Below are 72089 nucleotides of genomic sequence, written 5' to 3'. Positions count from 1 at the left end.
GGAGCGGAGTAATCGGCAAACGAGAGCGCAGCAATGTAAATACGAAGCTTTTCAAAAAGCGATTAGAGCTGTGGTGCTTGGTGCGCGCACGGTTATACGCTGTTTCATTTTGTTGCTGTTAATATTTGGTGAGCGGCCGAGGTCTGCACCTAATACCAGTCGACGTGATTTTATACTCTGCGGCTGTGAACTACAAAGCAGAATATAACTAAAAACTGAACATTTATTTCGAAACAAGGCACACAGATAGACCATTGGAAAAAGTGGGAAAACCTAGAATGCTCTGCGACCATCGGGAATCAGTGCAGTCCTTCAAATGGTCTCTTTTTACGCGCTGTTGCGCAATAAAAATTTCACTTGTTAGCCAGTGTTTGTGTACGTCATTTTCTTACTGTGCCATTGTTCCGCGCGCTGTTTTCTTTCAGTATGCAGTGTCACCTAGCACGACACCTTGCTCTCGTGAGTGGGAAACGGCCGGTCATCGCCGCGCTTGGTGGAAAGACGAGACATTGCATCCCCGCTAAAGCACCGGGTGAGTGCTGTGAACGTTCCCATGATCCCGGCAGCACCGGCTGTGAAGCACTGTGCGTCAATGCACTCGCGGTTCCATCACATTTTAGGATGAAGATAGCGGTATAAGTTTGTCGTATATGTTTTAAGACATATTAAAGCCCGCTGCGGTAGTGTATAGCATGAACATAGTCACACATTGCACAAATAAAAGTGCCAACAATTTCGATGCGTGTACAGGGTGTGTCACGTAACTTGAGCTGAAGTTAAAAAACAAGAAAGCAGTGCATGCCAGATGGGTTCATCCAATCACATGTTGATTTCCGTCGTGTGGCGCTCCTCACAGTATTTTTTATTTCTACCTAATTAGTGACTTATTCTAAAATTAATTACACAAAAAATTTAATGTTAGCTAAAGGGCTATGTTCGCTGGGATCAGTTGTAGTAGGGGGGGAGGGGTTTAAGGGCTACCATTTTCTAGCACTTCCAAGTAGGTGGCCGCTTACCATGTTATCGAAGTCACATCACAGTCATCGCCCGCGGTGGCACTGGGCGCAGTCCCACCCGCCGATACTTTGTTTCCCGCCCGACGCAGTGTCGACTGCCTATGCGATCACTTCGACCATCTAACTGCTGCCACTGCGTGATGACGAAAATATTTCGCACCAAAATAGAGTTTGCAGTTCAGCTCCTAGTTTTCTGATCAGTCTGCTTCCCTCGGGCTTCAGAGTCGTGCCTCTCCAGCATCAGGTATCTGGACCTGACACCCCTGCTATCTGCAACACGTACTGTCACACAATTTTAAGTGCATATATCTATTGCACATGAACACAGTTTGAAACTTTCATGACGAAGATCTTTTTCTCAGTCGTTGCCACGCACACGAATATCCTGATTCAGTTGTCTCTACTTTCACATTGATCAATCCTCCCTAATGTCCTGAAAATGCTCTTTGTGAAACTTTTAGAAAATGCCTTCATACTACAAAATCCACTTTGATGTTCGCGTCAGAAAAACTTCAGCGTCATTATTCATTGAGGGCTATTTGAACAGGGTTTTAAAGTGATGAATGGACACGTTCAAAAGTAAGCCGAATTTTAATTGCGAAAGCTGACTTGGTGCCGGTGCATTGGAATGAAGGAGTGTGTGCTCACACCTTAATTATTGTGCTCACACCTTAACTGCCAACACTTAAAGGTTTTTGCGCCTTCTCGCAGGATGATATCGCGCATTCGGTAGTTGGGAGCTTTGTAGCAGCGGACTCTGTCATTGCAAACCTTACGGCTAAGTTTCGAGTATTCCTTGTTTGTTTCTTTTGACGGGGGAAAGCATAGGCATACGCGTTCCGAGCGTGACCTCCATCGCGTTGACTGATATTATTATTCGGCCGCCTATCAACACGCCTTACTATGCCAATGCGCCTCTCAGTGCAATTCGTATTCTGTCAAAGCGCCTTTTTGTACGGAATTTAAACAAGCCAGGTTGACAATTTACAAAGTTCTAATTGGCGACAATAACTTCAGCTTCACATGCCATCCTTCTTAAGACATTTAATCCGTAATTGAGTAATTTAAAAGTATGCAAGCCACGCTTGGGAAGAAAAGAAAGAGACTCAGAGTTAAATTCTTATCACATATCGAGCTGACTATAAACGACGGTCGTGCCAGCGAGGATTTTGTCAAGAAACCATTGGCTACAAGAAACTAGCGTGATGAGGTTGTGGAAGAAACAGAACCAAGGAGAAAAACAACGTAGCTCGAAATTTTTGCGCAATATCGAGAATGATATCGTTATTTTCTTTTTCAATAGAAAGGACAGTAATCAGAAAGCAGTCCTTATAGGTGGTGGCGCAACCGGAGAGATTAGGCGTATATTCATCGTAGTGTAAGCTTCCTGTTATAACTGCCGCGTTTAAGACATCTACAGAAGAGGGGAGCCGAACTGACTGTGAGGTTAGAACCTGGGAGGTTAGAACTAATTTGGCAGAGGGCAAAAGGAGAGGAATAGTAAAAATAAATAATAAGGAGAATATTGCTTAGCATCTCTGTAAAAGAATTCATAAGAGCCAATATTAGCTAAGGATGCTCTTCGAGGAGTGGACCAGGGACACAGGCAACGACCACCAAAGGAAGGCGAGAAAGGAAGTTTTTCCCTCCATGTTTCCATGACTATACTCCATCTCACAAACACTGTCAGCACTGTGGAGCCAGGGCGATATGTTCGAATCGAAACAGCGCGTGGCGCAAAAATGTTTTCTTGTGTGCCGCTTGTTCCGCAACTGGTGGCTCTAGTGCATCTCTACGCGTGACAACACGTGGTCACCTGTGGTTCCTTTACCGATTTTGGATTCCTTAAAATGTGTTGTAGTTGCTTCTCAAACCACATAATAGGTAAAGAATATTGTAAACCAAAGCGCAGTTGTTTCTTTATTTATAGAAATTCAATGCTTGCAAGGGTCGTGTGCTATAGAAAACAAATTCAGCACGATGTACAGCTTAAAGCAAGTTCTGAAAGAGAACTCAATCTGACGACTTTCTTTTTAGTAAAAGAACGAAATGACAGTGATAATAAGCGTTAAAAAAATTGTGGAAGACATTATCTCCCGCATACCGGGAATTACATCATACAAAAGCTGCGTCATACGCGGAAGCATTCCGTAAAGATTTCTCTCTCTCTGCATCGGCCTACATAGTTTTCTCACTGTCATTTCGCCGTGTACTTTTGCACTGCTATTATGCTAGCTAAAATCAATATCTTTTCTGGACGCCCATATGCTTGGGCTTCAAACACAGAGGACACTCTGGCACCAACCACGCGTGCAGAAAGAAATAGCAAAGTTGGATACCTGCCGTTCACCTGCATGAATGGGCTCCTTCCCGTAACCACGGAGTAAAAGCTAGATTTGTCACCTGCAGTTTTTTACTATTTAAGAGACCTTGTACCCTGCCGCGGTGGATCAGTGGTTATGAAGCTCGGCTGTTGATCCGAAATACGCGGGTTCGATCCCAGAGGCGGTGGCCGAATTTCGATGAAGGCGAAATTCTAGAGGCCCGGGTTTTGTGCGATGTCAGTGCACGTTAAAGATCCCCAGGTGGTCGAAATTTCCGGGGACTTTCACTACAGCGTCCGTCATAGCCTGAGTTGCTTTGTGACTTTAAACCCCAATAAACCAATTAACCAGCAGCCCTTGTAGATGGAACCCAGGGTGTCTCGGAATGCTGGCGTTTGGTTTTCAACCATTGGTTTGCATTATAATCTTCTCAACAGCGTAAAGTGCATACGGCAAGTTATTCTATTCCGTTCGACCCTGTAATAAACGTATGGGAGAATTATACATTTCTCAGCGATTTATGAACGGGACATTAGGCCTCATAGAAAAAAATATGTGGCAGTTTTTTCATTACATGTTAATATTAGCTCTCATTTTTGTATAAGCATTCCACAGTGCCTCAATCATATCAGTAATTATATTGCCATAGACTAATAAAAAAGGCTGCCAATAGAGCTAAGCATCAGAACCACCTTGTCCTTCTTCGAAGTGAACGTTACAAAGCCAAATTTCTCAAAGTGCTGTTTGACCGCCGTGGTAGCTCAGTGGTTATGGCGCTCGGGTGCTGACCATAAAGACGCGGGTTCGATCCCTGCCGCGGCGGCCGAATTTCGATGGAGCCGAAATTCTAGAGGCCCGTGTACTGCACGAAGCTAGTTCACGTTAAAGAGCTCTACGTGGTCGAAATTTTCAATCCTCATAGCATCAGTCGCTTGGGAGCGTTCGCCGAGGAAAAAAAGAATTTTAACTGCATTTTATACAGCTACCACATGGTCGATCAACACCATGTCTATAGAACCACGTCGGGCCTGTCATGCTGCATTAGGAGACAATAAATAAAATGGTCCATATTGCGCACCTGTACACTGAACACAAAGGCCAAAATTTTACGTTTAAGCACTAATAGCCGGCACGGTGTATGGAAGAATATACGGTAGCCGCTTGCGTTTATCCTTCATATCCTTCATATCATGCAAATCCTGCACTGATCCAGCTGTAGAGGCTGTAGTGCGCAATATTAACGCCAAGAAAACTGACATTTCGTAATAAATAATAAATCGGGACCGGGATTATTGTCGCAGGCAACATATATTAGTGTGCTCAAATGTTATGAGGCACCTGTTCTTAATGTGATCGGTGCACAAATATAAAGAAATGAAATCCGCCTGAAAGCCTAATTCAAGAATTCACAGCAGCGCATAAGAAATTATTTGCAGTATATGGGGCTATCTTCAGTGCAACCTATGGATTTGTATTCAGCGCAAAAAGGTATTACAGTTGAGGTGCGGCATTTCAAGCCATTATTGGAAAGAAACTTAGAAGACAACCGCGCAGCAATGAATAAAGCCGCAGTGAAGGCAAGGAACTAAACTGGTAATGAGAATGTAGGTGTTTTCTTAAGAAAAATCTAAAAGGCTACGAATTCTCCCCTTGTTTTGTCTTCACATGATATGTATTTCTCTCCATACTATTTGTTCAGAGTTGCGCTTTCGTTACCACACCCAAGCCTTGCACCGCGCAACAGCTTGCCAGCCTCTCAACTTGCGCACTGCACGTCTTCCATTGCGCGCTTCAGATCGCGGCTATTCGGCTCATTCTTCTTTCCCAAGGGGCGCCGGAGCAGAAAAAAAAAGCGCATAGAGATAAGTCAACAATGCTTCTTCAACCTAGACAATGAGTTGGAAACAACGCGCAATGTCACGCAAGAAGTCACCACACTGCACTTCTGCATCACTAAGTTTCATCGCAGATGAGGTGTGCCTATTTTTTCGAAGCTAGCGCTGACATCCCATACTACCCGGGCGTCAGTGCATTTTGCCTGAACCATCGATTCAACTCAAGTAAATGGATGAATGTACCCAAGACAAAAAAACCACCAACGGCAGTGACCTAGAGGCCCAATGGCGAGCCCACGGTTAGCCTTTTTTGTGCTAGCTAGGCTAGTTGAATGTAGTTATCAGAGCTTCAAGCTCCATGGGTCTGTTACTCAATTATGTCTTCACTTTACAGTTATTTCGCAAGCAAGCTTCTTGCCTGGCAATGCAAGCGACATAGACAAGCAGATCAGTCCTAGTTTAGGGCGGTAATTGCCAACTTAATCTGATATAACAAGCGTGATATTCGAGACAGGCTTCAAGAAAGCATTCCTGCGATTACTTCCGCTCCAGAAAGTCTAACGAAGCGTTTTCATTGCCCTAATTCAGTGTCCGGCGCAAGCCTACACTCGAAGCATTTCAGAGTGATTTGATCTTACAGTACGCCCTCGCCGAAAACTTTCGTCAACAAAGTTTGTACCAGAGGACTTGCGCCCTGGTGCTCAATCCGGAAGTGTGCGCGCACTCAGTATGCATTCAGTAGAGCGGTAAATGAGTGCACGGATGGGACGCAGTGCCGGATCCTCAGCAGAAATAAATATCGGAAGCACGCACACTTTTCCAAATTACCACAAATACGAGATCTTTAATGCACTTTCAAAGCCGCGCACATGCTTTAACCCCTGGTGTTTAAACAGGTCCCGATTTTGGGGCTCATCAACTCGTTTTCTAATTGACACTTGTGCCAGTGTCATCTTTGGCAGGAAGGGTATTGCGCTTTATTTTTAGAGCGTTCTCTGAACTGAAGTTTCCAGTGAAATGTAGACGTAAGATAATGAGAGGGGGCGCACGCTTGAAACCTGCACGATGTTCATCATTGAACACTTTTGTTTTATAAGTGCTGAAGTGGAATTGGGCGATATAAACAATATTAAGAAACGTGCAAGTGTGCAGCCTACGATGACATATTCTTTGCGTTTTGTGAACAGTTTTGAATAACCTCTTAAACATTCTACTTGTTACACCAAAGGTAGCTTAAGATGTCGATGAATTTAAATATATTTTATTGTCAAAAGATTTCCTTTAAAAATACGAACACCCTCCTATCTTGCATCGCGCTTACCCGGGCCGTAAGAGAGAAATATTTTGTTGCACATTTTGCTTGTTTAATTTACTCGTTTCCTCACATTGCATTCATCAAAGGTAAGGTTTAAAGATGAGCAGGGTATTTGAGTCCAATCGGCGCATTTTGACCAACTGACATCGATAAATTATCCTGTCGTGCCACCAACCCGACTTTGTCCCATCTAGTTAGAGAGGTCCCCAATTTCACTTATATCAAGCGTGACTTAAGTCCATCGAATATCGAGCCGCAACCTTGATATTCAGAGGCTAAAACGGTCGCAGAGTACTAACGCAAAAAATTTGATATTCAGGAATAGGAGACTAAATGTTCGGCATTTTTTGCCTTTTGCTAGCGTAGTTCACAGGTATGTTTAAAACACTGCGCCATGTTTTCTGCCAGGGGGGGGGGGGGGGGTACTTACCTTCACGAATGTCATGGTGGATGCATGTTCAAATCAACTCTTCGCGCTTAAGATACTACCACCAAATTCACCTATGACCATTTTCTCATCAAAGACTCTTCATGGCCAGGGGCATGCTTGTCGTTGTTTGCTGTGAGCTGAAAGCTCCTTTTTTGTAATATTTCAGCAATAGAGCACAGTTCTCGTTTTGTTAACAAGGCAACAACAAGCGTCCTTAGAAAGGCTTCGGAGACTGAGGAATTAATGACGGTGTTCGAGATATGGCATTAAGGATGCAGTCTGCTAAAGCGCCTGCCACACTGAAATGAAGTTCATGGTGGACCCTGTTTCAAAATGCAGCTCACGTCTGCTTTGTCGTCTAGGGACCTCACGAAAGGGGAGGTTTTTTATTCGAAAATTTTTCTCACCGTTGAATTTTTTGGACTCAAAGCAAAAGGAACTTACTGGTCTTTACACGCAGTCGAGGCTTAATTAAAATACCTAAGAGTTTTTGGTTTTTTATGCTGGACTTTTATCTCACCAACATAGTCGGTTATGGTTCGAGTGTCCTTTTATTATTCACACCTTTTCACAAAACGAAATATTGAATATTAAAATCCTGGTCGCTCATATACTGGGCCTTTTCACACTTCTGTCCTTTGCATTCTTCTTCTTGAGAACGTGAATAAGGCTTGAAGGGCTAGAGCCTTTCGTAATATCCAGAGTGTTGAGAGTTCTGGCGCCTTTTTGGTACTGCAGATATTTAAGGAGATTAACTGCATTAAGGATAGTTGCCGGGCCAGTTGGTACGTGATCACACCGTAAAACAGCGCGCTTACACGGGACGAAGAAAGAAGACACGCACACACACAGCGCTGAACATCCGCATGGGATACGGCAGCACGCTGGCAAAACACGTATCTGCCTGTCATTGCACACCTAACCTTGGACGAAGCCAGATTTTGAGGCGGTACAATCATCAGCACAAACGTGAACTATATGAAGCATTCATCATAGACAGGAAAGGCGCGTCATGCGTTAGCACTCCATCGATGGCACTGACAAGAAAAGAGATTAAATATCTTGAATAACCTTTAACGACATGATGCGACAGGAGGATATCTCCTCGCCTTCCTTTGGTTGTTTTTTGTTTTCCTTTCCGGTATTTATTGCGAGCAATGCAATAAACCATGCAGTTGTAAGTTCAGCGCTGTGTGTGTGCGTGTCTTCTTTCTTCGTCCCGTGTAAGCGTGCTGTTTTACGGTGTGATTTAAGGAGAATCTGCTGTTCTATACTTATAGCGAGTCATATTCAAGCAATCTCACATTACTTGATAAAACATTCTCTTTTGTTATTTCCGAACTTCGTCTAAAACTGTGTTGATTCACAATATTGCTTCCATTTCGGAAGCAATGGTGCGCTATTCTCTCGCGGTGTTCACAACTTAATAACGCTTGATTAAACCTGGGTGACATAATGGAGATAAGATTTCGTCCATTCTTCTAGCATGCGAAATTTTATTTTAATAATGCCGTGAACTAAAGCAGCCGAACAAAAGTGCTTACATTTTAATATGTCAGCTAGACTATTTATAAGCAACGTTAATAACTGAGAAATCATTCTTCGCTTATGCGACAGGTGTAGTTTTAAAAATTGCAACGGGAAAACATGTGTGCGTTTTTCATATTTATGTGTGTTTGCGTGCGTTGGCTCGCAATACGTAATTTTTTTAGCTCGCAAGCTGTTTACTGAGTCGTCAATTCTGGAAGCAGCAAGAGTTAGAGGGAAAAAATTGATGGGCTATCCCACCATTACATGCGATACATCTGCGCCAGGAAGATATCAACTTCGTCGCCTCGCCTCCGCTTCAGTTTTCTGTTTTCTAAGCGTTCCTTCTCATTTCCCTCCTCACTAGATTGAGTATTGTTAACTAAGACATGGTCAACGGACAGCACCGCCGTTTATAGACTTGCTGGGTATGAATCTTGTTACTTAAATCGCTCCTCTGGAAGGGGTGGCGGTATTGGCATTTTGATAAAATGTACGAATATGAACTGCTTGAAAGTTTTTCCATCGTTATATATGATTATGAAATTGTATCTGTTCTTGGTCAAAACCATTTTTTTGGTAGTTTGTTACCGTCCTCCACATGGAAAGATTGCACCTTTCTTTGACTACTTAGAAACTCTGTTCTTGTTTGTTAATATTAATCGTTATAGTATCATATTTGGTGGTGATATTGTCACGTCGGTGTAAGACGCGCTAACGCTCAAGGCGGTTTAGAAGGCTCCCAAGAACGTCTGGTGCCGAGTCCGATGGTGGCGAACTTCGTCCTTTTCGCTTAATGTCCTCACGTCGTCGTCTTCAGTAGCGCTAGCGTCATTAGCCCCCCCGTTCGAAAAGCATCGTCCCGATGCTAAAGGAAACCAGCGTCAGAGGGAGTGTCACGGTGTCCGTGCGTGATACGGTTTCAGGCGAACGACGTGGACCACCTCGGGGCGCGCGTCGCGTCGTGAGCGTGGTGGTTGATCAGGAATGACTTCATAGTTGAGATCGCCGATGCGCCGCAGGACTTGGTAGGGGCCGAAGTAACGACGTAAGAGCTTGTCGCTGAGTCCGCGACGTCGGATTGGGGACCAAACCCAGACAAGGTCGCCTGGGAAATATTCGACCGCCCGTCTCCGCAGGTTGTACCGTCGGGCATCTTGGTCCTGCTGAGCGCGAATTCGCACCCGGGCTAGTTGACGAGCATCCTCGGCGCGCTGTAAAAAGTGGGCAACGTCGGCATTTGGGTGGTCGTCGACGTGGGGAAGCATAGCGTCGAGTGTTGTGGTCACCTGTCGTCCATAGACGAGACTGAACGGTGTCATGTTGGTTGTTTCCTGGACGGCGGTATTATAGGCGAACGTGACATAAGGCAGGACTTCATCCCACGTTTTGTGCTCCACGTCCACGTACATCGAAAGCATATCCGCGAGAGTCTTGTTCAGACGTTCGGTCAAGCCGTTCGTCTGGGGGTGGTATGAGGTCGACCTGCGGTGGCTCGTGTGGCTGAAAGCAAGGATATGCTCCATGAGCTCAGCAGTGAAGGCAGCTCCTCGGTCAGTAATGAGAACCCGGGGTGCGCCGTGGCGCAGGACGATCTGAAGCACAAAAAATTTGGCCACATCGATAGCGGTTCCACTCGAAAGAGCGGCTGTCTCCGCGTAACGCGTGAGATAGTCTGTGGCGACAATTATCCACCGCTTTCCGGAGTTTGATATGGGGAACGAACCGAGCAAGTCCATCCCGATTTGTTGGAATGGTCGGGACGGCGGGTCAATGGGCTTGAGGAAGCCGGCGGGTTTGGCAGGAGGAACCTTGCGGCGCTGACAGTCACGGCAAGAGCGAACGTAATGCGTAACGTCATGTCCAAGGCGAGGCCAGTAGTATTTTTCGCGAATCTTGGCTTGCGTTCTAGTGACGCCAAGGTGGCCGGAAGCAGGTTCGTCGTGGCAGGCATTCAAAATTTCGACGCGTAGGTTCTCGGGCACGACGAGCAAGTACTCGCGACTGTTAGAAGAAAAGTTCTTTTTGTAGAGTACGCCGTCACGGAGGCAGAGGGAAGACAAAGCTCGCCGGAAGGCGGCAGGTACTCTGCCACTGGCACCTTCAAGATAATCAATGACGTCTCGAAGGTCCGGGTCGGCGCGTTGTTGGTCAGCAAAGTCGGTAGAGTTTAGGGCGGTCACAAAGGCGTCGTCGTCCGCAGCGTCGTCAGGAGCTGGTTGTGCAGGGGCACGGGAAAGGCAGTCGGCGTCCAAGTGTTTGTGGCCGGATTTGTAGGTTACAGAAATGTCGTATTCCTGCAGTCGGAGACTCCATCGTGCAAGGCGCCCTGAAGGATCCTTTATGTTGGCCAGCCAACAAAGTGCGTGATGGTCGGTCACTACTTTGAAAGGTCGACCGTAAAGGTATGGTCGAAACTTGGAAATTGCCCACACGATGGCGAGGCATTCTTTTTCGGTGGCAGAGTAGTTTGCCTCGGCCTTAGACAGTGCACGACTTGCGTAGGCAATTACACGATGTTGATTTTTCTGGACCTGAACTAGGACTGCACACAAACCGACATTGCTGGCGTCGGTGTGTACCTCAGTGTCAGCATATTCATCAAAGTGCGCCAGAATGGGTGGTGGCTGTAAGCGGCGTTGAAGCTCTAGGAACGCCTGTTGTTGCGGCGCTTCCCACTGGAACTGGACATCGGCCTTGGTCAGGTAGGTAAGGGGCGCAGCGATTTTAGAGAAGTTTTTCACAAAGCGGCGATAATACGCACATAGGCCAAGGAAACGCCGAACTTCTTTCTGATCGCGTGGCGGCGGGAAATTCGCGATGGCGACGGTTTTTTCAGGGTCCGGAAGGACCCCTTCTTGGTTCACGAGGTGACCCAAAAACTTCAACTCCTCGTAACCGAAGTGACACTTCTCGGCTTTTAGAGTGAGTCCAGAGGATTTTATGGCCTGCAGCACCGCCTCGAGGCGACGAAGGTGCTCGTCAAAAGTTGGGGCGAATACGATCACATCGTCCAGGTATACGAGGCAAGTGTGCCATTTCAGGTCCACGAGTACTGTGTCCATAAGCCTCTGAAAGGTCGCTGGGGCGGAGCAAGGACCAAATGGCATGACCTGGAACTCGTACAACCCGTCTGGAGTGATGAATGCCGTCTTCTCGCGGTCCCTCTCGTCTACCTCTATTTGCCAGTACCCAGACTTCAAATCCATGGAGGAGAAATACTTGGCGTTGCATAAACGATCCAAAGCGTCGTCGATTCTGGGCAAAGGGTAAACGTCCTATTTAGTAATGTTATTCAGTCGCCGGTAATCAACACAGAACCGCAATGTTCCGTCCTTTTTCTTTACGAGCACGACAGGTGCGGCCCAGGGGCTCCGAGACGGTCGAATGACGTCGTTATCAAGCATTTCCTTTACTTGCGTGCTGATGGCGGCGCGTTCTCTAGAGGAAACACGGTAGGGTGACTGTCGCAGTGGTGGCGTCGTGTCGTCCGTAATAATCCGATGGGTAGCAAGGTGTGTCCTGCCGACTCGCGGAGACGACGAAAATGTGTGTCTGTAGCGATTGAGCAGGTCGCGCAGCATGCCTTGTTGTTGTTGCGGCAATGTCTGATTAATGTCGTACTTGACGTCGACTATGTCCTCTGGATCCGGTCGTGAAACACGAGTCAGGCTTTGTGCGCACTTGGTATCAGTGACGGCATCTATGTAAGCGACAGTCGTCCCCTTGTTCAGGTGCTGGTGCTCATTGCTGAAATTAGTCAGGAGTACATCAACTTTGCCGTCTTCCAGAAACACGACCGCCCGAGGTACTGCAATACCGTGGTCGAGAAGCAAAAGTTGTTTACTCTCGACTATACCTTCAGTGTCTCGAATGGTATGCGAACCGACAGTCACCAGTATACTGGAGCGGGGAGGCACGGTCACTTGCTCGTCATCAATATGGAGCGCCGACGGGAGGGCATCTGTGGTGTCAATGGCATTCTCTGTCGAAAACTGGACGGACTGAGACTGCAGGTCGATGATGGCTCCGTTGTCCGTTAGGAAGTCCATACCCAGGAGAACATCACGAGAGCAATCAGCGAGGACAACAAACCTTGCAGGGAACGTTTGCCCTTGCACCGTGACCCTAGCCGTGCACATTCCTATCGGCGTAATCAAATGTCCCCCAGCGGTACGTAACTGCGGGCCGTCCCAAGCTGTCATAACCTTTTTGAGCACAGCGGCGAATTGTCTACTGAGCACAGAATAATCGGCACCAGTGTCAACTAAAGCAGTTACGGCTGTGCCGTCTACTGAAACGTCTAAATCGGCCGGTGGTGGCGTCTTGCGGTACTGTCGAGGAGTCTGATCGCGGCTTTGGTGCGTCGAAGAGATGCGGCGTCGAAGAGAAGCGTCGTGGTTACGAAGAAGTGCGGCGGGTTGTCGGCTTGTCTTAACATGCTGTCGTTCGTGGGTCGTCGAGGACGGTGTGTTCCACGGCATTGGCGATGTGTCTGGCGGCGTTGGAGGGTCTTGTTCTTGTCGTCGAGCAGCCGCACCTCCAGAGGCTGCCGCGTCTAGTTTCCCCTACGGGGACTTCTAGACTGGCCCTGGTCGCTGGGTCCCGGAGAACTGTAGCGGCGCGGAGATGGTGATCGCGAGATGCGACGCTGGCCGGAGTCCGCATGGGAGATGTAATCTGCGATCTCCTTTGGTCGCTCTCCAGGCAGCGGACGGGGAGCACCGAAGGGGTACCCTCGAAGACCCATCTCCTTATATGGACACCGGCGCCAGATGTGCCCAGGTGCCCCGCAATGGTAGCACAGCGATCGATGGTCCGGGGTCCTCCAGACGTCAGTTCTGCGACGCCTAGGTCGCTGGACAATGTTCGACTGGGAAGGTGGAAGCTGAGGAGCGGCTGGCGTAGGTGCTTCATATCGTTGGGTCGAGGCCGGAAGGAAACGGCTTGCGGCGGCAGCATAACTCAATGTTTGTGGCGGCGGTGGAGTGGCTGCCGGAAGCTGCGACGTACCTAATGCTTGTTCGACCTCCTCGCGAATGACATCTGTAAACGACGCAATCTGCGGCTGAGCAGGGGTGTGCTGCAAAGCCTTCGCCACCTCTTCCCTTACAATGGCTCGAATGACCTCACGCAGCGATTCTCTTGAGGTCATGGAGGTTCCCTCAGTACGGGTGCAGAGCATCGATACGTTAGTGCGCTCGTACTGTCGTGCCCGCATGTCGAGTGATTTCTCAATGGACATTGCTTCCTTGACGAAGTCGTTTACTGTTGCGGGTGGACTCCGAACAAGGCCTGCGAAAAGCTGCTCCTTTACACCCTTCATCAGCAATCGCACCTTCTTTTCCTCCGGCATGCTTGGGTCTGCGCGACGGAAGAGGCGTGTCATCTCTTCCACGTACACCATTACACTTTCGTTCGGAAGTTGGATGCGATTCTGCAGAAGAAGGTCGGCCTTCTCCTTGCGAAACGTACTGGTGAACGCCTGGAGAAATTCTGCTTTGAATGTCTCCCATGTTTGAAGGCAAGACTCATGGTTTACGTACCATGTCCTTGCAGAGTCTTCCAGAGCAAAATAGACATGGCGCATCTTTGAGTCCCCGTCCCAAGAATTGAATGTGGCCACCCGGTCGAACTGGTCCAGCCAGTCCTCGGCGTCCTCATGAGGTAGGCCGTGGAAACGCGGCGGATCCCGTTGGTGGTGGAGAAGGACGGGCGCAGTTGATGTTGGAGGATTCATTGCAGCAGCGCTGGTACTCCTTGTTGACTTGTGGTCAGGGAGCAGCCCGAACTCGGGAGATAGGCCTTGTATTCGGCGGCTGCCCTGGTGAACGGGCGTGTCTACCGGGGGTGGTCGACCTCTGCTGGAATCGCGGCTTGATGGGGGCGTCCGGTACATGAAAGATGTACCCAGCAGCTCCACCAGATGTCACGTCGGTGTAAGACGCGCTAACGCTCAAGGCGGTTTAGAAGGCTCCCAAGAACGTCTGGTGCCGAGTCCGATGGTGGCGAACTTCGTCCTTTTCGCTTAATGTCCTCACGTCGTCGTCTTCAGTAGCGCTAGCGTCAATATTAACATAAATATGATGAATGCTTCTTTGCAAACTGACATTTCTGTTTTGTTGAACACGTATGGTATTAGAGACACTATTTATATGCCGACGAGAGTGACAGAAAGTTCATCCTCATTAATTAATGTGTTCCTTACTAATATTGACGCATGTAGAATCAAAGCGGGTGTACTCACGTCAGATCTCAGTGATCACTTGCCTATATGTTTGTGCGCCAAAAGTCAGTTCAAGAAAAATAAAGCACGACATACATATTTCGTTCAACATATGACACACTGCAACCTTTCCAAGCTTTATAGCAAAGTTTCACGCACTTCGTGGGATCAAGTTTTTGGTAGCGCAGATGCGAACGCTGATTATGACACATTCATGAAAATACTGAAATCAAATCAATCTATGAAGAGAGTTTTCCTTTAGTAGCAACGAAGAACGGTAGAAAAATCCGAAAACCGTGGGTTAACGCAGAACTTACCGCGAGGATTAGAAAAAAGAAGAACTTGTACCACCAGTTTGTCAAAAGCAGACAAAAAAATACTGCTAGAATTTAAAGCTTTCCGTAATCGTCTAGATAAAGATATAAAAAAAGCCAGACGTGAATATTTAGACAATGTATTTATGCCTGCAGCAGGACAAATGGATGCAGTTTTGCGTCGACTGAACTCGATGCTAAATTACAAGATAGGAACTGAAAAAGTGTGTAAGATAAAAAGACATGATGCTGAGTTAACAGGAAAAACCCTCGCGAACGCTTTCAACCAACATTTTGTTCAAGGTAACACCGCCATTTGCTCCAATGACCTAGCAAACTTTCCGCGTAATGATAATTAGGTGTTTCTTACTCCAGTAAGTGAAACAGAAATTGCAAGCATGATTATGAATTTAAGAAATAGCAATGCCAAAGACGTAGATGGAATTCAGGTAAAACCAATCAAACACGTTGCGCATTTTCTTGCTCCATGCTTAATGAATGTACTTCATTTATGCTTTCAGCAGGTTATATTTCCGCCAGAAATGCAGGTCGCTCGAGTAAGCGTGCTATATAAGAAAGGTGTTCTAGAAGTGTGTGATGAGAGGCTAGTTGGTAAGACATACTGAAGACACAAAACTACGCAGGAAACAGGACACAGAAAAGAAGCAGACAGGACGAGCGTAGACTAACAACTGATTTATTGGTCGAAAACAACCTTCCTTCAAGAGCAACGCATGCGCAACCAAACTTAACGCCCAAAGCAAAAGTACACAATCTAATCAACCCAAAAAGTCAAGTTCCTTCTTATAGAAGTGAATTGATGCCTCGCTAACACATTTTTCCGCACCGTATCTAGCAATTTGCCAGGCTTCAAAGATCTCGCGTGCCTTCTTGTCCTTCACGCAGCCTATAATCTTCGTTTGCTTGCAAAGCGGCGTACAAAATACTTGTTTCTTCTTGTCATTGATCTTACAAGACTGGCAGTGCCTTGCTAAATGCTGCCCACCGTGCTGGCTCAAAGAGTTATTATGCTCCGGAAGGCGTTTATTAATGCAGCGCCCCGTCTGCCCTACATAAACGGAACCACAACTGAATGGGATCCCGTAGATAACTCCCATCTTACAGGCTACAAACTTAGGTCTGTGGTTGACTCCGCACCCTACTTTCTTTTGCAGGTTATTGTTAGTTAATCGGCATAAACGAGACAGTTTACATGGGGCGGAAAAGAACACGTTAACACCAAATTTCCCTCCCACCTTCTTCAAACCGTGCGAAGTCTTGTGCACATAAGGAAGGACTTCAAACTTCTTCCTCTCACTTTCAGTGAGTTCTTGTTGGTTTTGCTTCAACCGTAGGGTTTTCAGCAAAGATTCTGCAACCGCTTTCAGAGGAGAAGGAGGAAAACCCGCCTGACACCTGAAGATCCGTACAGGATCAGTAGCTCTGATAGCTTGGTGAAAATGTTTAGTGAGAAGTCGTCAAGTATCAACTCGGGTTTCTCAATAGACATTGAAGAACTGTTCTATTCAGTGCCCCACGACAAGTTGTTCCTGGCGGTCCGCAACTGCATCGAACGTTCGGGAGTGGTGTCCTTCCAGAATACTTGCGGCATTTCAATCGATGGTTTTCTTGAATTGCTGAAACTCTATCTTTCTTCTACCATTGTAACTTTTAAGGACATGTTTTATGTACAACGGCGAGATATCTGTATAGGTTCGAGCGTGGCGCCTATTTTAACTGAGATATTTTTAGCTCAAATTGACACTGAACTTTCGTGCGTTCTCACTGTTGACCGGATCACGCATGTGGTCAGATACGTTGACGATTTCCTAATCCTTTTGAATATTAACCCTGACGATAGCCTACAAATGATTATGAATGAAATTTTAGCGACCTTCAAATCTACAGCCACTAATCTGAATTTTACTTTTGAGCTCCCGGAAAGCTCTTGTTTACAGTTTTTAGACTTAAAATTGTTTTTTCATACAGGGGGCCATCTATGCTGGGCCTATTTACCAAGATCTAAGAAGGCTCTTCTACCTTATGATTCCTGCCACTCAAAGCTCGTAAAAAGGGGAATCGCAACCTCATGTTTAAGATCTTCGCTTGTCAAGTCATGCCCACACATGGTGAAACGTAGTTTTTCCAGTCAAGTAGACCGGCTTTACTCTGCGGGTTTTCCTCCTTCTCCTCTGAAAGCTGTTGCAGAATCTTTGCTGAAAACCCTACGGTTGAAGCAAAACCAACAAGAACTCACTGAAAGTGAGAGGAAGAAGTTTGAAGTCCTTCCTTATGTGCACAAGACTTCGCACGGTTTGAAGAAGGTGGGAGGGAAATTTGGTGTTAACGTGTTCTTTTCCGCCCCATGTAAACTGTCTCGTTTATGCCGATTAACTAACAATAACCTGCAAAAGAAAGTAGGGTGCGGAGTCAACCACAGACCTAAGTTTGTAGCCTGTAAGATGGGAGTTATCTACGAGATCCCATTCAGCTGTGGTTCCGTTTATGTAGGGCAGACGGGGCGCTGCATTAATAAACGCCTTCAGGAGCATAATAACTCTTTGAGCCAGCACGGTGGGCAGCATTTAGCAAGGCACTGCCAGTCTTGTAAGATCAATGACAAGAAGAAACAAGTATTTTGTACGCTGCTTTGCAAGCAAACGAAGATTATAGGCTGCGTGAAGGACAAGAAGGCACGCGAGATCTTTGAAGCCTGGCAAATTGCTAGATACGGTGCGGAAAAATGTGTTAGCGAGGCATCAATTCACTTGTATAAGAAGGAACTTGACTTTTTGGGTTGATTAGATTGTGTACTTTTGCTTTGGGCGTTAAGTTTGGTTGCGCATGCGTTGCTCTTGAAGGAAGGTTGTTTTCGACCAATAAATCAGTTGTTAGTCTACGCTCGTCCTGTCTGCTTCTTTTCTGTGTCCTGTTTCCTGCGTAGTTTTGTGTCTTCAGTATAAGAAAGGTGACAAAAATTATATGGGAAATTATCGGTCCATATCAATTCTCCCGGTCTTTTCCAAAGTCTTTGAAAAAGCTATTATAAACCGATTGACAACATTTCAAGAAAAACACAAATTGCTAGCTAATAGCCAGTTCGGTTTCCGCAAAGGATTTAGCACAGAACTTGCCCTCTTGACGCAGAAAAAACACATTTTAAGCGGTTTGGAGAAAGGTAAGCTAGTCTTGGGCCTTTACGTTGATTTCTCGAAAGCATTCGACACTATCAGTCACACAGTACTTATTAGGAAGTTAGAACATTATGGCATTCGCGGAAAGGCCGGTGTTCTTATGGAATCCTACCATAAACATCGTACCCAAATTGTAGCCATTGGTGAATCTTTGTCAGATGCACTTCGTGTTTCCCAGGGTGTACCGCAAGGCAGCATCCTGGGCCCCTTTTTGTTCAATTTGTACGTGAACGATGTTTACGGTATCGCTCCATCCGCTACTTTTGTGAATTATGCGGATGATACAAGCGTGTTTTTCACAGGATAATCAACTAATCAGCTAATAGCTGCAGCAAATCTAGCGCTTGCTAAGCTTGATGAATGAACCCAAAAAATAGCTTGAAGATTAACGCCGATAAAACTAAAGCAGTTTTGTATCATACTAGGAACAAAAACATAGACACACAAAACACAATTACACTACGGTCAACTCCTGTAGAGATTGTGTCTAGTTTAAAACCCTGGGTGTCATTTTTCAAAACACAATGTCATGGGATGCCGACATAGATTATATTAAAAAAAACTATCACAAATAGTAGGCATTGTTTCGCGAAATCGCCATGTATTCCCTCGCCACATTCTGATGCTGATTTATAATGGCCTTTTCTCCCCTAGACTTAATTATTGTCACTTGGTATGGGCACCGACGACTAAATGTAATATAGACAGAGTGCTCATTCTCCAAAAGAAGTTTTTAAGAGCTGTCGAAAACGTACCAATGCACTACCACACACATGAATTATTCAAAAAATACAATGTAGTTCCAGTAACAAAATCCTATGACTACCGGCTTTGCAAGTTGTTCAAACAAGAAACTAAATGTAACAATTGTACTATTAGAACATAGCTCAGCTAGAAAATAATGTACATTCATACCAGACGCGTCATTTTGAACCATGGAAGGTTAACACAAGTAGAACTACATGCGGTCTACAAATGCTGCAAAACAAGTTACCCCGATTACTAAACAGTTTGCAAGCTAAAAACATCCAACTCGATAATATAACTTTCAAAGCACTGCGCGATCATTTCAAAACGAAGTAAATGTGATTTTGTGCCTATAATATTTCCCCATGATTGTATTGAAAATGTGAGTACGTGTTACACTGAAATGTGGTAACAGAATATATGTTTTAGCGTATCTTGTAATATTGTCACGTTGTAGTGACGGCAGTCCAGCGGTGAGGAATACAGCAACAAGGCTTGCAAACGAAGCTCTTTATTTGGGCTGACTTGCGCCCGCAAAAGAACTGAATCAATCTGCGGCGGCGTAAGCAACAAACGTACTCGTCAGTCGTCGAACTACGAATGCCCGCTGCTCGCGGCATCGTTCAATTTAAAGCCGGCAAGGAAACTCCGAGATAACAGGTCGAGATCATCTAGACTAATCTGGAAACACGTAGATGCACCTCTCCATGGTTGTGATCAATCGAGATAAGTCCGGTCGCTTCTCGCGTCACGAACAACAATGATAACACCCCTTTCCTGCTGCCTTGCGCGAACGAACGGGAACTACAATGATACGCGGCATTACCCCCCTCCCAAAGAAGCATCGTCTCGATGCTTTAAAATGAAAATAAGCACGGAGAATGCAAACTTCGAGTCCTTTAGCGTTCATAATATGGCTTCACGCGTACGACATGTACGACTTCCGGGCGTGTGCGGCGTCGCTGAGATGCTGTCGTGCCGCCGGGGATGACTTCATAGTCGAGGTCACCGATGAGACGGAATACCCTGTACGGGCCAAAGTAGCGTCGCAGTAACTTTTCACTCAATCCAAGGCGGCGAACTGGCATCCATATCCCAACACGATCACCTGGCTTGTAATGCGAGTCTCGTCGGCGCAGATTGTAGCGTTGGGCGTCGGTGTGCTGCTGGTCTTGAATGCGAAGCCGCGCAAGTCTTCGGGCTTCCTCGGCGCGATGAAGGTAGGCGGCGACGTCGAGGTTGTCTTCGTCGGAAACGCGCGGGAGCATTGCGTTGAGTGTTGTCGTGGGCTTCCTGCCGTATCATCATCGTCATCATCGTCAGCCTGACTACACCCACTGCAGGGCAAAGGCCTCTCCAATGTCTCTCCAATTAACCCTGTCCTTTGTCAGTTGCCGCCACTGTATCTCCGCAAACTTCTTAACCTCATCCGCCCACCTAACTTTCTGCCATCCCCTGCTACGTTTGCTTTCTCTTGGAATCCACTCCGTTACCCTTAAGGACCAGCGGTTATCTTGCCTTTGCATTACATGCCCTGCCCAAGCCCATTTCTTCCTCTTGATTTCAACTAAGATGTCATTAACCCGCGTTTGTTCCCTTAGCCACTCCGCCCGCTTTCGATCTCTTAACGTTACACCTATCATTTTCCTTTCCATAGCTCGCTGCGTTGTTCTTAACTTAAGTTGAACCCTCTTTGTTAGCCTCCACGTTTCTGCCCCATAGGTGAGTACCGGTAGGGTACAGCTGTTGCACACTTTTCTCTTCAGGGATATTGGTAAGCTACCATTCATGATCTGAGACAACCTGCCTTATGCGCTCCACCCCATTCTTATTCTTGTAGTTATTTCCCTCTCATGATCCGGATCTGCGGTCACTACCTGCCCTAAGTAGACATATTCTCTTACTACTTCCAGCACCTCGCTACCAATGGCGAACTGCTGTTCCCTTGCTAGGCTGTTGAACATTACTTTGGTTTTCTGCATGTTAATTCTTAGCCCCACCGTTCTGCTCTGCCTGTCTAACTGATTGATCATGCTTTGCAGTTCTTGTCCTGAGTGGCTTATCAAGGCAATGTCATCAGCGAATCGCAAATTACTCAGGTATTCTCCATTAACTCTTATCCCCAACTGTTCAAATTCCAGTCCCCGGAATACCTCCTGTAAGCAGGCAGTGAAGAGCATTGGCGAGATCGTGTCTCCCTGCCTGCCACCTTTCCGTATTGGAATTTCATTGCTGACTTCATTGAGAACTACAGTAGCTGTGCAATCGTTATAAATATCTTCCAATATTTTCACATAGCACTCTTTTCACCCTGATTCCGCAATGCCTGCATGACAGCTGAGGTTTCCACTGAGTCAAATGCTTTCTCGTAATCAATGAAGGCTATATATAGGGGTTGGTTATATTCTGCGCATTTCTCTATCACCTGATTGATAGTGTGAATGTGGTCCATTGTCGAGTATCCTTTACGAAAGCCTGCCTGATCATTTGGTTGACTAAAGTCCAAGGTTGTCCTGACTCTATTATCGATTACCTTAGCAAATACCTTGTAGGCATATATACTTGCCGTATACCAGCTGGAATGGGGTAAACCTGGTTGTCTCCTGGACGGCAGTATTATAGGCGAAGATCACGTAGGGCAGAATGGAGTCCCATGTCTTGTGTTCGGCGTCGATGTACATGGAGAGCATGTCTGCGATGGTCTTGTTGAGACGCTCTGTGAGTCCGTTGGTTTGTGGATGATAGCCAGTTGTCCTCCGATGGCTTGTCTGACTGTAGTTGAGAATGGCTTGCGTCAGCTCCGCTGTAAACGCCGTTCCTCTGTCTGTGATGAGCACTTCGGGGGCGCTGTGTCGCAGGAGAATTTGTTCGACAAAAAATTTAGCATTTCTGTTGCGGTACCATTAGGCAACGCTTTTGCTTCGGCGTCTCTAGTCATGTAGTCGGTGGCCACTATGATCCATTTGTTACCCAATGATGAAGTCGGAAAGGGGCTGGAGGTCCATCCCAATTTGCTGAAAGGGCTTAGTTGGAGGTGGTATGGGGTTCAGTAGTCCGGCTGGTCTAGTCGGAGGCGTTTTGCGTCGCTGAGACTCACGGCACGTTTTCACGTAATGGGAAACATCGGCAGCTAGCCGCGGCCAATAGTACTTCTCCTGGATGCGGTGCAACGTGTGAGCAATCCCAAGATGCCCTGCGGTCGGCTCATCATGACATGCCTGCATAATTTCTTGCCTGAGAATTTTGGGCACGACAAGAAGATGCACTGTCCTGTTGAGCGCGAAGTTCTTCTTCAGGAGGACATTATTGTGAACGACGAAGGACGACAGTTGGCGCTTGAACCCTCGGGGAGGCGATGCGGTATTTCCTTTCAGATAAGCAACTAGGCTTTGCAACTCAGAATCCGAGCGCTGCTGCTGCGCGAAACTGCTCGCGCTTACCGGTCCTAAGAAATCGGTCAGGAATACAGCAACAAGGCTTGCAAACGAAGCTCTTTATTTGGGCTGACTTGCGCCCGCAAAAGAACTGAATCACTCGGCGGCGGCGTAAGCAACAAACGTGCTCGTCAGTCGTCGAACTACGAATGACCGCTGCTCGCGGCATCGTTGAATTTAAAGCCGGCAAGGAAACTTTTGAGATAACAGGTCGAGATCGTCTAGACTAATCTGGAAACACGTAGATGCAGCTCTTCATGGTTGTGATCAATGGAGATAAGTCCGGTCGCTTCTCGCGTCACGAACAAAAATGATAACACCCCTTTCCTGCTGCCTTGCTCGAACGAACTAGCACTACAGTGATACGCGACAATATGTTCTATTTTCACTTTTTTTCTTTACATGCTGTGATAAAATATGTGTATAAATTTTTTTTTACGACATTCCGCCAACTGCCAATGAAAGGGGGCCTGCGGCCCTGTCAAGCTGGCTTCTGGCAGCTTTTTCTGCAGGCTTCCTGCATCATGTAATGCGATGTGAATAAACTTCTTTTTCTTCTTCTTAAAACACAATATCTTCCTTTCACATCTTCTCCGCTTCGCTTCCACTTCAACCACCGAGACCTGGCGTCTTGCTGCACGTGCTGTCACTGTCACTTTAGTCGCCGGATTTGGCACCCCGGCCTGTCGAGGGATCCGCAGCGTCTGTTGGAAGCGCAAACACGGAGAGAACTAAGCTGGCGCGTGACGTTGAAGGCTTAATCTAAATGTACTCACATCTAATCGGGTTCGCTCTCACTTCCGCACATTCTGTTCGCATTTCTTGGGCCGAACGCCAGCTGGAGGGCTAGTTCCATTCCACTTGGGGAGCTACGTAGGCTGCTTTAGACCGATGCGAACCAACACGTCTCTGGCTGAATTGTCCTTTATGCTGTTAGGGCCGCTGCGGTGTCTCAGTTGTTATGGCGCTCGGCTGCTGACTTGACAGATGCGGGTTCAATCCGGCCGCAGCGGTCGAATTTCGATGGAGGCGAAATTGTAGAGGCCCGTGTACTGTGAGAGGTGAGTGCACGTTAAAGAACCCCAGGTGGTCTAAATTTCAGGAGCCCTCCACTACGGCGCATTTCATAGCCTGAGACGCTTTGGGACGTTAAACCCCAACAAGCAAGCAAGCAAACTAGCAAGCAAACAAGCAAAAAAAACAAACATTATGCTGTCAGTTTACGCGGTAAGGTTCAAACTACGCGGTAAGGTTGAAACCTTAAAAAAGATTGGTTTGGTTTAATGGGGTTTAATGTCCCAAAGCAACTGAGGCTAAGAGAAACGCCGTAGTGAAGGGCTCCGGAAATGTCGACCACCTGTGGTTCTTTAACCTGCACTGACATCGCACAGTACATGGGCCTCTAGAATTTCGCCTTCATCTAAATTCAGTCGCCGCGGCCGGGATCGAACCTGCGTCTATCGGGCCAGCAGTCGAGCACTGTTGCCACTGAGCCACAGCGGCGGGGCCCGTGAAAAACAGACTACGCATTATTTGCCATGCCAGAAGAACTAGATTCAAATTCTTGAGAGATTAGAATCCTTTCGTGCTTCTTACTCTTCACGTGGTTCTGTTTCATTCTTGTCCCCACGCTGAACTTATATTCCCATTGGGAGAACAAAAAATAAAAATTTGAACAGCTACTCTCTACCTATAAGACCTTTTCGCTGGGAAGAGACCTTTCTGAGACCTCGGCAACGGTCTTCAGCACATTTGCGGTTTCCTTTGGCCATCTTTTAAGCGGAGACCCTCATTATTTATTGACGCATACGAGACAGGCCACCAATGCACCGTCCTTTGTTGTTTTCATCACTCTAACCATATATTTCTTTCAGCTATTCCTGGTGCAACTGCTTTTGGCGAAGCTCCAACTGTTCTGAACTCGAACAGCTTTTTTTTTTAATTTTCCCTTTATTCATGACGATAGTGCTTTATGCAAACTCATTTTATGACGGCACCGGAAAGTCGGGGATGGGGCAGAAGGTGGGAAGGGAAGGGAAGGTATCCTCACAGACACGGTAAGCGCTCTTATAGTGTTGTCTTGCTAAGGGTGTCTCGCTTAAACGACGCGCTATAATTGCCTAGTGAAAACACATTGAAAGGCTGCAACGACACTGATGTCTTGAACGTCTACACTGCTATGTGCATTGAATACTTACATCCAGAATTGCCGAATGCCCTTTGTGTCGGCTTGGCCGAGCGGTAAGGGTGGATAAAGAAAACGTGCGCTGGCACAGAAGATTTCAATATAAGCTGTTCTGGACAGAAGAAAAAAAAAGGTGTCAATGTTATGTGGTGATGAGCCGCATGTGTGAACATTGGGTTCAGCAGCCAGTTCGTTTATGATTTATAACTTCATTTCAACAGATCTACAGCGTTGGTATTTGTAACAGGGCTAAAATTTCCGCAAGATTATAAGCGTTTATCAGAAAGGACGAACAGCATGGAACGGGCAGTAAAACAAACAGACCACGAAATAATAGCAGTACGTTGTTCTATCTGAGCGATGTTATTAAAAATTCAAGAAAAGGAAGGCTTTTTGCGGCAGTCACTAAAATTATGATTAACGTTCAAATATCTCATTTCAGGAAAGCCCTATATAGAATAATGTTATCCGCTACATTCATGAGCAGGTAAGTGTAGCGTTGCGAGATTTATATTTTGACCGTCATATAGAGCCCCATGATCTGCAACCTTTAAGATGCTACAAAATGTTACTACGCAATATCTGTGAGAGAAAAAGTAAGAAAATACGCCTTTAGAGCGCATGCATCCGCTACCGCAAGCAAAGATCTCTAGAGCGTGATGGACTTGTCGCGTGCGCTTGTTTGAACCGATGATGCTGAATTGGCGAGGTGCGGTCTCGCCTCAGCTGCCGCTCATGTTAATGACAAAGACTTCATGCAAACTGGAGAAGGTTGCTGTAACTGGGAATTTTCGGCGTCGCTCACTTCCTTGCCTACCTCGTTTAATACGAGCAGTGGTGTACCGCACCTGCTCCAGTTTATACAGGAAGCCATAAACACATGCAGTCGTAGCGACTGCTTCCTGGTTAGGCCTCAGGTGCGGTCACAATGCTGAACTCCTTACGTCAAGAAAAAGTGTAAATCTCAACCCTTGGCGAAAAGCTTGACGTTATGGGCAAAGTTGAAGCCGTTGAAATGTTAGCGCTGCAAACTGCTCCATCCTTCACTTTTTTGTCCCTATTTGCAGTTGGTCATGATTTCTGCGGGAGGTTATTATATTTTGAAAGAAATTTCGCAGGCTGTTTAAAGACAGTGTCCTGGAGCAAAAGCTATTTCTGGCATTTTACATCGTATCATCTTAGCGAATATTTAGATTGCCACCTTCTTGAAGTACCGAAAAGATTCAAGTGCACATAATTCTCTTACAGATTCGGTCTTGTGCCCGAAGTATTTCTTGTCCATAAAGAAGGCTTATCGTTCTTACTCTACCTGATAGTAAACTGTACTCACCATTCATTTTTTTTATTTCACTTGATGTACCCTGAACATGTGGGAATCCCCACGGAATCTCCTCGAAACCCAACAGCGTGATGAACATAAAACTAAATGCAGGCAGATTGTCTCTGAAGTATGGCGTGCTTTGACTACACCAACTCGAACACCATACACCAACTCGCATTAAAAAACCGAAAGTACCAATTCTCACTACTGAACATTTTGCTCCGAATTCAAATGTTTTTAGCGCGTACTAACTGAACTTTTAGACCGATGGCCGTGTTTGTGACCTTCTTTTATATTCTGACAACCTCGCTGTCGTCGCACGCGAGCGCAGCACACACACATCCACCCCACCAACCTCGCACAAAAGTCGTGAGAACCGGCACTCCAACACCGATCATCATCATTCCGCCTTCACACTATCCCTTGCCTCGCCTACCACGCGGGATACACGTCTGATATAGATGGACGCTCGATCATGCGTGGCTCTAGGTGACACGTGTGATACACGTGTACCATACTTACAAAAGCAAACCTAACAGTTACCAAAAGTTACAGCCTTATGAAAAAATCTCCAGGTCGCTGAGTTTTTAACAAGGTTCTAAGGCGTCTCTAAGGGTGAAAAGGAGCGGGAGGCTGGGAACATGATTTTTTCACCCCCATCTCAGGTATGCAATTCAAATAACCGTCCCACTAGGCGGCTGAAATGAAACCTGTTGGTCGGATATCTCCTCAGAAATACTGTACGTAACATTCGAGTTATAGACAAAGGAAGGAAGATACGAAGCCATTTGCACGAAAAAATTATGACAGACCTATTTTCTTTCATTTCGTTCCCTGAAGAAGTTTTTTACGAGCACCATTAGCAAATTGGTATTCATTACATATCATTCCTGCCTCTCTGCATTCATATCGATTGACTTCTCTCCTACATTTTTGAAAGAAGTATAACGATAGGGACCATTACTATGACTGCGATGGTGGGGCCCAATATGTATACCAGAGTATCACAATACAAACGTGAAAAAGAACATGAGGTACTACAAGAAATGAACGTCGCAGAAATTTTCAGTGGCTAGTGAAAATGGAGTTACATTCTGGACAGACCTACAGCCAGCGCTCCACCTGTCCTCACCCTAAATGCAGCTCTTGGTATTTACGCGCAGCTTATACATCTCAAAAATATTACTCTCCATGAATAGTCCGTAATGCCTGGAGGGGAGGCTTCAAAGACATGGACCATAGTTCTCGTTTATTCAAACGCATGGCTGCCGTTCGTAGTCTCACGCGCTGCATTCCTGGACAATTTGCTCTCGTGGACTTACGTAATGGTATATCCTCTTTTCTTGTACTTCGTAGCGGCCTTGTTGAACAAAGCAATTTTCATGTAAACGAGCAGCACAGACGACGAAAGGGAAGTGAAGAGAAAGAATATAATCAATATATCAACAAAGCGCGTCTCCTCTTAGCGTTTAAAGACTTTACCCCATAGCCAAAAGGATAAATTATCCTTGACATGACCGATGTCCTCCAAAAGGTAACTTTCTCTGGTCGGTTTTGTTTAGCTTGGCATTAGTAAAACTAATAAAGTGCTTCTGAGAAGACGTCCTCTTCCGTTCTCATCATGGCATCTTAAACGCTTCGCTCCATGAGCGCCATAAACGAATTCCGTCCAACAACCGAAGCAAGACGCAACTCTTATACTGTTTTGTCTGCACTAGATGGCCTGCATAATTCCTACTTGGCTATGTATGTCGATGATTCTGTTGTTATCTATTTTCGCGCATTCCCTGCAGCCCTGTTGCATCTCATCAGGCACTATCCATGGCTAGAGATGGCTTCAGCAGTGACACTTGTGGGCCAGAAGATTCTTACAACACATTCATACCTAGGGCGCTATCTGAATTTTTCAAGCACCTCATGTAGTACAAATACGATTGAAAAAAACATCGCTTCTTAATTGGCGCCTGAAGTTTTCCTTTTCTTTTTTTTTTTTTTGGGGGGGGGGGGGGGTGCGTGGGGGGGGGCAGCCAGCTGAGCCGCGTTTGAGAATATTAAACTTTTTTTCTGGTATACATCAGAAATGCAGGGTGTTCCGGACACATTTAACGCATGAGCTGCGTTATGCTGCCAGTTTTTCTGCGCTGTTCCCATTCTTTATGCGTAGAATATGCGGTATTCGTTACAGGAGGAAGTATTTTCCAGTGCGAAGTCCAGTGAGGACTCATCGTCCGCTAGTACCAGTTGCAATGAATGCAAAAATGAAACGCTGCTGGTAATTTCCTATAGCTAGGTAGTGCCAATGCTCACCTCAGTCCGCGGCCGCAGTTGTCTTTTGCTTCATCGCTGGACGAGAGAAAATGGGTAGAGACCCCCCAACTACGCGCCCCTCGATTTCGATACCCCTGACAGGCGCTGCCAGCAGTGTTTTTTGTTTTTTTTTTCGTTTATGCTGCCTCTAATGCGGCTATCAGGCGTGCAAGATGTGATTCGTCACCAATTGTTCATATATTGTGCTGCGTTCAGCTGTTGTTCGTGCATAATCGCGGCCTGTTAGCAAGCGCATCAGACAAAGAACATTTTTGTCCGCTCGGCAAGGAGGGCTTGTAGGGCAGCGTCTGTAGGCTATTAAGAAGTTGTTGTCAAGGCTTGTAGCGCCACTTTCACACAACCATTAACGTTTGCTTTTGAGATGCCTGTTTTAGATGCGCGTGTGCGACCTAGCCATTTCGTGCCAGTGTCTCGTCTCCTATTCCTTTAATGTACGCAAGTGCCGCTTCTTTGATGTAAAGGCTAAAACTTTAACATCCTGCGTGTGGATTGTGCGAATGGTCACGCAGTTCCAGTACTCCGCTGCCGAGAAAGAGGACCTTGTGTTCGCTTGTGTTAACCCGCAGTAAGACTTGGAGCTGGAAATAAGACTCTAAGGTTACGAACATGCTCACCGTTGTGTACCTAATAATTCCACAATATTAGTATTTCACTGAATTAGGACTACTCAATTGTGCAGATTCACAAAAGGGAACAATCAGCTGGTGCTTCCTGTGATGAATTCATCGATGGCCCATCATACGTCATTGTCAGGTCTGAAGCAAGCTTCAGGGAACTTGGCAGCGCTTATGGAGCCAGCTCGGCTCCAGTTTGGGGGTTGTTTCAAAGACACAGCAAGCACCTGCAACACGTGTGTTTTCACCAAGAACTGGCACCAATTGACTTCAAAAACAGGCTCGAATATTGCAATTTTTGCCCAATCCATGCGACGAAGAGCAGGAATTTATCCACTGAGTTCTTCGGAGAAACTAGGCCCAATTTTTGCAGACATTATAATTTCAATATGCGCAACGGTGATTACTGGTGCGATCAGAGCCCACACTGGCAACGCCAACATAAGCGCGTGAAAGCTGGTCACCAAACGTTTGGTGTTCCATTTCTGACGGCCGTATAGCTTCTTCTTACTTCATAGACCGAAACTGCGGTAAAGGCATGGCGCACCTCCTCCGCCTTTTATTCATCGGTTGGGAAATTGATGGACCAGTTCTTTTCCTGCCAATGAACGGTGAGTGGTGGAATCGCCGCCTGGTCTTTTTATAAGTCGCCCTGTTTTATCATCCATAGATTTATTTCTCCCGGGATGTGTTAAAATAAAGTTCTGAAGATGGAACCAGCCAACGTCCAACATATTGTTACGTGGCGGCCAGCCGAAGAATGAGGCGTGATGAACGATGGATAAGAAATGCTTTTAATGGCCGCTGGCCTAGCGCGAGCGCTCCGTACCGCGCCACTGCTAGCTTCTTCTTCTTCGTAACATTACCCGGGGCAACCGAGCGATCGTCCCGATCGTAAACTAATGAAGACATGGAAGAAGGGATGCGCGATTCGGCGATGGCTTCCAGGGCAGAAAAGAATTGCCATAGTGGTGAAGTGCTGGCCACCGCGATGAGAGAGATGAGCAAATGAGTCCCGGTACACGAAGCATCGGGGCCGTAGGGTGCCAGGAGCTGAGGGCCGAGGTCCTTGGACGCACCGAACGGCAGGAGCAGGGTGTGTCTTCAAGTGTGGGCAGGGTCTTGGGTCGGCCGGGCCATTCTGGTCGCGGCAACGTCGTCGGTTCATCGTGTCCTGTGGTCCTGGCGGGGGACGGGGCTGGGGTGAGCGGCGAGGTCGGTTCAGGTCGGGCGGGCTGGTGCACGGCAGGGAGGCGCAGACCAAGTACTCACGGCCGACGTCCACGGCAGGCGTAGGACGCTGAAGCTCCGGGACAGGATGGCGATGAAGGGGCTGCCCGCACCTCCACTAAATGTTACGTTGCGGCCAGCCGAAGAATAAGGCGCGATTAACGATGGATAAGAGATGATTTTGGTTGGTTAGTTGACCTCAAGTAAAATGGCACATACCCACTACGGGGGAGTGGCCAAGACACCGGCGGTGAACTGTTGGAAAGATTAGCAGTTTTAGAGGAAAAGGAGTAGTAATCGGGTATAGGCTGACAGATGATTTTAATGGCCGCTGGCTTAGCGCGAGCTCTCCGTCCCGCGCCACTGCCAGCTTCTTCTTCTTTGTAACAATATGAAGCAGTCGCTAATAACATTCTTGAAAACATTCCCAGAAAGATGTTTTTATGAGCTAATTGAGCTTTATGAGCTTTAATTTAAGCACCTCCTATAAAAATTGAGTTTTGTCCCAAATGATAGTATTTGTGTAGAGTACACGAGTGGCTCTGCAACCAAATGAAACAAAAAATATGTAAATTTTGTTTATTTGTATTTGTAATACCACTCAAAATTGTTACACATCTGAGGTCAAAGTTTCGTAGCCATGGCCTACCACTTCCTAGAACAAATGAGATGTGTTTGTTTATGTACATACCAAAGGAAGAGAGGCAGCTGGTACAAAGCAACGTCGTCTTGTAGTGCACTGACTGACGAAGAAAAAGATAACCCAGGCTGCGGACTGACTCTGCATCGAGGCTATCTAACCTAGGTAATTAGCGCAGACGTTTCGAATCGGGCACCGCACTCATTGCGACATGTCACTAGTGGACGTTGAATCTGTCTTAGGCTTCCGGCTCGCCTGATCTGCGAAAAAAAAACAGTACACAATTTTTCCACGCCAGAAGTTTTTAGAGAATTACTTTTTCCGCCTTTTAAACATGATATGGCATCGTATTTCACGGGCCTAAAAACTCGCCAATACCGCCAAACCTTGATAAATACAGAGTTAATTAGTAAACTTTCGTTAATTAGCTACCTTATTAGCATCACGTTCGCTGCAGCTTACAGTTCTTACCAGTAGGAATGTTTTCGCTCAAAAAGTCAATTTTCAAGAATTTTTAATGTCTTCGCTCAAGTACCCGGTATATCTAGGCAAACGAAAAGCTTTTGTGTAGCTATCAGAGAAGTTTCGTGAATACATAATTGTACATGAAAGAGCAGCACGTATTGCCTAATGGCGCCCTCCTCTGGGACCAGCCAGAAGAGTTTTATCTGTGCAAGCGACTATAGTTCCCGCCCGGCAACACACAGTGAAGATAGAGCGTGGGAACCCTTCCCTGTTTGGAAACGGATAATGACAGCTCGGTTCACGAACGGGGTTATTCGGGGGCCGAGATTTATCTGCCTTCGAGCTAACTTTTCTGGAGCAATGAATGCAGGCCTAGGGAACCGTGCAGCTCGGTCTGGTGAACGCCAACATATAGACAGCAGCAGTTTTGGACTCCGGGTGTTAATCTAATTCTCTATCTCCCACACTATACATCGTTACAGACGCGTAGATCGATCAAGTTGTGCGTAACGCAACCCTCGCAGAGATTATTGCACGCAGTCCACAGTAGGGCTATCTGCGCAAATTCTCAAAGCTATTACTATTTTGTGCGTTCTCACAAATATGCTCCCTACATTAGTTTTGAATGACTGTGATGCAGAGGACAAGCACGAATGCTTGCACGAAGAGAATACTTTAATAATTTATTTTTATGAAATTTCTGCATACTTGTAATCAGCTATAATAAACGTTAAAAAAAGTTATGAAAGGAAGCCAAAATACAGACGGGGTTATAACAGATTCATGCATGGTAAAATGAGGATTATTGCACAAAGTACAGGTTCACGTTGCACATGGCACTGGAAAATTCCACTGTTGGTAATTTGAAAAACTAGAATAGCCAAAAGCAGGCGCACACCTAGAGCGATAACATTTATTTCAATCAATTAGGCTAGGTTCTTTTCTGAGCGAGGTACTTACTATCCGAAACGAGGTACAAATGAGTGAAACGCAAAAGACCAGTCAAAGGGAACATCTCAGTTGTGTGCCTGAGTTTTAGTGTCAGCATTGCAGCAATGCAGCAATGCACTTAGAGCGCCACATAAACGCGTTATGGTAGAGATCTAAGCCATGAAAGGTGAAGCCATGAAAGCCCCAGTGGAACGTGGTCCAAATGCTACGGCGAAGCTGAGGCTGCCACAAACGCCAAAATTTTCTGTAACATAATATATAGGAAAAAGTATTTCCCCACCTGTCAAAGTTGCTTTGGAAGCAACGCGTGTGAAATGTGGAGCTTCCACAGCTGTGTCTCAGACTATCGGGCCATCACCGCAATTTATTCGCATTGCCATTCTTTGCAGGCTAAAGGCCGTAAGAACGGGTGTTCGCCCCACAGAACGGCGCAATTGGCTGTAATTTAAGTGGACGCAGAACGAAAACAATAGTTTCCGATCGTGCTTGCAATGTCAGCAGCTGCTTTTCTGACAATGGAGTAAAACAGAGGAGCCGAACGCAACTTCCCATAGGAAATCCATTTTGCAATATGTTCCACAAGAAGCAAGAACAGAAAAACACATAATGCTAGCAAATGCAAAAATTTCAGCACAGTAGTAAGATGTCTCAGCAAGCAGCTGGTCACGCACGGGACTTCCAGTTTCGGTTCTTCAGCCTAGATATCGTATTCAGTGAGGCGCTCCACTGTGCCTCGGTCACGTCAGGAAAAAAGACGCTAGGAATGTCAGTGTTCACAGCCAAGGCCTCAGTGCCCAAAGCTGTCCACGGGGCTTTGTACGCGCGGGAAGCCTGCGTTATGCTGTGCGTGCACGCGCGATTATTACCGGCTGCAGTGCCATAGACGCCCACTCTTTAGGTACAAACGCACACGCCTCTTCTTGACATAGTAGAACCCTGGGGGCATTAGTGTCGCGAGGCTATCTTGCTTGCAAGAGCTGTTCAGGGTTTGGCGACGAGCAGCAGAATGAAGCTTCTGTTTTTTTTCTCAAGACTGTTGTTAACAATAACAACAGGAAGCTGTTGTTATTGTTAGCCTTTGAAAAGATGCTTTACTCTTTTTAGCACGCTGCTTTCAGCCGTCTACCTTTTCCTTATTAGCTACTCTTTTCGAGCTGACTGCCTGTCTTCATCGTGCCCCACATTGGAAGGCTTCCAGACCTATAATTACTCGAAGGAGTTTCTCCGGATTATACATCCTGTCGGCTTTGCTGTCAGCCAGTTTGTCCCTGTCATATGTTTAATGGTTTGTCGTTGTCGAGGAGAATAATATAAAGCTTGGGGTTATTTGTGAAGAACATGTGAAGCGGGTCTTTGTCGTTCTAGAGAAAGTTTGAAGCACTGATAGAAGCCGGAAGACCACATTATAATTAGGCTGCATCAGCTGAAATACAGGCAACAAAGAGAAAGAGATGAGGGAAGAGTATTTCATCTGCGGTCACGTGATACATGTTATGATGGCAGTCAGCGCATTGAGGGCGATTTAACGGCGCAATCCATTTGTTTTTGTGCCTCTCGCCTGGAAGAGTGTCATAAGTATGGTATTTATTTTCACACGGTTGCTATAAAATTTAGGAGATGCCAAGATTACACGCAATGTACTTCCCGGTTGTAAAATCTACAGTACATATTTGTTCAGAAGCTTAAATTTCGAGCTTTGTGAACGATATATAGGGGCGGGCCGCTTAGAACTCTTTTTGTACGTCCACAATATAATCCGACAGGCGAAGGCGATTCTGTCGAGAAGTTTTCCGACTCTTCCCCCTACGCGTCCGTTTGCACTACGAGGCTGAATGTTTGCAGTAGTGTTTACTGGCACAAGTTCATGCCTCGAATTCGCATTCCATCAATCTACAAAGAAGTACGGAAGTAGTTCGTGGAATCCTAGAACGCCATATCTTCCCAGGTTACCGTGAATGTCTCCGTTAAATCCGACTTGTCGATGTTTGCTCGGGGCGAACAGAGTAACAGCTTGCGTGGTGTCAGCTGGAGAGTGTACAAAAACACACGCATATGTAAAAGTCCGCACGGCGCTCGCTCCGTGTGCTGCTGCGTTTTAGATGTGTATGTTTTTGTATTACTATCGAGTTGAAGGCACGCTAGACCGCACTAACTAGCTCCTGTTGAATCGATCTTAGAAATTAACGGCAAAGATAGCGAAAACATTGGGGGGTTTTTTCAGCTTAAAAAACGACAGGCGTTGTTTGCTCCGACGGCCGGGACAGAGACCCTTATGAGCGAACTCGGTTTGTTCTGTTTACTTTGGTTTTCTTTCAAATGAAAGTGGAAGACAAGGCAAAAGGCCTGAAGACTGGAAAGACATTGTCTCCCATCTGAAGCTGACAGCTGGTAAAATCTGATATGCAGCCGTAGGGAATACTCCTTTAACAGGGCAACATAAAGCATAAAATGTTACCAACACAATAAAACGCAGTGCAGGCTAGGGATTAATACAACATATAAGGTGAAACAAACTCATAATACAATATACGACAACAAATTGCCGAGAAAAAGGATCAACGTGTATCTGGATGCGGAAAGAGTTCGAAGCTTAGAACATCATGACAGAAACCTGGAAAAATTATACGAAACCTGACAGCAGGCTCGGATCACTACGCTATATACAAAATTTTGTTCGGTGGTCCCTAAAGAATTTCTATCGCAATTTGAAAAGCATAAATGGTAGCGTTTGATTGATGTGACATTCATGATGATTAAGTAACTTTATTGCCTGATAATTATGGTCCTGTTTCCTACATTTAGTTCTGACCATTCTTCTATGTGTATGGGCTCGAAACCTGTACTTTTGGATATGTGTGTATGTCTAGCGTAAAGCTTTTTTCTGTAAATTAATTCGTCAGTTTGAACTAATACACCTTGTTCGCCAGCTGCAGATCATATTTTAACAAGAGTGGCTGGGTTAGCAAGTCACTTATTCTTACTTTTTAGCGCTCAAATAGATGCATAGTGTGCTTTTGCAACACAAGCTGCCTGTCGCAATTTGCTTTCACCCTTGTGTCCAACACTAGTCTTGCGTAATGTAGACGTGAGTAAGTTATTGTGTAATATAAAGTTTTTTACTCAAATATGAGTAAGTGCAGCTATACGGCTCATACATCCCACAGAACAGGAAAGATCTGTTCTAAGATGATTAATATAGGGAGTCGAATATAAATATTCAGTAAACCAGACATCTAAAAATTTTGTTGCTACCTGAGCGATACACTATATACTAAATTTAAGTGTGACGTTTGTTAAGACGTTTGATTGGTTGGTTTCTGGGGTTTAACGTCCAAACGCGACTAAGGCTATGAGAGACGCCGTAGTGGAGGGCTCCGGAAATTTCGACCACCTGTGGTTCTTTAACGTGCACCTGACATCGCACAGTACACGGGCCTCGAATTTCTCCTCCAAAGAAATTCAACCGCCGCGTCCGGGATCGAACCCGCGTCTTTCGGGATAGCAGCCGAGCACCATAGCGATTGAGCCACCGCGGCGGCACTGTTAAGACGTTTGAAATACCGCAAATACTGTATACATGCAATATTAATGAGACTGAAAATATCTGATAAAATGAAACGCACCGAAAAGTATGGTGATGAAAGTTCAAAGAAAACGACGATCTGATCGTATTTTGCGGGTGTACAAGTATCGAGATCTATTTTACATTCGATGCGCTGCAAAGTACCAAAGATCAGCAATTGCAGGCGTGCTCCATCGAAATAGAAGCGGCTATTCGGCGCCAGGCAAAACCTACATTGAATAGAATCAAACGTACGTGCTCACACAATTCCAACAACTTCCGACAACCGTTCCAAAAGTATTCGACAAGCACGGACAACGAAGAGACAGACCGGTATTAAGCTCCGAATCTGGAGAAGGTAGCGAGCATTTTTCTATCAAAGCACGAATATGCGTCACGCAACGCATCTCGATGAATAGGGTAGCGTCAGCTGACGCTGATGTTGTATGTACGTCCGCAGACGAAATAAAGTGTACCGTCGTCAGATATCAACGGCCAACACAGATAGAGCTGCAGCGTACCATGTTCGGCCGGAGGCCGAGTAGACGTGACAAGAATGAAGCAGACGTAACACACATTCCCGGCTGAGAGCTTGTCGCAAGTGTCGTGTTCCCCGTCACCTCACTTGCGACGCAGAGCGCATCCGAATAATGATGCGACTGCATCGCTGTCGCTGCTTAAGAAGGGAACGGTGACAAGCAAATGCACTGGAAGATGGCAGGGAGTATAGAAGTCCAAGTGTCGTTCCTATAGCATAAATGAAGTCCGGCATTCTTGGAGCCCTGTTTGAATTTTGAGCCAAGTGTCGAATTGTGTAAGACACTTTTGAGGAAATATTGAAGGTAGTGATCCATTTTTCCAAAGCGTAGCATAATCTCAATTTAAAATTTATCCTTCGGTCGCATCGCTTAGTTGGGACTGCCATAGAAATCTAACGGGCCATGCTGTTGAAGACAGCAAAATTGTTATTAGCAAGAAATTGCAAGCGTGTTGAGGGAAGGTCTTTAAATATATATTGATTTTTGCATTGAATGCTTACGATATATGAATAATTTTCACTTATAAACTATCTCCCGTTGAAACATGCGCCTGTCCAAATTGTCCACAACGTCAAGGCTGCTTCATTACATACGTGGGCGCTCTTGCTACGTATTCTTTCGTGAGTACAGTTACGATCGCTATTCGCGATGACATAAATGGCCTTTTCCTCTAGGCCTGTTGTTCAAGACAGTTTCTTCAGTTCTGTTTTAGTTAGTTTAGACAATGATTGCAGAACACAAAACTCCTTTACACTGTTTTACTCGCTCTGAACGGCAAGTTTCGGATCCACGAAACACCCCGTAGTAACTATGAATACGTATTTGGAATTGAAAACACAGAGTAACAAAAAATATTGCGAGAATGATTACAAGAAATGGGACTGTTCTGACACGAATTTCGTATTTGAGGCATCAAGCCATTCTTACAGATGTTGCATTCGGTTAGGCGTGCTATCTTACGTGTTTTCTGAAACGTCTGCTTCATTTCTATCAAGCAGACGGCGAAGATGCAAGCGATTATATGCTCCATGTGATCTGATAACTCTGCTGCACGGGCGTTTTGATTGCCTTCCAACCGAATCTCATTCCATTGAACTGCCAAACTTCTGCTGCTACACTAAGATTTCCAACAGCATTCGGTTCAGATGACATTCGAGTCGACAGAGCTCTGCAGAGACAGCAATATTTTCCAATGCCTTTTTTAGCGCCAAGACAATCTGCAATGGCCAATAGCCGTGGCCACGCCGCGCACAAAGCCGCTGCGCGGCACTGTTACTGCTGTGTGATGCTGGTTGCGATATATGCTGCCCGCATTTTAATACTGTTCGTTTAGAAAGTAGCTCGCATGCTGGCTGAATGAGTACTTGAAAATAACTTGCACACCACTGAGTATACACAATGTGAGCATGAAATTTTACCAGAAGTGCACCGTTGAGGACGACTGCACTCTTATACTCTTGTTTATTTAAGTGTGTGCAGTCTGCTATTGCACGTTTGCGTTCCATAAAACTCAATATGTACTGCGCATGTATTAAGTAGTCGCTTCAGTTTTATACCGGTTGTAGCTGTACTTTATTACTCAGTGCGACCACTCTGTTGGGAGCGCAGATGCGATTGCCCTCCTTGGAAACGCTCGATAGCAGGTTTGCCGACATCCCATTATACAGCAGGCGCTCTCTAGAGAGAGAGAGATAAAGAGAGGGGGGGAAAGGCAGGGATGTTAACCAGAAAGGTTTCCGGTTGGCTACCCTGCACTGGGGAAGGGAATGAGGGGATAAAAAGGGAAGAGAGAAGGAACGAGAGACAAAGTCACAATCTAGCAAGCAAGGCAGTCTCTCGGAAAGACAAAACAGTGCCTTGTGAGCCAGGTGCTCTCTAAATTTCCCTTATTTCTCCGATCTGACCAATGCTTCATTTTAACTAGTGTTATACAAAACTATGTTCGGCGTCTGCTCGCAATAAATGACAATGCCAATTTTTTTTTTTACCCGCAAGCGACTCAACGACTGCTGCAGGGCGCCTAGAGAGTTGCTCGGCTGTCTCGGCCGCACTGGGGCTTCACGTTCATTGTATGTGCGTGTCCAGCGATTTAGGGAACAGTCAGTTGCAGATCACTTTTGTAAGAACAACACTAGATGGCCATTTGCAATTGCTTAAAGATGCAAATTCGCTCGCCATAACGGCCGAAATTGGGCGCACCAACTCTGCGGTTTTTCTAGCGATACCTGTCGTAGAACGGGGCTGTGGTTGATCAAAATTTAAGAATCTGACGAGCGTTTATCGGTCGTTATTGTTGAAGTGTGCGCACGAGAAATGTACCCGTTTAAGCTATTTTTATCATGAATCAGGATGAGACAAGCGCGGATATATTCACACCACCGCCTTATCGGCGTGAAGTTATCGATCAGCCGTGGATCTTCCGAGAAAGTGAAGGGTGACCGTCCGGCGATCGCATTTATCGGTGTACTTGGCTTGACAAACATGTGAGACTACAGTGATTTGCTCGTCCTGGTGTCGTTGTACGCACTGAAAACGATCGAAGGGACGAAAGCGAAACTCAATCTCAGCAGCGCCGTTGCAATACAACGAGCGAATGTGAAGCCTGCAGATGTGTTTGTAAGTTGTCATACAGCAACACGGCAGTCCGTTCAGTCCGCACGGCACTGTATGTCTAGAATGCCATTCCAACGTACGCGTGTAGCACGGGTATTAGGCATGAGATATATTTGTAAGCAATCCTATGTTTGAGGAATACCAGAAAAGGCCTTATGAGTGGCTTTACAGTGACGTCATTTTTACCGCGGCCTCGATAAAGAAGCACAGAAAGCAGAAAGATAAAATATTTCGACAATAAGTCATTGATAATAGATTTTTTCAAAGCTTTTCCTTAAGGGCATGGTTCCTTTCCGCGCATTGTTGAACTGTTTCTGCCCAGCAAATGTGGCATTAATACGGGACGCTCACTCGAACCTACAGAATCCGAAGGCGCTTAGAAGCAGTAGATCAGGTTAAATGAATTTATCGATTCGTCTCTCTATTCCCCTTCTCTTTTTTAGGATTACTGGATACTTGTCCTCCCCCTCTCTCAACTACATACACTTAGATCCGTTGCTCCCATGTTCAGAAAATACCTGCACCTGTCACAGCCTCTTCTTGGAGTCGTACCTCCTGCGAATCATTCAATTCAGTGCCAATATGGCAAGTGTACTCGTATATGCTGTCTTGTGTCGGCTTCGCTTAAAAACTATTGGGAGTCAATGCGCAGTGCTGCAGAATGTATAGATCCACACGCATATGACGAGTTCTGACAGCCTGCGCAGCGAATAAATGAATGGGTTATTATGCAAACCGATGCGACTATCCTGCGCTAGGAGTAGCGTTTGCACTACGTGATTCGAATTTTAAGGTAGACGGCTAACTACGGCACAACTCTGTTCAGCGCCATCTAACGGCACTCGCCTGCTCTTTTCATCCTTCGCAGCATCTCTGCACCCTAACTCATGCCTTAACCGGGCCTTCCCTTGATCTGAACAGGCGCCTCGTGCCGCCTTGATATCCTGCTAGCGTCTGCCCCAGCAGCTGTGAGGCGGGAAGCCCATCGCCTGCCGCCTTTCGCAGTGCGGCGAATATGTATGAGATGGGAGGGAGGCCGCCCATTAGTGCATTTTTCTGCTTTTACTGCGGTACGAGTACTGTCCACTTTCAGCAAAAAGGGAAAGGCGATCATACGATACGACGCGATACATCCGCTCTATACTTTTATATTGTACAATCTGCCTTTCCTTTGTGTATATACCAGGGGTTCGAGGGAAGACTAATTTCCAAAAATGGCCCTTTTAGGGTAAAAATAAGGCTTTTGCGACATAATATTGCCAGTGATTGCGGAAACCGGTAAGCCGGGGAATTGTCTTAAGTATTAAGCTGGTTAACTGAGTCCTGATAATTAACTTTTAACTATCACAGCTAGGAAACTTGTTGCAATTAAAGATTGAAAAGATTGAAAAGATTTATTTCAGCAGAGCAGTTACAGCATCTGCTGCAGGGGCACAGGCTAAAGGCTGTGGTGCCTGACGAGGCCTCTGTCCCTCTGCAGTCGACGGAAGTGCAATACAAATTTGAGCATAACAAGAAGGTAAGTCACATAATTGAAACAAATGTGGGTAAAGTATGCCATTATAATCACAACATTAACACAGTATGATAAGTACAAAAAAAAATGCAAGGATATTATACAGAGATTTTGTTCAGTAGACAATACATTGAAGGACACTTATAACAAAAATAAAGTGAAAAACCATAGTACAAGAGAAGGATACATCCTGTGTATGCATGTCATATGTACTCGTCACTCCCCGTACAAAACACCTGATATTATTAGGACATCTTTAATGTGCTTTTTGAATGTGCTAATATTAGATGCGAAATTCAAGTTACCTTCAAGTTTATTGAGAATCGAAGCCATTTGATAAGGAACTGTTTGTTTACCGTAATTGGTTCTAGTTTTTGGTATGCGTCTTTTATTGTGTCGGAAAGGATAAGTGGAGTTTTCTTCCCTGTCGCAAATGTGCAGCTTCCGGAGTTGTACGAACTGAAGTAGTTTATAGTAGTATAGCTGGTCAGCCCTCAGCATTTTATATTTTAAGAACAAAGGAGAAGTTTGTAGGAGCTGGTAACGTCCATAATAATTTTCATAACAACGTAATATCTTTTTCTGCAGTATTATGAGCTTATTGTAATTACCCTTTGTTGTGGTTCCCCACACCATCATCCCATATATTAGTTTTGAATAGAACAGGGAGTTGTACAACAATTGTTTTAGCCATAGAGGAATTATGTGCCCTACTTTGTATAAACATCCTACGGTTCGTGCTAGTTCATTTGTTAGATGATTCACATGTGGCGTCCATGACAATTCTTCCTGGAACCATACGCCAAGGAATTTTTGTTCTTTAACCAAGGAAAGACAGTGGTCATCAAACTTAAGTGTTATTCTTTTGTGCAGTGGTTTGTTAACTGGGCGAAATACGATGAATGTTGTCTTTTTTGAATTCAGTTCTAGCATATTTTCCTTCAGCCAGCTGGACAAGTGCACTAGGTAGTTATTTACTTTGGTTTCGAGTGCTGTTATCTCATGCGATGTGAAAAAAATATTAGTGTCATCTGCATACATAATGATCTCTGGTGATTCAGGTATTTTCACAATATCATTAATATATGCGAGGAAGAGCAACGGTCCTAATATCGATCCCTGTGGGACACCCTGAGTTAGTTTTAACTGTGATGAACTTGAGCCATTAATGAGTACTATTTGATATCGATCATAAAGATAAGAAGATAAAAGTTGCAGGGCAACACCACGTACACCGTACATAGATAATTTGTGTAGTAAGATGTTGTATTGGATAGAATCGAACGCCTTTTTAATATCGAGAAAAAGTCCTACTGTGTATTTTCGATCCTCAATGTTAGAAATTATTTTATCCTTAATGTATAACAAAGCCTGCTCCGTTGATTTCCCTTTTCGAAAACCATATTGACTTTCTGTAATAATGTTCTGTTTATCAAAAAATGACACTAATCGGTTATGAATGACACCTTCAAAAATTTTTGAAAGCGTTGGCAGGACGGATATAGGGCGGTAATTTGCTAAGTTTTCAGGGCCCGCGCCTTTATATATAGGGGTGACTCTTGCTACCTTTAACTTTTGTGGAAAGACTCCTGTGGACAACGTAAGATTTATAATAAAGGCCAAACTAACGGATATCACAGCGGATATATACTTCAACTCAATCGGGCCGATGACATCGATTCCAGCAGCAGCATTATTTTTAAGCTTGTTTATTAACATTTCTACTTCGTGAGGAGTTGTTGGGCGCATATAAATTGACTCGCATAACGGTGTTATGGTCGATACTGACTGATCAGTGCAATTCTTTGTTGTACAGGCATTCGAGCCTACTTTAATAAAATGCATGTTCATAGCATTGGCGAGAGCATCACCGCGCACAATCTTGCCATCAATGGTGATTTCAGTAATATTTAAACACTTTTTAGTTAGATTTGTAGATTTGTAGATTTTTAGATTTGTAGCCCGTTGTTAGTAATAGCCATATCAGTTTTTAGAATTTTGAAAACGCGATTATCTTCGGCGCTGTGGCTTGAAAAAGTCTGGCTACATCATGCCAAAATACAGGCGCTTTCGAAAAGCACGCAGGCGAAGCAACCTTTCCAGTGCACGAAACAGAGCCAAGCGCAATCGCCTTGTCGAAAGTTTAAAAACTGACTTGGCTATTACTAGCGACCAGCTACAAGTCTCTAATTGTGCCTAAGTCTACTAGTTAAAAAAGTTAATTACTAAAAAATCGTTAACCAGCTTACCAGCTTGCTACTATGTCGATTCACTCGTTAACGGGTGTCCGCCATCACTGGTAATACTATGGCAAAAAGCCATATTTTTACCCCAAAAAACCTATTTTTGTGAATTACTTAGTCTTCCCTGAAACACATAGTATATATAGAGCGCAACTGCTGCTCTTTCCCCTACAGAAACCGAACCCTTCGTCCCCTCTTCCGGAGGCAAAGTTCGCGCGGATTTCATCCATGTAGACCTGCACGCAAGGTGACCGCGAACACTTTGTCCAAAAACCATGAATCGTTTTCAATTTTCAGTTTTTATTGATGGATAATATTGATAGAGCGCTCTATACATGGGCGACGCAGATTGTGTATTAAGGCGAAAGCCTTTAGTGCCTTATCGTTGTCGACAGAAAGATGTCAGCGGAAGGTTGTCAGCAGAGGTGTCAAGCTCTTTCTAGTCAGACCAGAAAAAAAATCTTTCTGCACGATGGGATTCGAACCACCATCCTTCAGTTCCGCACCCGATCGTGCTAATTGCTACACTACTTCCTGCCAACGCATATGTAGTTGTCCTTGTCTAGGAAGCTGGGGAGTGTTTGCAGAAAGGCGTCGATTCAGACGGATGCCTCCCAAACACCCTCCAGTGTCACCAGAATTTAAGATTCACAAACAAATCTGTACTTAATTAATATCTTAACGACACATTAGTGACACAAGCAGACACACCGCGCTAAACGCTTTCGCCTCACCGCACTTTAGGTCGACAAAGTGCCCCCCTGAATTTTTTTCTCTCTTACGTTCATCGCCTATGCATGCGTCTTTCAATTTGATTTCGCCTTTGCTACTTCGTTCTGCTGTTTTGTGGGTTTCCAGATGGATGATGTGAGGAGCCCTTCTGGAGAGAGGAGATGGGTTGATCTGCAGTGGAGGAAGAATGTAGATAAAAGGTGCACTTTTACTGATGGATTCCCGGGAGATGGTGCACATATTGAGGTGGTCAGTTCGCATCAGCGCTTCTGTTGTGTGCTCAGCATTTGCCGTGTCTTTCGGCGCATTCAAACTAAGGTACCCCGGGGCTGGGAGCATTTATGCGGGCATTTATTACCCTGCCTGACACTGACCTGCGCTTGCATATTTTTAACTATTCCACCATCTCGTTAATATTCGCTATATGAGTGGACGCTGTGCACCAGTGCGCTTTTCAAGCACTGCAGAAAAACAATTATTCTGGGAAAAAAATAATAAATGGCAGTTGTTTTTTTTTTAGTTTTCCACAGACACTCTTCTTAGATGGTGGTGCATCCTAGGAAGAAGGCTCGTTTTATCACTTAAGTTTTCAGAGCAAAAGAAAAAGAAATATAAAAAAGGAAGGCAACCAGAAATTCCAATGCAGCGTAAACAGAACTCCGGCCAGATGGTTCGAAAATCATTATGCCAGGCGAGTTTCTAAAGGACCCACTGAATTGGACTCCATTGATTAAAATTTTATTGCGAGGGAAATGAATCCTTTTAAAGCATCGAACAAAAACAAGTAAAGTACACTCTACAGTGTAATAGACTCACAAACACTGTTTCAGACAGTGTGATTGAATAATCGGTTGGGGCGGAGATAACACTGTTCTTTCGTTTTTCTTTTGAGTCTGATAATAACAAAAAAAAAATGCAGAGAAAGGTCTCATACGCTTCCCACACACGCTCGAAAAATTTAGGCTTTTCCTGTGATGTTATGGTCGCAGTAAGTTTAATCTGAAAACAATGTGTCCGGAGTTATGTAATATTTTTGTTAAAATATTTTAAAAGTTTGAAGTTACAATTTGTTTTATTCATTCTTGAATGCGCTGTGAACCACTACTTGAAGGAATGCCGGCTATACTCCAGGTGAGTTTTCTATGTCCCAGAAACGCTGACTCAAGAAGAATTACAGGAATCGGCGCATAGGAACGAGAGTTAGTAACGAAACAAATTTCAAAAGTACAAGCACGCAAAATGCTGCCCTCAGCTGGATTTTCGCGATGCTTCCCATTCCCATTTCACTTTCCCAATGACGGCATTGTGTGGGGCCAATCAAAACAGCCTATCTGAGCACGTCGCGGATATTTGCACACCATGGTCGCCTGTTTAACTCGCTCTTGCCAAGGCTGGCAGCGTCGTTTCCAAGGTTACAACAACCATGTGGACGCCCAGCTGGCCCGGCGATGCTTCATCGTCACGTCGACGGCGAAGAAGGGAACATTGATCAATGGCTTTCCCTGAGTTATCCGAATTCGAGCGCGAGATATTGCGACGAGAGTGGCCACCTGCTCGAGGTACTTTTTAGCATAGCGCGTACCGCTTCCGCGACCGTTTGCCGCGTGTCGAGCCCTGCCACTGCGCCCTGTTGACGGGAACGTGGCGCCATCTGGCGCAGCCGCCCGGTGTTCCTCCACAAGCGGACGATGCGCACTGGTAACTGCGAAACGAATGGCTTTTTTCTTTGTGTCCTTCCTTGGGGTAAAAAGAAACTATTGTAGAATGCAATGGCTCGATGAGATCGGTTCCGGCAAGCCGTTGTGGGATACATAGAGAGTAGCCATAGGCAGGAGAGTTGGCTATGTTGTAGCCAGAGCCTCTGGTGGATTTTTTTTTTGCTTGCTTTGCAATGCTTTTACGTGAGGCAAACGTGTTGGTTTTGTTGATCTAATATGAAACCCGTAGCCATGAAAAACACATATCTTGATTTATTTACACAATTTGCAGTATATTTACAGTTTATCCAAACATCAAGCTCTCACCCGATGATGTCATCTCCACTACTGAAAACCGCCACTCTGTAGTGACACCAACAGCGGCGTGAATTTGTTTTTGCGAGCTAATTAAAGTATTAAAAACCGGGATATATGCGGTACGACCAATCCTAATAGCATCAATATAACTTATTCTATGCAACCAACAGGCAGAACAATGTATTGAGAATGTGTTTCGCGGCCCCTTTAAGTCCATCTTGCTCAGTAGTATTAACAACGTAGTCATCGCATCCTGACCTATATTATACCACGCTTACTTTTCGTGGTCGCGAAGGTGCTAGTGACTTGGCATAATTCGATAACGCTCATGACATTATAGTGCCACATCCAGCTGCAATACAGGAGTGCTTTAATTACCCTTTCATGCAGTACCTTTACCATCTATAGGATAATGTGCTTTTGATTGAGGGAATGAAAGCACGACTTCGAGTAAAACGTTTTACGAATATAGCACTGACGGCGTTTACGCTGGTGAACGAACAGTCAGCGGCATCATATCCTGTCACACGGACGCTTTCAACGGCTTCTCAGTCGACCCCCAGCTGCACTGAAAGGCAGTTAGTGGTGTTACACGGAAGCGCCAACTGCCATTCATAATCTCACTGGCAGTTTAGTTTGACTGAGGTGGGGGGCCGCAGTCGAACACGTCAACTCACTAGTTGACGTTCAGAGCACCACAGCGGAACGTGCGCATCGGCGGAGTAGCGGCACTTCCCATTGCCCTATACGTTCTCAAATCACACGAAAGTTTGTTTTCCTTGCTATCGTAAATCCAAATCTACAACTGCGACTAATCGAATGGCCGTAAACAGGCAAAGCAAGATCTGATTGTTCAGAATTGTCTTGGCTCTGCTTGGTGTTATGTTGCGGCGTGTCTGAAGCACGTAACTTTGCGGAAAAAATTGCCTAATTAAAATAGGTACTGAAATGAACGCATAAAGTTAGAAATAAAGAAAACTGAGCCTTTTTTTTTCTAAATCGCCAGCACGTCGCACTAAATATACCGAAAGCAGTACTCCGCTGAATGTACCACGCAACTGTCACCGGCTGCCGTTCAGTTGAACGTCAGTAGGAAATTTGAACTGCCGTTCAACTAAGCGGCATTTAAAACTGCCCGTGCAACCGGGGCGTTAGCCATGCAGAGCCATGCAGAGCACCGGCGCGAACGCCTCGTTACTCTGCCCTGCTGTATTAACGAGGTGAAAAGAAGCGTATATTTTCCTCCATTGTGTTATACGTGGATAGAAAACACTCCACGTTGTGCGCAAGGTTGGACAGCCCGTAGTCAGTGTTCGCGCAAAAAGTAATCTAATTAGTTACACGGTGGTCCCGAGGAAAAGCAATGCCTTCCAGAGCAGCAGCTGGAAATCTGTGCGTAAACTGGCTGCGGTGCTGGCTTCCAATTGGTAACGGCACCCTTAGGCAACATCAATCTTCGCTGCCGCGAGCATCAGCCGTTAAGTGGGTCAAACTTCGGCTAAAAGCAGTATTTACCGAACAACAAAAGTGAAAAGAGAAGCAATTAAGGGTTAACAAAAGTGTGGCATCAAAATACTCGGCCAATACGTTTCTTGGCCCCGTTAACGGCCGCTCCTGACAATATATTTTTGCTTTCCGTTATTTTGTTCACCTCGAGTGGTAGCGCTCATCAGTGAAACGTTGGAGAAAGAATGTTTGTCTCGCTGAAGTCCTTAATTCGCTGACAACCTATTTCCTGTGCTTGACCTTCCAACAGCAAGTGCTCTTGCATTTCGGACAGAACTCAGCTCGTTTTGAGGAACAAGGTGAAAATGGCGTTGCGCAGCAGACTCATGAAGTAGGTAATAGAGATTCCTAAAACTGAGTAACAAAGTGCATTCGCAAACTGTCAACAGAATTTACTTACATGCTTTGCATTAAAATCTTTTCCATCATGCGGTGAGCTACAGAAAAGGCTCTTTAATATCTCAAAATTAGAGGCATAATTTATTCGGCAACACTGCACCATCGTGGCCGCAGCTTCCCAAAATGATAAATGCCAGTATATTGCAACGGATATTCACAGAAGATGATGAGAAGGAAGTGCCTGACTGGTGTGCGCGCGCTATTGTTCGGTGCCTCCTGTGTTGTTCGCTCTGCGCTCCGGTCGCCCTTGCTTGTGACTAGCCTTTCGGGCAACGTAACATCTTTGGTGGAGCGTACCGGGTATCGTTCCCAGTACCACGGAGCTCCGAAGCGGTCGTCAAACCGGCGCTACTACCATCATGGCCCCACCCAGCGAGTCGCCGACCACTTCTGCTGCTCCTTTCGTGGTCATGGCTTCGTCCCGTGACCCCGGTACTTTTTCGGGAAACGACGGCACCGATGTCGACGACTGGTTAAGCCTTTACGAAAGAGTAAGCGAATATAACCGGTGGGATCAAACGTTAATGCTTGCTAACGTAATTTTCTATCTGAATGGAACGGCGAGGGTGTGGCTTGAAACCAACGAAGAAGAACTTACAAGTTGGGATATATTCAAAGAGAAATTGCGAGCACTCTTCGGAAGACCTGACGATAGGCAGATCACTGCGAAAAAACAGCTTGCTTCTCGTGCGCAGTCGTTAACGGAAAGTTACGTGGCCTATATACAGGACGTATTGGCACTTTGCCACAAAGTCGATGCCACCATGAGCGAGTCCGACAAGGTAGGCCACGTGCTGAAAGGCATTGCTGACGATGCCTTTCATCTGCTCGTTTCCAAAGACTGCACAACTGTTGACAGCATTATCAAGGAGTGCCGTCGATTCGAACAAGTCAAAAGCCGTCGCATTTCTCAACAGTTTTCCCGACTTCCAAACACAGCCGCTACATCTTCTTGCCAGGACCAACGGCTTCAAACTCAAGTGCCCTCAGAGTCTCCTCCTGTCACCGACACAGTGACAAGAATTGTTCGCCGTGAACTCGAAGCCCTAGACCCTGTGGTAACATCATCGATCACACCTAATGACACACTGCCTTCCGTGTCGCTTATTCAGGCTGTCGTGCGGCAAGAACTCGCCCATCTCAACCTCCCTCCGGCTTTGTGCGCCATCGGAAACTCGTCCCCACAGCAACCACCTCCAGTCCATTTCCGTCCCACCTATTATTCACCACGCGTTACCGCGATCCGAATGAGTGGCGCACGCCAGACGACCGCCCAATCTGTTTTCAATGCTCTCGGGTCGGCCACATTGCCCGCCACTGCCGCAGCCCCTGGACGTCAACCCCGCGAGACACCTCCTACTACCGTCCAAACTACACTCGCCGCTTTTCACCCCGCCGCCCATCCGAGATGTCTGAGGCCGCCGATAAACCTCCGCGACAGTCCTCCCGTTCGCCTTCGCCGCTAACCCGCCGCTCACGCTCACCGCAGTCGCCTCGTGTTTCGACTGCTGCGTCCTACCGCCCCTCTCATCGGGAAAACTAAGTGATGCAGCTCCCGGAGGTGACGCTGCATCAACGACCCGGACCTCAAACCCTCTACAGACAACTCTACCCAACCTGCTAGACGTTACAGTTGACGATGTTCCTGTGCGCGCCCTTATTGACACCGGTGCCCATATTTCCGTGATGAGTGCTGACCTCCGCCGTCGCCTACTCAATGTCCTTACGCCTGCAACGTCCCGTGTGCGCGTCGCGGATGGTGCCATGCCTGCTGTCGAGGGACTGTGCACGGCTCGCGTGACAATCGGTGACCAAAGTACGCCGGTTCAGTTCACCGTCCTTACCACATGCGCCCATGACCTCATTCTCGGTTTAGACTTTTTGTCGGATCATTCAACCCTCATTGACTGCTCGCAGGGTGTCCACCTTGAGCTTCCCCAACTCGATCCTGACCCCATCGACTCGTCGCTCCGGTTGACCTGCCCCGACTATGCCCACCTGCCCCCTCAAGCCTTATCTTTCGTTTCCCTCACACCTTCTCGCCCTGTTCCCGATGGTGACTACATCGTTGCGCCAGTCCTTGACCTCGCACTGACCCGCAGTGTTGTCCTGCCCCATACCATCGCCACCGTCACAGCCAACAACCTGTCTCTACCTTTCTTGAACTTCGGCTTCACCTCACAGCTGCTTCCAGCGGGCATGTGCGTCGCTACGTTGTCCCCACTCGCCCAGTGCCATGTGGATCCATTAGATGCCTCTCCTAATCGCAACCCACCAGACCCACCGCGGTCCACCCCGCTGTCCTCGGACGCATTCACGACCATGATGCCCACCGATCTCCGCCCCGCCCAAACTTCTCAGCTTCGTGACCTTCTCCAGTCGTTCTCCGAAATTATTGACCTCTACAACACCTCACTGGACCAAACTCTCGCTGTGACGCACCGCATTGACACCGGCGATGCCTCTCCCATTCGCCGCCGGCCCTACCGTGTCTCCCACGCCGAGCGCAAGGTCATACATAACGAGGTCACAAAAATGCTTGCCAAGAACTTAATCGAACCATCCCACAGTCCCTCGGCCTCTCCAGTGGTACTAGTGAAGAAAAAGGACGGCTCATGGCGGTTTTGCATTGATTATCGACACCTCAATAAGATCACTAAAAAAGACGTCTATCCCCTGCCGCGTATTGACGACGCCCTTGACTGCCTACACGGAGCCAAATTCTTCTCCTCCATAGACCATCGTTCCGGCTACTGGCAAATTGCCGTCGATGAGAAGGACCGTGAGAAAACCGCTTTTGTGACCCATGATGGGCTATATCAGTTCAAAGTAATGCCTTTTGGCCTATGCAACGCGCCAGCCACATTTGAGCGCATGATGGACGCCCTTTTGCAGGGATTTAAGTGGACCACGTGCCTGTGTTATCTGGACGACGTCGTTGTATTTTCACCTACATTTTCATCTCACCTCGAAGACCTTTCCCAGATTCTTTCCCTCTTTCGTCGTGCCGGCCTACAGCTTAACTCCTCGAAGTGCCGTTTCGCGAGACGTCAGATCACTATTTTGGGCCATATTGTCGATTTCCAGGGGGTTCACCCTGATCCCGATAAGATCCGGGCAGTGAAAGACTTTCCCCTTCCCCGGTCTTGCCACGACGTCCGAAGTTTCTTGGGGCTGTGCTCGTACTTCCGTCGATTCATTCAGGGCTTCGCCGACCTCGCCCGTCCCCTCACCGACCTATTGAAGAAAGACGCCACCTTCGTCTGGGGACCTGACCAAGAACGAGCCTTCTCCACTTTGATCGCCAAGCTGACCACCACACCAGTTTTGGCGCACTTTGATGTTGCGGCCCCCACCGAAGTCCGTACTGACGCCAGTGGCTACGGCATCGGCGCTGTGCTCTCTCAGCGGCAATCCGGTCTGGACCGTGTCATCGCCTATTTCAGCCGCCTTCTTTCTGCGCCCGAGCGCAATTACTCCATAACAGAACGTGAGTGCTTAGCCCTTGTCTGGGCAGTTGGCAAATTCCGTCCTTATTTATACGTCCGCCCTTTTACGGTTAAAACCGGCCACCATGCACTATGTTGGCTCTCCTCTCTGAAGGACCCTACAGGGCGGCTTGGGAGATGGGCATTGCGTCTGCAAGAGTATGATTACACGTGACTTACAAGTCTGGCAGGTTACACCAAGATGCCGACTGCCTCTCCCGTTACCCCATTGGCCAGTGTGACTTGTTTGGCACTGCCACCCAAGCCGACCTGTTTTCCATCTCTGTCCTTGCCAACATGGGCGAAGAACAGCGCCGCGATGACGATTTGCGATCAATTTTATCGACCGCCTCAATTCCACTCCGTCTGATCCCTCGATGCGGCGCTTTGTGCTCTATGACGGAATCTTGTATCGCCGCAGCCTCAATCCGGATTGCCCCAACCTTCTACTCGTTGTCCCCAAGCACCTTCGTCCTGCTATCGTTCATGCACTCCATGATCTCCCCACTGCTGGCCACTTGGGTGTATCGCGTACATACTACCGTGCGCCACGTCGCTTCTTTTGGCCCAGCCTGTTCCGCTCCGTACGCCGCTATGTTGCAACCTGCGATGAGTGTCAGCGCCGGAAACGCCCTGCTACTCTCCCAGCTGGCACACTTCAACCTATTGACGTGCCCCCAGAACCTTTCCATCGCGCCGGCTTGGATCTTCTGGGTCCGTTTCCAGAGTCCACATCCGGCAACAGATGGGTTGCAGTTGCCACGGACTACGCCACCCGTTATGCGATCACGCGGACACTGCCAACCAGTACAGCTACAGATGTTGTGGACTTTTTGCTATACGACCTCATATTGTACCATGGTGCTCCCCGCCAACTTCTTACCGACCGCGGCCACTGCTTTCTGTCCAAGGTTGTCTACGACATTCTTCGGTCCTGCTCTACTAAGCACAAGCTCACCACCGCCTATCACCCGCAGACAAACGTACTTACTGAGCGTCTCAACCGCACTTTGACCGATATGCTCGCTATGTACGTTTCCCCCGATCACCGCGACTGGGACCTCGCTCTCCCGTATGTTACCTTCGCATACAACTCCTCCCGCCATGATACTGCCGGTTACTCCCCTTGTTACCTTTTATACGGCCGCGAGCCCCAATTGCCTTTGGACACGCTGCTGCCTACTCCTGCTGCTCCGTCCTCTGAATACGCCCAAGACGCCATTGCCCGTGCTGACTACGCCCGTCAACTTGCACGCTCCCGACTTCTCGCCTCGCAGGCCTCCCAGCAGGAGTTCTACAACCGCCGTCACCGCACAGTCTCTTTCTCTCCTGGCTCCCTCGTCTTACTTTGGTCCCCATCACCGCGTCGGCCTCTCCGAAAAACTTCTGTCCCGTTATGTTGGCCCGTACCGTGTTCTGCGCCAGGTAACTGCTGTCACTTACGAGATCGCTCCGTCCTGATTTACTCTGCTTCCTTTGTTTGATCTGCTTCATCTTCGCAGCACGAAAACCTTTCTTCTGCCTGTTCATTGTGGTGTAAAATATTTTTTCGCACACTTTCAAGTTTCCTTCATGAACAGTAGCCTTCTAATTTTCGTAGATTTTTATGCGCTCCAATACTGCAGATATTCACGCTTCTTTTTTAAACATCAGAACTGAAATTCTTTTCTTGGGGCACACCTTGAGACATCATGGAGGCTTAAGCAGCAAATGGCTTAGAACAGAGTTAATTGCACTTGGAGAGATATGGGAGTGGTCTTCACCCTGAGTACGGGTGTTGTCAGGCTAATGACGATGATGAATCCCGGGGTCTACAATGTATTCAGTCTATGTCGGCCATCTTCACATAGATTATACGTCTTCTAGCATATCGACATGCTAAAGATAAGTACCGTCTTTGTCTGTGGGATCAGGCGCGCGGCCGTGCGGCGGCGTTTGCGCACGGCGCTCGCCCGCTCCGAGGGTTCAGCAGCTGGCGTAACTTTGTACCGTCACCCTCGTTTCTTAGATGATAAAACTAGGCTCGTCAGATGTGCGCGCTGCGCTTTCGCGTGTTCGGAGCATGGTTGCGCCGACCGAGGGCGCACTGTATAGCAGCGGTGCTCTTCTTTCGTTACGGGCAACTGCGCTAAGTGGAGACTTCGCGTTTTTCGTTGTATAATTATTCCTGCTTATGTTCTAGACAACACAGCTGAAACGAATAAGAAAAATGTCATTTGTTTTGCTCGTTTTGATGCGTCTAAATTAAAGCAGGGTAAAAGACCTCGAAATATAAATACGCTTTTTCCGGGTAGCGTTGCGTACTGTCTCTTTATGCTGCGTGAGTGCACGTATAGAGGGAAGCTTTTTAGTCTTTGGGGGTTTTCGAGGACACTTATCTGTTTTTTTTATCTGCAAATCTTCTCTATTAGCCCCCTGGTTACTATGCCTATAATTGAGTGCAATGCTTCATTGTAATAATTTCTTGCATTTGCTCGCGCCTCAGTTTTTTTTTAAGAAACAAACTGTGGTGAAGCCTCTCTCACCTGCAGCCTGTACGCACACGTAAAGAAAGAAGAGCACCGCTGCTATACAGTGTGCCTTCGGTCGGACAGTACATTTAACAACAAATAAACCTACAAAACGGGCAGGCAGAAAAGGTATCTGCTTTTCGCCGCAGGCCACAGTGGCCATTTCTTTCTCACTGAAACGAGGCTTACAGATCGATCCCACCCTGCACCTGAACGAAACAGAAATGCCTGCAGGAAACGAACACAAATTTCTAGGCGTGACTTATACGAAAAACTCACTTTACTGCCTCGCATAAACACGCTGAAAAGAAAGCTTCTCAATCTCTGAACATACTCAAAGTAGTCATACGCAAGAAGTGGTGGTCTGATGGGGTATGCCTTCTACAAATTTACTGCTCTGTTTTCGCTCCTGCTAGACTATGGCTACATAGTGTATGGTTCAGAAAGGCCGTTACTTGAAACGACTTGATCCTGTGCACAATTTAGGTTTGCGTCTTTCAACAGGTGCGTATAGCACGCCGTCCATACAGTCATAGAAAGACTCTATTAAGAACCCAATGAACCACCACTTGCAGACAGAGCAACCACGCTCATCTGTTCATACAATCTAAATATCCGTTAACTCTCCAAACATACTTGTTAACCAATGGTTACAAAGTACCCATCTCGAACACTATTTGCCAACAAATTCCAAGTAATCAGACCGCTTCTTCTCCGCTTTGAAGATAAATGCCAAGAATCATACATAATAGACACATTCCCTAATATTATTTCACAAACCTGACCCACACGCGCCTTGGTGCTGCCTGCCCTCTGTGTGCGACTGCACATAAACAAATTTACGCAAAAAACAAACACCACATGAACATAATTACAAGAATATTTGCCTCTAAACAAAACAACAGAGTACGCAGCATTTCATGCCGATGGACCTAAACCAGCAGGCTACATCGGAAGTGCTGTGGTACAGAATTACTGGGAAAAAACAGTGCACCTTCTTCAGTGCGCACCCATTTTCACTGCGGAGTGTACGCACTGTCTGTTGCTGTAGAAAAAATAATGAATGAGAACATCGCGAAAGTGCCATTTACACGTTGATTTTTTGAGAATGCCCGCTGCTCTTCGCCATAGACATGCAGTTACACCACTAATTGGTGACATCATACCCCACATAAGAAGAGCCACAAAACAGGGACAAGATATCAAATTTTGCATGGTGGCAAGCCACGTTGGAATCACTGGCAATGACAAAGCGAATTATTTTCTGCATAAGACGGACAGGACGAAAAAAAAATAAGAATTCCCTGGAAAGATAACATGATGATGGTACAGTGTAGGGTGAGAAATAAGTGGCAGACTAAATAGAATATTTAACTGCAATATAAGCTACACCGAGTCAAAAGGACTATATGGAAATGGAAGTCATGCCTACACCAAGAATCTCTTACTGAAGTTATTTTATGTTGCTTTCGTATCGGAAACACACATCTTGCACACATTTTTATTCTTGCAAAAAAAAAAAGACACGAACACGCCAGCTGCGCGAAGAAGTGATTACCATGGCCCATATTTTATGTTCATTTCGACAGACAAAGGAAAAAACATTTCCTACAACTTTTTGATGAACTCATCCCAATCCATCTTCGGTTACTGTTAGGAGAAAACTGAATCGCCTTAATTTCCTGCGTTGTTTCGACCTTAAAAGAAGCAGTTTCTAAACCAGTTGTAGTATTTTAATAATTTTAACTCGCCCTTATCATATAAACGTGTTAAACCTTGCGTTTGGCGCGTGACGGCCTTGGTTGCCTATAAGCTATAAAACTCAACACAACACAGACTGCATTTAAGTATATAGATTTATGCAGTCTGGCAGCGAAGCGCTGCTTCAACTGATAAACCACCGGTTTTCATCGCGGAAATGTGCACTCGACATAAACCGGCGCGCACTGTCGTCATGCTCGGGGGATAGACGAGACACGCAGCGAGGAAAGCTTCCGCGAAAATACAGCGCTGGAAGAGACCTAATCAACATGGTCACTACCACGGCAGCTCTGGCTGCCGAGCACCGTGCATCAATACACACATGGTTCGATCACCTTTTTTTCAGCAATGAACGAGTAGAGCGCATTGTTTATACTCTAAGCCTTATCAGCCGGCTTCAGAAGCGTATGAAAATAAAACGGCCAGAAACGGCACGAATAATAGCAGTACGCTCAAAAAATCGATGCCTGGCTACGGTTACCTCTTCTATGATTCATATACCGGCAATGTAATCGGAAGGTTGAATCTCTTGTCTGGTAAAGAGCGCGCCCGGTTTTCAGTGGATGACACAGCAATTTGATTCCCACCGCGTGCGCAGGAACTTTTTGTTCTTCTTTCAGCTATTTATCTCTTTGTGGATGGCTGCACCTCAGCGTTGCTCCTTTCAGAAGAACAGTTGTAACCTAAGGAATGATTCGCAGCAGACGAACAGCAAACTTCGTCCATGAGAGCAGCAAGTTTCCTTTCGGACAGACAAAAAACCGCTTATCATGTAGAAGGGACATGACCGTTTTGCCCTGTTTTTACCCTACTACACGAAAGGCTAAGAGTTAATAAAGACGAGTGTTTCTGCAACACTTCTATAGATTTGAAGATCTGAGTCAACACGCACCTACGGTTCAAACACTGTTCTTCTAACCACTCGGAGCAAGAATTCTTACGCCTTCGGCTAGTGCCAGCACCAAAAATTTGCAAAACGCAACGCAATAGCCGGCTAACTGAAATAAGTGATTGCCTGTAACCATGCTGTCGAACCCACGTCAAACCATGGTCCTCTACAACGTCGTTGGTCTCGGCCCCGCCATTTATTACTTTGGTGCCCGCCACACGCGATGCCGACTGGCGATACGGCCGCCTCGACTTAAACATCGTTGTAAGAAAGTCGAAGGGTCGTGGTGATTATTTAGGTAAAGCCGTAGCTTCGATATAGCTCGTGTTGATCGAGCTTCCAGGGGAAATAGTCACTGCTCCGTGATATCTATTATTTCGCTATGAACAGTTTAATTATAACGATATTCGACTGTACTTCTCCAGGTAGAGAATGGATGCTGAGGAGAGAGGCGATATGCGTTTGCAGTAAATTTAAGCTGGACTGCATACGCGTTTTCCTTGGGATATTTCGTCTTCCGGCGGAATCATGTCGCGCATTCTGCAGTTGAGACCTTCGTAGCGGTGATGTTTTCCATGTCATTTCCATGCCATATGGCGCGTTTTCAAAGTTTCTTTACTCGTTTAATTGGAAATGGAAAAGCTTAGGCATATGCCTTCTGAGTGGGTGCGTCACCGCGTTGTCCGTATTACTCTTTCCCCCTACAGCACCGTTAATGCGTCTTGTGCGGAAATGTAGCTTTCACGGAGGTCATTCGCAAACTTCCAATAGTCAGTAATAGCGTTATCGTTAATTGAAATAATTGTTAGATTAATCTGTGCTTTGAAAGTACACGAGCGGCAGCTTATACAGAATAAAGCGTTTCACAGCCAATTTTTATCAGATATGAAGCTGCTTGGAATGCATGGTCGTGCCAGCGAGGACTTTGTTAAAGAGGCACTGTGAGAGGTTCTTTATAAAATCTCATGTTTCATGACGTTTCGTCAGGTTGCGTGGTAAATGAAGGCCAAAAGAAAACAACGGGAACAGAGACCTAAGGTTTTCGTTAACAACAGAAAAGCTTCGGCTTTCATGTCAAGGCCCAAATGTATGGAAACCAAAACGTCTTTTAGTCTTCGAAAGTTTCCTTTGGTCGCAGTTTTTGTTTCAATCTTTAGGCACAAAATTTTAACTTTTATTCCGGAAAACCATATCGTTGCGCAAAATATCGCGAAAAAATAATGCTTTGAACTGTTCTTCACAAGAGAAAAACATTTTTAGAAATCTGCAATGACGAAAGCATCTGAGATTTCCCAGGTGCGAAGTTGAATTCACTCCAGAATTTCAAGCTGCGTGGAAACCCGTTCGAAAGTATGTGCAGAACATTCTTAGCAACCTCGGTAAGAAATATAGAGGAGCAGAGCGCAAATGTTACCGGAATTTTCAGGAACCAAGTGCAGTCACTGTGTTGCGCCTACCACGCTTCAAAACCTCCAGCGCAAAACTGTCACCGGCGTAGAATGCATAATACATCAACCAAAAGCAGTAAGAAATGGCGTCGCAAATAATTTGAATACTTACTGCCTAGGGGCTTCAAAAATCTAGAAAAGAAAAGCTAAAATGCTACCAAGTAGATGTCAATGACAGCGATGCACAAATATAAAGGAAACAGTTCCGTCTCGCTGCCTCTTGTATGAATTTCCAGCAGGGCCCAAATAATTCTTTGACAGCATATGTGGACCTGCTCTAAAACGCTCAACAAACTTTGCAGCTGCTTATTCTGCTGAGTGAAGTTTCGCTTCTGTATCTACATAGTAACAGCTGTTGCTAGCGAAGGTGTTTCTATGAAATTTTTAGCCGTGCATTTTATGCGCTCATGAAAGAAAAAAGCGAAAACTTCCTGTTGGATATCGGCTTCATTGAATATAGCAAAAATGGAAGAAATGGCACCTAATGTGAAGAGGTGTCTAGGAAAATATCGATCTCCCAGCAACATTGTATATAGACATTTTATCATCACGCCTACAGTACAGCATAAGCAACAAAGTAACGTGTAAAATAAGTTTAGGTAAAAGTACAACACTTCCTGTAATCATTCTAGCATAGAATAAAAACCATTTCATAGTCTTTGGAATCTGTAATACCTGTGCGACGTAATTTTGTCGTTCCCTTTTCTGGCGAAGCACAGTAAAGTGTGCAGATTGTTACGAAATCGAGAGAAATCAGGAAATTAAAGTTGCCAAAAACCGCTCCTTCAGATTGTCTCATGGAATTTAATTTTGTCAAGTTTCTTACTGAAGGTCCTGAGCCATGTGAAGAAGAATTTTTTTTCTCTGAAAGGTTTCATTTCAGACGTCATTCAAGTGTGTATCCTGATGCACAACATATAGGTTTTTGTTAGATTTTCCATCCAGTGATATTTATCATTAAATTGCCAGTTTTTAATCTCCCCAGTGGGATAACTATAGCTGTGTTTAGTCAGCTTAAGAAAAAGGGCAAGATATACATTTTTAACCGCAAAGGAAAAGTGTATGCTTCAAAAACACCCTCCAGCATTCGGGCTGAATCTGCTATTAACTTTATGACCATTAAAACTGACAGTTTACTATTCAATCTATGTATTAGAAAAAAATAAATGTGAATTGATGCGCACTTTGTTCTATAGAAAAGAAACACTGATAGTTGAAACAGATTGGTGAAGCGAGAAACATGACGACAAATATGACCAGAAAAAATACCGATTAAACTCGGTAATAGAAAGAAAAGTTTGTTTCACATAAACAATTGCGGGTAAATTATTTCTTTTTTTATGAGACGAAATAAGCGTAGGTTATTATTTGGCTAAAACAGTTTGTGCATTCGGCTGAACTGGTTGAGGAGGCCAAAAATTGGAATAGCTCGAAGGAACCGCCATGAAAGAGGAAGCACGCGAAGGACACGGGTCTCAGAATTGCAGTTTGAGATTGGAAAGACCAAAGGATATAAACAACCTTCCTTGCGCGTGTACTTGAAACCAGCGCATAAAATGGAAAAAAAACGGCCAAGCATGACTAAAGCCAACAACACTCACGGAAACAAAGGCGTAAAAGGGGTGTATTTTTTTTTAAACTTTGGATTTCCACCAATGGTAGGCAAATAAAAGAATAAGCAAAATCAACCATATGCCGCTGGTTGCATCCGAACACACGACATCCAAATTTCGCGTCCTGTTCTTCACCAACTAAGCTACGGCCACGGCTGCCCAATCTTCTGCTTTTGGGGTATTTATATGAAATGCAACCAAACCTTGAAAGTGTTCACTAGCGTCTCCCTCTTCCACAGCGGCGGACGTAGTACGCCCTGTATTACTGCGAGTGGCGCAAAGGAGCGTGGTCGAACAGTGAGCGCGGAAGCTGGGCGACAATTCTGCTATGCTACCTATAGCATCAAGACTTCTACATTCTAGGCCCTCGGTAAACTGTTCAGCAGGCAAGAGTATACTTCCAGGATACTCCAACACGGAGGCTCCCGTCCGAAAAAAAAAAAACATTTTCCTGTCGCAGCACACTTACGACCGGCTTTGTGACGCATATGCCGTATGACTTCGAAATAGCAGAAATCTATGAAACCCATCGGTAAATATGCATGCTGCTTCTCATTGATAGAGGGGAAAAACAAATAAGTTCAAAGAGCCCCTACCAAAGGCGCTCTTAGATGCCACCCCAAGCTGTAAGACTTAGTTCACGAAACTTCAGTTTCATGAAAGCACGAACTGATGGGCGAGTTGGTTATGCATCGCATGACTGAAACAGCGCAAGGCCCAAGTTTCATGCGCCTGCATCTTAGAAGGCGCACACTGCGCGGATGCAAATAAGCGTCGATGCGAACAAGGCGCCCGCATAAATCCGACCAGCTGGGAATTTAAACGAGCGCTATAATAAGGCGTTGCCCATGGGCGTGCTCCGGGCTCCGCCTTCACCGAAATGCTCAAAGGTGGAGTCTAAGCATACATTTTTGACTTCATATACACTTTTAACTTAACGTGTTACCGTTACTGGAGTATCGGAGACACGACTGCGAATGAGACGCTTTTACCGGATGCGAGCGCGGTGCAACGACGCTTAGGATGGGAAGGAAGCATCAAAGACGAGGATTTAAGAAAAAAAAAAACACCGAAAGCGCAGCTCTCATGGGGTCCCAGTCAGCTCCGACAAAGAGCCGCCACAGAGCCAGAAGCAGTGGAAGAGCAGAGGCTTCGCCAGATCAAGAATTGGGAGTTCTCCGGAAAAAAAGGAAGTATTTCCGTTCTTCCTGTTGAAACTCGTTTCCAAGAATGATCGGGTTCGCTTCGGTAGAAGCGGTCCCGGCTGAGACTGGCGATAATTGCTTTGCGTGAGGTGGCCTCGTTCCTCGTTCTTTCTCGTTGGTTACTGAACTGCCGCCCCTTCGATTAGCTATGCTCAAAGTGCGAGGCCTTGGGATTCAGATGACGCAGTGCCAGCTCAAGACGCTAATGGTTGAAAAAGAATTTTGTGTGGTCGCAACAGAAGGGACGAAAGTCGAGAACGAGAGCAGCACCAACAGCATGGTGCAATCATTTGGTGTACTGCTCAGTGTTTCTGTCAGCCGGGCGCTTGGGTACTGAGCCGTCTGAGTTTTTACTAGCATAATAGCTAAGAAACACGCATAAGGCTAGCACTCTTTCAAACTTCTCATGAAAAAAATGTTTTCTCAATTATCTAATTCAAAACAGGGGATGTGGACGCGACACGTAGGTGCTCTTACCTGAGATAATATGGTAATTGCGTTTTTTTATAGAAACAGCGGTTAATTGTGTGCGCGGTTATGTGATCCGTGATTTTAAATATGGTAATCTTGATGATCGCGCCTTGCTTTTCTATTCAACGACAAAACAAAAAAAAATATTGGAATTTTTTAAGGATATCATAACATTATTTGCAATGTAATAAGATTTTCATCGTGGATGTCTTCTACTGTTTTCGATAAATGATGATAGATACAAGGCAAATTACCATGCAGATGCAAGTGACGAATATTTTACGACTCAGTAAATAATTCAAATTTGAAGATTGAAATAGTTGCTTCTGGCAAGGGGTGGAATGCGCCGACAATTGAATAATCATAAAGGCTAAAAGCTATGCTATATGGGAACGATTTTGGATCTCGCCTCAGTTGCTCCTAACAACGAAGACTAGATGGACAAGACGGTGTCTTCCAGTGACCAGAGTTTGGTTGTTTTTGACAGGAGGAAAGAAATGAAATAAAGTTCAATGGGGCATGTGGAAATTAATCTTGTGTGTTTAAAGACGCCATGTTTGCCACGGTAACAAAGAAAGAGGAAGAAGCTCTTTTAAATACAAATGAAAATATTATTACGGAACGGTAGGCAACCTTTAAACAAATAGATAAAATGAAAGCAATAATCAAAGGGGCTAACTAAAGACTATATGGTGCGCAAGGAGGCAAAATGTCTCGCAGCAACTAGAAGCCAACAATGCTGGAGGGTTTGTCGTAGAAATACAACAAATAAAACGAAAGCTTCAGAAACAAGAGGACGGTATGTATAAAGGAGGAATAATACACGCTCACGTAGAAACACTACTCGCAGGTATGTCACCTACTAAGCGCGCCTTATCAGATGAGAAAACATACGTAAGTACCAAAGGAGTGCTGTGAGGATTTCAAGCGATCTATGAATGCAAAGTAGATAGGGACCGATTCAGAATGTATAGTACGCAATAACCCATTAAAGCTATCACGTCATACCCTTAAGGCGGAGCTTAAGTGTTCCCTCCGCTTTTTTAAACTTCTCGGCCACCGTCTTTCTGGTAAACCACCAACTCGATAAGTATTTTTCTGGTCACGCCTCTGCTGGACCATAATGTCTTAACAGCCCTTGAAAGAGGTATCACCGGCGGTGAAGTCGAGAGACAGTGACGAACTCAACCCGGGAAAATCTCTTTTATCGGTGAACTTTTAATTCTGTCAATTTTTTCCGAACTCCTTCATGCCCAAGATTCTATGCCCTGTCCTGTTATTTATTTATTTATTTACAAAATACTGCAGCCCGAGGGCCAAGCAGAGTGGGCAATTTAACAACAGCCAACGATCACACCAAACTTCAAAAAAGAAAGAAAGAAAACAGACAAACACTACAAAACACCTGAATGATCAACATAAAGGCAGTCAAAAGTAAAAGGTTGCTGTATGAACAACATTGTCAAAAAGAAAAAAAAACAGGAAGAAATATTATAAAACACCAGACGTAGGATTACAAACAGAACTCAGATGATAGGGGACAAGCGTTCTTCAAAATCATGAACATTACGCGCGGAAAAGACGAGAGCTGGCAAGCTGTTCCACTGAGCGATAGTGCGAATAAAAAAAGAATTTTTCATCTATAAGCAAAAAACGGCCACTGGTAGTGCTACCTAAGGACGAGCATGTATAAAAAATCATGAGGTTACAAGGATGCAACGATTCATGTTAGCTAACGGTACAGCATAAAAGAAATAGTGTTTCTGGTGGTTCATAAAAACTTCGGAAGCGGCTTTTTCTTTCTCAACTACTTGAGCAGCACTATTTTATAGAAGTTCTAGATATGAGAGTGCCGGAACATGCGCATATTAGCTGTGCAATGCTTCTGTGAAAGCCAGTCATTAATACAATGCATTCGAATAGCTGTGAGCGCGTGAAGGTCATAATTGCTTACTGAAACATGGCGTTGTGAGCTTTCTGACATGTAATTTGTACCTGTAGCATTTCAAAGCACGAAATAAATAATTTGCGTATGTACAACTCTATGATTAATTTAGAGGTATTTATTATATAGGACGCATGAATACATCCGCAGACACGGAAGCAGATATCAGAAATCGTTTTGAACAGGAGATAAATATTGTTGCAAATGCAAGCCAATCACTTATGAACACTCTACGAGGGTACACTCTACGAGGGTACCTGACTGAAAAAAGGTAAACCGAGTTGAATATTACTTCTTTTTCACACTCGCCATGGCGACGTGGGAGCAGGAATTCAGAACTGCGCCACAAGAATTTCATCGTAAGTAATGGGCGTAAAAAGTTATTGATGCCCATGTGTTGTGCAATTCAAAGCTGTTGACCATCAGGAACAGTAGGCTAGGAGTTCAGGATCAATTTTGGCCGCAAGGTGTTGCCAATGTGTACTGAAATGTGAGCAAACTGCTGTTTTCACAGATCGCCTCCATTGAAAGGCAGCCAACAAAAGAGGATCTAACCCGCGACTCTAGACACAGCAGCCGAATACGTTATCGACTTAGCCATGAAAGCATGTTAATGGACACTCTAATACGTGAAATCCAATCAAAATCAAATCAAGTTTATTTAATAGTTACAGTACAGTACATGGTAATGAGGTATATATACATCGGGAGGCCCAAACGTCGAATTTGTAAATAGGGCCTCCTATGGCTACATGAACAGAGTACATAAACCTGCGCATGCACAACAATCCGAGGTAAAAAAAAAAGAAAAAAAGAAACGCGAAGAAACAGACAAAAAGTATGAAGTGTACAGCAAATGAATGTTACGTAGTGATTGCAAAGACAACGTTATTAAACACTTAAGGATTCAAACAAGTGGTGTTTTAACATTTTTTTGAATTTGTACGATGACATTGGGAACTTCAGTGAAGGGAGCAAATTATTTCAAGTGGAGATGGTAAAGAACGATGTTTGGTTTGGTTTGGTTTGGTCTATGGTGTTTAACGTCCCAAAGCGACTCAGGCTATGAGAGACGCCGTAGTGGAGGGCTCCGGAAATTTCGACCCCCAGGGGTTCTTTAACGTGCACTGACATCGCACAGTACACGGGCCTCTAGAATTTCTCCCCCAAAGAAATTCAACCGCCGCGGCCGGGATCGAACCAAAGAACGATGTAGTCTGCTTTCCATTATTAGTCCGTACTTTTGGCAACAATAAATTGATCAACAAAGCAAAACGCCTCACGTTATTATTAGTGATTATATTTTCAGGGACAAAATTAACACACATATATATATATTGATGATTTTGAAAAAAAAAACCAGGACCTGAAATTTGTGTAGATGTTCAAGGGGCAGGACATGTAGTGAATGGAACAAAGGTGCAGACGGTTGGGTAAAAGAAGAGAAAGTGATGACTCTAAGTGCTTGTTTTTGCATAAAAATGAGTATAGAAAAATGAATTGTGTATGTGCTACCCCTTGAAGTGATACAGTAATTAACGAGTGTATGAATGCGTAATAGACTGAAAGCAACGTATATAAGCTAAACAACGGCCTTGTTCTGATAAGAGCCCTTATTCCGAAAGGAATTTTATTAATGTTCTGTATTGGCCAGCCGGTCTGATAAGATTGTATCAGCAATGACGTGTGAAAGTACGCTGCTGCCTCGAATAAAGACCGTTTTGCGTTGCTGCCACTGAAGCGTCTGTCTGCTTATTAGAACAGAACAATTAACAACGCAGGCAACATGATGATTAAACTTGAGATTCGAGTCAACAATCACACCTAGATTTGTAGCAGAATGTGTTTGCGGTATGGAAACATTATTGATAGATATTGATAAATGTGGAGTAATTCTTTGAGGGGCGTGAAATTCCACAAAACTGGTTTTAGACGGATTAATTTTATTACAGTTAGCGTGACTCCAGTTCTTCAGTCATTGAAGTGCTGTCAATAAAGAGTTTAAAACTTGAAGGATCAAACATAAAAGCATTGCTCGAAAATTCGAGCACTGTAGTACTCTCTTTGTTACAGGAAAAATATAGCACATGAGGAGAAACACTCCCTGATAATGTATTTTCATTACCGGGCGAGAGAAGGAAAGGCTGAATTTAGCTCATTTTTGATCGCCATGGCTCAAAGCACACCCCCAAAAAGGCAACCAGACAGAAATACTGCCAGAAGGTGTGCAAAACTTTATTTTCCAGCAAACAGAGCCCGTCAAGAGTTTCTTCTGAACTGTAGTGCGCATAGTTTCTAAACTGAGCTTAAAGCAAGAAATACGGAGGGCCATTCTGGATGATTGGCTGCAAATACAAGTTTAGTTGTGATTCGAGAGTTTTTGCATAAACCTTTTAGTACAGGACAATTGTATTGTCACAATATCTGATCCCGAAGAACATTTGCAGCTAACTAATGGGAAAACCGACGCTGAGCAGATTCCAGGGGTTAATTTGATTTGATTCTGAAGTTGGTATTGTTGGCGCTGTAGCTCATAGCACCTGTGCTTTTAGCTCACTACGCAGGAAAAAAAAATAATCATTTCGATGGATTGTCTCGACCGCCTGTTAAAAATAACAGCGGACCAAAAAAAGGCGATTTTATGTCCAGTGCTCTTATACTCATATGTTGACGTGTGCGCCTGTCCGGCTCATACTGTGGAAGGTATGTTGCATTTTAAATCCTTTAAAAAAACGTTTTGGAATCGGCTGTTTCTATTTTTTCGTTCTCAAAGCAGTCATAAAACTATTACTTTGCATCAACCAGGAAAGCTACAAATACTTGAGAAAAATGATGCTGTAGCATGCTTTTCGTGCTGGGACTCTTCAAACAGACTATAGTAGATTGTTAAAAAATAATGCAAAATTCGACCATATTACTCCCAAATTAAACCGGGGTCATAGGGCAGACAATTAATGATATGAAAAATATTGCAAGCCAGGACTGTTGCTGGCGCAATTCCAGACCTGGCAGCCATTACAGCACAATTCATTCTTTTTCTCTACATTTTATGAAGGCAGCCTTAAGCCTACAAGGAGAAAATGGAAGAGTTATCTGTGTAGCTCTTCTATGAAGTAGAATAATGATAAGAACTTATATTATTCTCGCTGACAGTTTCCTTTTTTTTCGCAGTTTATTATGATGAAAAAAAAAAACTCTCCATCGACCAAGACTCGTAATGAACACGAACAGATGAAAGCAGTTCATCAAACATGATTGTCTTTCTTTACTAGGAGAAGAAACCTTCTTTATTTTCTCCTTATTCCTGCACCAATAGGGCGCAGATTTACATTTGTTGACAGGAAAGAATAATCTTCCGCATGAGAAGGCTTCATGGACTTGGTGGAACTAAAGGCCATGTTCAGTAATAATGCACCATAGACGAATTCCGCTGCAGCGCATACCACACTTCAAATTAAGTTTCTGGTACAGCCTGTTTTAAAATTGACCATACCTCGGCGTTGTCGTCCAAAGACCTTGCCAAAGGGAGCCTTTTTTCTTCAGAAATTACTTCTACATCTTCTGGACATCTTTGATCGGTAGGAAAAAAATCTCGCCGGTCTTTATAAATAGTGGTTTACCTCTTACTGCACTTTTCATCCCAGCTTCACAGTCTGCCATAGTTGAAGTTTTCTTTAGGATTCAGATTTGTTCCCTGAAAGGGAATTTTAATTTCAAAAGTTTCTGCACTTCGCTTTCTGGCACTTTTCACCCTTCCGTCCTCTGCATTCCTCCACTTCAGTATGTGATTAATCATTTCAAGACGGCAGTTTTGTACTCTGTAGAGGAGTGCAGGTCCTGTTTTTTTGTTACTTCTACAAGCACTTAAGTCGAATGTGCTCTCCCCAAAGTGTAGCTGTATTCTGATCATTTTACTTCGCTTGAGACAATATTGTCTGCACTTTCTATATCTCTACTGTCCTTGCGACTCCCTTTCGTTCATCGCATTGCTTGAATTTCTTTGGGGAACCTTGGAATTTGCTTCTGCGGTATTCATAAATTGGGAACACTTGCTTTAGCCGCAGTGAAGACACGAAGATTGGAGCTCACACGTTTTGTTAGCATTTTTATTTCAACAATGACACACACTGAGCAAGGCCAACAGAACTGCTTAGGTTCTCATGTGTCGGCTAGACCATGTTTTTGCAACGTAAGAAGAAGTACTAATTATTTGGTGTTCGCCTCTATATGTCCAACGTTCTCGAACAAAAGTTCTAAAACTGGAAATTGTAAGAAATTGCAATGGAAATATTAAAGGTAATTGTCGATTCTTCTCATATGTCGCAAAATCTTTCCTTTAAAGTGTTACCGGCGTACCTCAGTGGTGAGTTTTGGGGCCTTTGTTGTTTTTAATTCACATTAATGATATTGACGTGTATATTTCCTGCAAAATCCGCTTGTAAGCAGACGACTGCGTCGTGTACAGCCCAATAGTCGCCGAACAGGTAGTTCGCACTCTACTGCAAAATCTAGACAGCAGCCATCGATGGTGCATGAAGTGAAAAATGACGCTGAATTCAAATAAATGTAAATATGTCGCTTTTACACGAAAACGTAAATCAATAAACTCTGTGTACTATTTAAATTCAACTCCTATGGAAAAATTCCTAAATTTAAGTACATAGGTGTACATTTCAGAGATGACATTACATGAAGAATCCACACTGAGTATGTGATAGGCAAAGCATCCAGAATGTTGAATTTCTTCCGGAGTAATTTCCATAAAGCCCCAACAAATATAAAAGAATTGCTGTACCTCACACACATTCTTGAGTATGCTAGAGTGGTGTGGAATCCATGTATGATTACGTTATCGAATGGTTTAGAAATCGTACAGAACCATGCAGCCTGTTTTGTCGCCAATGATTACGACTTTCGACACAGCGTTTCAGCAACATAGGAATCTCTTGGATGGGAACTTCTCAGTAATAGGCGAGTGCGCAGTAAACTAGAAATGTTCTATCGCATCTATTGCAGAAAAACTGGGATGGACAAAACTCTGTATGCTCAGCAGCCACATTTTGTATCTGCACGTTGTGATCATGCTTTTAAGGTGCGTGAAATCAAATGTTGAGCAAACGTTTATCAGAACCTTTTCCTTCCACATGTCATATCAGTTTGGAACAAACTCCCTCAAAAAGGTCATTGTCTGCACATCTGTTGAAGCGTTTCGTGCATTTATTTGTGCTCTTATTAACTTAGTCACTTAGTCTTAATTCTGTATTATTATTGTACGCCTGTGTGTGCCTGATTTTTCTGTATTTTACGGCTGTTCCGTGTGTTTGAATCTCTCTTCGCCTGACTATAGCACTTATAGTGCTTCATTTCGTTTTATTAGTCTTAATTCTGTATTATTATTGTACGCCTGTGTGTGCCTGATTTTTCTGTATTTTACGGCTGTTCCGTGTGTTTGAATGTCTCTTCGCCTGACTATAGCACTTATAGTGCTTCATTTCGTTTTACGCCTTCCCTGCAATAATGCCTTCGGGCGCTGCAGATATCTGTAGATAAACAAACAAATAAATTCCACCGATCGCATCGAACTGTTAAGAGTGCCATAGAAACCCAATAGAAACTTCTGCCGAGAGCGAAAACCTTGGAAAAAAAATGAAAGGCTGCCGTCGGCTATCTGCGGATATATTGACTGTTATATTCAAATCTTCGATAATCCAAAAAAATTGCTCTCATAAACTGTTTTCCGCTCAAAAATGCTTTTGTCCAGAATTACCGGCTGTGGACCTCTCTAAGCCGAGTTTTATGCATTACTAGTAGAAAATACTGTCGTTTCCTGCATTCATGTACGTTTGCATGCTTTGATCGCAAGACTGCCATTTTTTAAAGAAATACCCCGGCAGCTATTGATTTGAGTCTGCACGTCGGTAAAAAAAAAAAAAAAACTCCCAAGGAAGAAAACTCATGGGCAATCATGCAACGTGATGCGACAAATCTGCTCCAGTAGGCAGTCAGCCGTCCTGCTTCGCCTCCGATTGCACTTCACATTTTCTACGTATTGCTTCCAAGGCAGCTGCTCGTACCGTTGCTTGTTCCCATCTTCTCTTTCGCTTCCGCTGCTAACGCTCCCCCGTTGCGACTTAGAGTCTTGCTCTGCCCACTACCGCTGTCGCCTTACCCGCCGTAATTCGACGCGCCTTGCAATCTGGTCCCTCGCAACGTCTGCGCTTGTCGATGGACCGGGAGCGTCCGTCGCTAAAGCAAACTCGAACACAACTGCGCGCAGCGCGGGTCATAAAGTGCAGAGCTGACATGCTACGGTGACGGCATGATGCAACTGCAATTCAACGAAGCAATCCGGGTCGCTTCCACTCCGCGTCACCTACCAGCAACCATCCAACGGATATCAGGCACGAATGCTAGTTGAGTTCTGTTCGGCTAGGGGCGCTGAGGTGGCGTTTTAGTCAAAAGGGGCCAGCAATGCAGTCGCATTTCAAAATAAATGCAGCAACCACGTAAACTTGAAACTATTAAAACTTAACTTTCCAAATATGCACGTAAGACCTGGAGCGCAAAATTTACTCAGCCCTGAATATCGCTAGAAGCCTCTGTATTATTTGGCGTGCCGCAAGTATTTCCTTTTAACTGATCAAGAAAGAGAAAGGTTCCAGTAAATCTTCGTTTTCCTTGAGGTCATTCTGCTTTATTGCTGTTCTTCCGCGCAGCTCCGATACCCTTTTAAAATACAACGAAGTAAATTTTCGAACTACTCCGCTATTATTTTATGACAATTTCGCTTGCGGCAGTAAGGGCTCAGACCTCAGCAACGGTTGGCAGCACGTCGCTTGAATCTTGCGAGCATGGTTTAGGCGGTGATGCTTGCTTTTTATTAAAGACGACGCAAGGAAGGCCAGCAATGCGACGTCCTTTCTTTCAAGAACTCTAACCTTATAGTTTATTCAGCTGTCCCCGGTGTTCCTGTCTTTGTCAAATGGCGATTTGTTTTCCACTCTGCCCATTATTTATTTCACTCTGTTCACGACAGTTGTTCATTATGGGCAACGCATATCAGGAGGACAAAAAAAAATCGCGCATGGGGAGGAAGGTGGAATGAGAAGATAAGCTCACGGACACGCCGGTAGCACTTAGTGTTCTCCTTTTCCGGATGCCTTACTTAAAAAAAAAAGAAATAGTAGTAATAGATCCCGGGAAATGCGCTGAAAGGATGCAACGATGTGGAAGCTTTGAAAGCCTATTTTGCAAAGTGTATCCCATGTTTAGACCGAAGATGGCCGAAAACCCTTCGTGTCAGCTTGGCCGAGAAGTGAAGGCGGATAAGCGGAAAGAGCCCTTGCAGACAAGAGTCCTCCCGTGAACTGCTTGTCGCCACGTTTCACAACTAGGAGAGAATGCTTCCAACTGATACCTAATGCTGATCAGCCGCATATAACACGATATCGTTCAGCTTCCAGCTCCTTTATATTATAAAACATTTCTTTAACATATATAGCCTGTCTGATTGCAACAAAGGCGATTAGAGTTTTGGTTTATTGAGGTTTAACGTTCCAAAGCGACTCAGGTTATCAGGGACGCCGTAGTGAGGGGCTCCGGAAATTCCGACCACGTGGGGTTCTTTAACGTGCACTGACATCGCACAGTACACGGGCCTCTAGAATTCCGCCTTCATCGAAATTCATCGAAACTTCAGAAAGTTTTAACACACTTGTGGTAGAAGAAGCACTGAGCTACACGGACAGTGACACAAAACATAATAGAGAAGAAACGAATCGCTTCATGTTCGAGTGATAATAACTATTTTAAGCGTTCTATAAGGCTTTTGCCGAATGATTGCAATCAGGTTAACGTTGAAATATTTAAATGTTGGTTAACTAATTACTAGGTAATGATATCCATTGCTTATTTTTAGTGAGGTATGAAACGCAACAACATCAGCTGGAAATTTTGGTCATATTCTACGTGCTACAGATGGTAATGGTATATTGTGCGCAGGAACTTTGGAGTGTGATTAAGCGAGTCCTGATTGGGTAAAACAAAACTTGGCTGCTGAAGAGCGCCCGTTGTCAAGCCCACGTGCTAACGTCGCTAGAGTTACCGAAGTGTAAGGTGCGATTGTCTTTATTGGCGTTGGCGTTGGCAACGTTTTACACTCCAATCATTTTTAGGAAAGGAAGGGCGCATAATGGAAACCTGGCTCAGCGGACGCCCGAATCGTGCTTATAGGTACGTGGGGTGATGAGAGAGAGAGATGTGGGCTGCAGGCATTGACAAGGTTGTGCGTCACCAATACATTGCTGTCCCCGGCTGCACTAAAACATTTCGACCCCTCCATTAGCGCCAGCTGCCCGCACTGTAGTGCGGTGTCTTCGGACACCTATCACATGGTTTGGGCCTGCCCTTCCAACCCGGCAACTCGCCCCATCGCCAACCCAACCCGGGAGGACTGGGGGGCGACCCTGCTCGGCTGCCACGACTTACAGACCCAACAAGACATAGTTGGGCGCACCCGGGCGGCGGCCACCGCCACTGGCGTCCCGAACTAGGGACCTCCACTGAGTGTCTGTAAGTATCGTTCGCTTAGGGGCTGATCCAAACATACCTCCTGTCCCTTCTAAATAAATGTTTTCACCATCACCGCCACCACCAGAAACGCGCCGCTGAAACCATAGGCCGTCGGCGTTCATTGTGTTCATTTGCGGTGGTCCCGGGTTCGAACCCCGGAGCAGGACGAATTTTTGTTTAACTACCAAGTTTCTGAGAAAGCTGTATAGGTTTCCTTTGTAGCCGCATAGCTGCGCTCGGGTGGATGTTAGTGAGTAATTGCTCCCTTATTGCAATAATATTAAATGTCCCAAACGCATAAGCGTTAGCAAAATTCAAGGCCTTCGTTTGTGATATAACGTTAAGAAGAAATGAAAACTGTTTTCGGAATTGACGCATACGTATTGCTGAATGTCATTTTCAAGCTCGAAGCATGCCATTTATACTTCAGGATTTGGTTCTATGTATTATTAACTTCATAGTCGTCCCGCACTCGCCTAGTTCGCACTATTTTAATTATACTTAGTAAAGAAGGCACTGATGACCTAGTCGCAAAACTATAGCACTTCTGAAATATAATGCAACAGGTGGCGTCAAGATAACAGTCCTTGCGTAATCCTTCCAACGTGTGCTTCAGCTACATGTAGGATAATAATGTCATCGGTGGCGTCCGCCACTTGTGTGTTTCAGCTCTGGCATGACCGGGTCACATATCTCCCGATACTGCCCCCAACGGGGCCCGATACCAGAAGACCACCGCCCTTGTTGGTGTTTCGTGTTGTGCAGGGTGAGTGGCCGCTCATATTTGATACATGCTGCGCAACCGTTGCTACTTGTGGCGAAGTATCCAGACCGAGGTTACAATCCTGTCTCGTTCTAAGCATTACCTTATTGTCGGCATTGACATTTTTGTTATTTGCTTTGTAGACAAATTCTTCGGTACTAGCGGAATTTCATGGAGCACTGCTCCGATGTCTGCTCTAGTGGA

Source organism: Amblyomma mixtum, chromosome 8 (genome assembly GCF_055824585.1).
Source record: "Amblyomma mixtum isolate Tamu chromosome 8, ASM5582458v1, whole genome shotgun sequence".
In the NCBI taxonomy this organism is placed as follows: Eukaryota; Metazoa; Arthropoda; class Arachnida; order Ixodida; family Ixodidae; genus Amblyomma; species Amblyomma mixtum.
The sequence above is the reverse complement of the archived record's forward strand: the minus strand, read 5'-3'. Positions refer to the sequence as shown.